Here is a 72,089-nt window from a genome sequence, read left to right as displayed (position 1 = left end):
TTTTTTTTCGGAAATGTTAAATGTTTTTATAAATTAATGCATATAATTTAAAATTTTATATTTTTAACAAAAATATTTTGGAAAATATATTATTACATATTTTTATTTTTTTTTACAAATTTACTTTTGTAGTATAAAAAAATTATTTTTAGAAAAAAAAATATTTACAAACATATATTATCTCAAAAAATTTTATATTTTGCAAATTAGTATATAAAACATTAAAAATTATATTTTTAGGAAAATATTTTATTGATATTTGAGTCTCCCTAAAAAATTCAACCAAGTCACTGGTTCACCAGCCCAACTGTTTAGGTCAACGATTCGCTCCAGGGTTATTCCAAATCAGGTTTTCTAGTCGAACAAGATCGTTCTTAAAATCAATTGCGAGTTAACAAGGTTAGACTAATAAGTTTGGTCCATGTTTGAAAATCTCAGGAAATAATACATAAAAAATAATACTTAAAATTTTTCTCATTATATTTATTTTTATTTTGTTTTATATTTGTATGTTTAGTGGAATATGATTAAATTATAATAATGTTATAAAATTTAATTTGAGATTTATATTAAAATTTATAGTTAATTTAAAACAATCAAATGTTATAAATAATCCAAATCATTTAATATGAAATTTATAAAAATATAATAATTTATCTTACAAATTATAAATATAATAGGATGCTAATGAAAAACAATTCGGATAAATTAATTAATTAATCAACTCACTAACTTATGTAAATCATTTAACCCATTATCTTGTATAAATTACTTAGTTAGATATAACTTATTTATTAGAATATATAAATTAAGATAAATAATGTTAAAATAATAACCAACATTGTAGATCGAAGAACAAGTAATATATAAACTATGAATTTAAAATTTTAGAAAAATATAAATTTGTTAACCCCAATGTTCAAAAGATTAATTAAAATGTATATTTTCTCCCTTCTTGCCAAAAATGGTAGCTAAAATTAAGTACAAATAAGATCCAAAAAAATTGTATCAATTAAAATTTACCTTTTTGGCTCCTACAACTTTCACCAAATCTCTTCAAATATTTACTTAATTTTACTATTTTCTTCACTCCCCGCCAAAAAATAGTCTTTAAAAATTTGTGCCAATTAGGAGCAATCACTCTCTCTTCCAAATTTCACCAAATCTTCTCACAACTCATAAAAGAAAACCTTTGTCTCCATTGTTCATCTTCTTGATTTCATATCTGAATGAGGAATAATATATAAATTTCTCCTAAGACAACCATTAGGCTTTTCACACAAAGAAGACAAGGTATGTATAAAATATATCATTTTGATTTAGAAAAAATATTTATTGCGTGTTTTAGGTGAATTCAATTTTCGTTTTTTAATCATGATTGCTTTATTTTATTATTGAATCAATTGACTAAAAGTTTCTCTGTTTGGATATATATGATTTTATTTAATTATTTTATTAAATTAGTTATTTGAATGTAAATAATGACCCAAGCTATGGTTGATTATGAAATACACATGCCTATGCCATAATTTTTGGGTAATAGTATGCTTTAGTTTTATTTTACCATGCAATGTCATTTTTTTTTAGATTTACTTATCACGACATTTCTTTTACTTTTTATCAATTATTTATTTGTTTTTATTGAACATTTATTACAGTTTCAAGTGAGCCGGGTTCTTCAACAACTGAATCTTTGTCATAAGAAGAATCAGATTGAAAGCTAGCGAATAAGCTGCAACACATGTCAACTAGCTTGTTTTTTTTTTTTTTTTGAAAAAAAATTTAAATTTATCAAGATGTAAGGATATTTTATACTTTTCAGGATCACTTTTCCATTTAGATAGTTTATGTTTGAAATCCTAAGTGTAGAAATTGTATTGAATTCATTTTATTATGTGTTCTTTTATATTATGATATAAAATATTATATATTTCAACAAATGACGTGATGAAAAAATGATATTAAAATATTCATGACGAACGGTAAATTGGTCACAAAATAATTATGTCATATTTTCATTTAGCAAACATCACGAAATGTTAAATATTAATAAATATTTGGCGAGTATAAATGCCACCTATTTGAGTGACGAATATACTAATGTTACGATCAATTTCACATTTAGAATATTTTATGACATTATTTTCTGAAAATCAGTGGCAAAAAATTACGCCACTTTTTCATGTGACGTTCATGTTTTCGTCATAAATAGAAGCACATTTACCTCGTATTTTTTAACGATATAAGTTATCTAGTGGCATTTTTAAATAAATCGGTAACAAAAAAAATCATGTCACCAATTTGGGTGATAGTCATCTTTCTGTCATGAATTCTTGAATATTTTCTCATATTGTGTGACAATTCATGACAACTTGTGACATTATTTATTCAATAATAGGTGACGAAATATACGTCATCTATTACTGTGACAAGATGAATTTTGTCATTAATAGTTGAATATTCAACTCATATTTTATGACGATAGATGATTTTTTGTGACACCTTATAATATGTTTTATGACAGACATAAATGTCACAAAAACATAGCTATAATGTGACATTTGTATATGTCGTCACGTAAATTTTAGCATTTGGTGACGACAATGTGCATATCGTCATAGTATATCTTTAGCTACGGTGCAACGGTGACGATTGTTCTGATGGGGTGTTTAATGTCATCAAATATTATACATGACGAGAATTTCACATTATGTGACACTAAATGGTGTGCTATTAATCATCAAATTTGTTGTAGTGGCGGTATGATTGACAAGATTGAGAAGTCGATCTCTTTTTGGAAGAAATCTCGGTTATCTACTACAGGGAAGACCATCCTTATTAATTCCTCAGTTATGACTGCTCCTTTGTATTACCTTTCGGTATATCCAGTTCCTAAACTTGTTCTTGATCGCATTTCCAAAGCTGCTAGAGCTCTGTTTTGGACTAAAGATAGCAATCGAAATGGCATCAGCTCGGTCAGTTGGAATTCGATAACTCTTAATCGATCTGAGGGGGGTTTGTCAACTTGAAACTTGGGCCTTTCTAAAATTTCCCTTATGGCTAAAAATGTTTTTAATATGCTTAACAAACAATCTGTTTGGTGGGTTGATTTAATGGATCATAAATATGGGTCTTTTGATATTTGGCAAGGCTTTATTCCAGCTAAATGTTCATGGTTTAATAGAGGTATGTTCCGTACTGCTTTGATTATTAGACCTTTCCTCTGGATGAATCGTATTAATCCCGTTTTGACCTCTTTTATGAATGACCCTTGGTATTTTGAAATCCCAATTGATCTTAAGCCTACTTTTTTAAACATGGACATTGATTATAGTGAGTTTCAGATTAATGAATTTTTAGTGGACATTCACTGGAATCTTGATAGATTACATACAATTTTTGGTAATAACCTTAATGACAACCTTCTTTGCCAAAGTACTGTTAATTATGAGATCAGTAACCACTGGGTCTGGTTCCCTAATTCTAAAGGGTTCAAAGTCTCTAATAAGATTTACTCTTTCTTCAATCAAAGCAAGGGTTCATATGATCATTGGGAGGGTTGGGGTAAAATTTGGAGACTCAAGGTTGCTCCCCGTGTCAAACACTTCACGTGGATAATGTTGCATAATGCTGTTAAAACTATGGAATATCTATTTCGGTTAAACCTTGGTCCCCATGCCATGTGCACATTCTGTAACTTGCTTCCTGAAACTGCTGAGCACTTATTTCTTAACTGCCACAAGTCTCAACAGATTTGGAATTTAACATGCTTGATTATTTGCAAGCCTATTAACCTGTCTCAGGGTATCTCTTCGGGGCTTTGGCTGGATCAGGAGCTTTCGGGTAATGAAACATATATACAATCTGTGATTGCTGCCACAATTTGGTTCATATGGAAGGCCAGGTGCAATTGAATCTTCAAATTGTAAGAACTTGATTGTCAATTGGTCTCAATTAGAGCTACTTGCCACGTCAGGGAGTACTCTTGTGCCTCTTCTTTACATTTGAGAAATAATTTCATCATGCATAATTTTAATCATGCTGATAGTTCAATTCTGATGATAGCCTATGATTTTAATGCTGAATTAACTAATGCGGGTCTTGGATTTATGGTTTTAGATTCTAATTCCAATATGATTTGTTCCGGCTGCTGTGGTTGCCCGGTAATCACTGATACAGAGGCGGCAGTCAATGCCTTATATTTTGCCTTGCAGGGCATTCTTAATTGGAGCATGGATAGCAATGTCAAGACAATACTATCATCAAGTGCAAAACTTGTCACAGAAATCCAACAGGATATATTGACATAGGACTGGAGGATAGAACAGCAGATTCAGATCATTAAAACTTTACTAGATGAGATGGGGTCTCCTTCTCTCCATTCCATCCCTCTGAGTTGGAACAGCGCTGCTCATGCTCTAGTATTACATGGCCTCCAACACCATGAAGTTTCTCTTTTCCACCGAGGTCAGGATCTTCCTAGATGGCTGATGAAGATTCTCAGATCCATTGGTTGCTGTTAGTTCTATAGGTCTGCTTCTTTGTTTTTTGTTTAGTTCTCGTTCTTATGTATTTTGTTTTGTTGTAATTTGTTAGTTAGTTTGGCTTGTAATCAAACTAATTGTATACAGCTTTTGTCTATTAATAAAATAGCTCTCCGAGCTCTTTCCCTAAAAAAAAAAAGCGATATTTGGTGTATTTTGTAGTTTAAATTTCTCAACATTATGTTTAAAGGTCATGTATATTGATCACTTCTATATTTGCCATAAATGTACATAGGCACAGAAGGAGCATCTAAAAGTAGAGAATGTTGTCAAATTGCAAGCTGTTGTACGTGGGCATATTGTCAAAAGACAAGTTGTTGGCACTTTGTGTTGTGTCCAGGCCATTGCTAAAATGCTAGCACTTGTGCAGGTTCGCTATGCACGCCAAACAATTGCGAAATCTACCCATTCGGTAAGATCTCTTTTTGCTATCTACAGATCCATGACTTCTAATATTATAGGGCCCAGTGCTTCACTCTTAGAAACTTGGTGAATGAAAATGCTCTTGCTAATGTTGACTAATAACAAGAATTGTTGGAACCTTTTTGGTCAGAAGAAACAAATCAGTAACTATTCTAGATTATTTTGGTCGAAAAAGAAGCTTGTGTCAACTAAACTAGATTGATATATGTAAATATTAACATTGCCTCCTTAACATGACTTCATAGAGCTGCCTTTGATTTGAATATTGGCATTCTTTTTTCCTTGTGTCATATTTCTTTCTTCAAAAGATCTTATATAGTGCGATCAATCTGAATCAATGAAAAGTGTTACTGAAATTTTTTGTTTAAATTTTGTTTTGCATTTACACTAAACAATTGAATGCTGAGCATCGGCATGTCCATTGTTCTTGGTGGATTTCTACTTACTCATTCTAAATAATAATAATTTTTTTCTAAAATTCTACTTTGATTGTGTTTTCCTTTAGGGTGAAGGGCAATTCAAACACAAAGGCAAATAAAGCGCAATCATCAATTCAGATAGTAATTTCTAATGGATTTGCACGACAGGTATGAGAATGTTACCTTTCTAATTGTTTTACTAATCTCCAGTTTCTTTTGGTCATATGTTGTCTTGGAATGAAATTACGTATTTGTATATGTAATACAAGTTTTTGGAGTCTGCACCATAGCAAAAACCAATTTACATAAAATGTGAGCCTTCAAGACCTGATTCTACAACATGTGAATGGTTAGAGAGATGGATGGCTATTACATCATCAGATATACAGGAACAAATTTTAAATAAGGTTGATGTTCCATACTTTTTGGAAAACAAACCTGGCGCTTCTGAAGCATCAAGCGAGGTTCCAATTATAGATTTCCCTATGCCATCAACTTCAACATTAGTTGTTTTTATATTTGCATCATCAGGAGATCTAATGCTAGCAGGTCTCCTTCATTTGTGCAGAGACTCAATATTTTCCCCTCGACCCATGCATGTAGCTATACAAAGGTACACACATCCATATATATATATATATGTACACATGTCTGTTCACACACGAACATATGTAAGTTTATATGAGCACATGCTTTAATTTCATAGCTTATTTAATGCTATAATTCATAGGTTAGCATGAGTTTAGTGTCCCATCATAAGATATCAAAAGATATCAGAGGAATTAGACTTTATATAAGACAATAGTTCCATAAGTTTTCTGAATTTGGTTGTGTGGTCGTGGCCATTATTTTCTGGTGGCATAATAACTTTAATAAGAGTATCATCAACACCAGAATGTTAGGTTTTGTGGTTTTGTCATTCCAACTATGAAAGTTAGAATTTTATAGTGAGATGGAAGCTTTGATATTGTTTGTTTGTGTGGTGGTGGTCATTGTTTTCTGCACTCCTACTTTTTTTTGAACCTCTTATAATTGGCATTCCATGACATTTGTCTTGTAGACACTACTGCATAACTGCACTTATGCAGCGATTACTTTGCAGCGGTTATAAAACTGTTACAATAGTTTATTTATTGCAGGGATTTTGTAGCGATTTTATATTGTTACAGACAATTTTCCAAGTAAGTATTACATTTGACTCAATCCGTTGCAAAAACCGCTGCATATTAAGATAGATATGCAGCGGTTATGTATGCATTACAAATGTTAAAAATAGCAGCGATTCATAACCACTGCATATTCATTGTATTGCAGCGGTTCTTAATAATTGCTGCGCATGGGATATGATATGCAGCGGTTATGTAATTGTTACAAATGTTAAAAATAGCAACGGTTTATAACCGCTGCATATGAATTATATTGCAGCAGTTCTTAATAACCGCTGCGCATGGATTATGATATGCAACGGTTTTTTTTTAAAAATTTATTTAATGTATTTTTCTCATTTTAAATACATAATTTTATTATATATATATATATATATATCAAATGAAGAAATAAATTAAATATTTATAAATAATTGTAATTTAATTTAATTAAATATTCTCGTAATTAAAGACAAATCCAAAGGCATTTTCCTCCTCTGAAAATCTCCACTAACAACGCAAGATGTTGATGAATTTTATATTAAAATAATTATTAATTAATTACATTTAATAAATAATTTATAATAAATATATTTGTAATACCCTGAACCTTTGGATAATTACTGAAAAAAATATATTTAGTTTAATGCTACAGTTGCAGTAAGATTTTTGTACAGAGTAATTTTGGTGAGAAACCCAAGTGGAAAGAACAAGGACTTAAATGTAAAAGTTTTTAAAAGATTTTGGGTTAAAGAATAAATGAAAAGGATGGACATGAAATGTTTATGGAATCCGAGGACTGAAAGGTAAGATGGAAGGGATCTTTTTAAAATGTTGTGTTATAACCTGGGGACCGTTGGGTAATTTGAAAGGACCTTTTGAGAATACTATTTCATAATTCAAGGACCATTTGGGAGTTTTTCAGGGACTGTTTTGTAAGAAATTATCTTTTCAGGGACTAAAAGTGAATTTCGGCTGAAGAGTTAATTGAGAGAAAAATCTAGAGCTTGTGTTGTTCATCTTCTTCTCCACCATTTTGCTACAGTAACCCGAGAGTTAAAAAAAAAAAAAAATGAAGAAATGGGAGAAATTAGAGGTTTTTAAAGAGAAAAACTTGGAGATCGTCGGAGGGAGCTCGCCGGAGGGATGACTTGGCTTGGTAAGAGGCTTCCTTGTATTATTTTTGGCATGGATGTATGTATGCATGTATATATGTATATATTGGTTATTTGATGAAGAAAATGATAGATTTGAGTAGAAATAATCATGGTTTGTTGTTGATGGATGATGAATGCTTGAAGTTATTTGGAAAAATACTTGTATTTGTGATGAATCTAGCTTGAATAGAGGATGAGATTTTTCGGTTTCTTGTAGCAATTCTTGTAGCACCGAGATTAGAGTTTAGTTTAGTTAATTAAGTTGATGATTATGATGATTAAGGTGTTAATGATGATGGTTGGATTGGAATTGGTTGGGTTTAGCCAAATTGATTTAGTTGAGTTGAATTGAATTGATTGAGTTGAGTTTGATTTGGTTTAACCAAGTTCATTTTAATTGAATTGGAATTGGGTTTGGATGAGAATTGATTTGGTTGTGTTTAATTGAATTGATCCAGTGCAGGGTTTGATCAAATCAAGTTGAGTGTGGTTGGACTTGAATGGTTTGGTTGAATTAAATTGGTTGAAGTTGATTTGGGTTTGGTTTGGATGTTGGCCTAAGGGTTTTGGGCGAACCAAGTTGGTTCAACAAATTTGTATAAGAATTAAGTTGGTTCAAGGCTAGTGGGTTTAATTAAACCTGGTTCGAGTGAATTTGAGTTTGGTTCGATGAATTTGATCTTGGTTCGTGAGAATTGAGGTTGGTTCGAGGTTGGTTCAGTAATGGTCTAGCCCAAATTGAGTTGGGCTTAAGTGCGATTGGAGACCCAGGTTTGATTATGCAAGGTCGAGGTTTGAACCGATTGGAGTGAGTGGGCCCAATTAGAGAGTCGGGTTATTGCTTTCATGTATTTTTTTACATTGGGTTCAATTATGTTTTTAGTTGTCATAGTCGTTAATTTATTTTATTATGTTATTACATTAGGGTGTTGTTCGAGGGCTTAGAGAGAGTTCGGGCCTAGGAAGGAACCAAGGACACCGGGTGAGTTGGTGAGTGGCTATTATTTTAAATAATTGATTAATTATTATTATTTTTGAAATAATTGTTTAATAGCTAGTATTTTTGGAAATAAATGTTTAAGTATTTCATTTTATCATGTTTAATTACGTATAAGGTCGAAATATACTTATATTTATTTTTCCTACGATGTGCCATGATAACAGTATTGATACATCGGTTTTGTATAATTATACGTGTTGTGAATAGTGAAAAATACATGTATATGTGATTTAATTATTCAATTCTTGTATTTATTTTTTTGATGGGTATATATGCTTTGATTTGGAGTGATTTGCGAAACCATGTGAGCATATTAAAAGATGTTTTATCGGCATTATTAGTAGAATTGGTTTTCATTCTCGGTATAGGAATGGTGTAGATGAATCCAGGGCTTTCTTGGTATTATGCATTATTATCGTTTGGCATTGAGCTTTGTGGAAAAATAATGTTTATTTCAGTGATGTGAATACTTGTCTCGGAAAAAGGATCATGTGTTATGATTTATCTGAGATGGTATTATTCTTTGTATTTACTTGATGGTTTTGATGGTGACGGGCTAAGGCCCGACTCTGCGATGAGTGGGTCCCCACGGGCCGACCTTTAGAGGTGGCGTGGTGGACCCAGGGTATTGATTACTACGAGGGGCCGGGTTCGGTGGGAGTGTAGAGCCCCTGTCGGATATTCATCGGGTGGCCAGGGGTCAGCGGCCGGTGAGCCAGATGGGTCGGCGATAAGGACATGAGTTCCTTGGCGGCTCCCGAACCTAGCCCTGGCCACGGCAAAGGTTTAGAGAGTTTTCTAGACCATGTTATCTTTGGGTGAGTGTTGGGTATTCTTTGTATTTTGAATTTGAGATTTATGTTATTTTTTTGAATTGTGATGAGGCGGGTCTCTCACGAAATTTGTGTTTTTACGAGAAAAATCAAATTGATGTTGATCTATGTTGAATTTATGTTTCAAGAGTTCTTTAAAGATTGTATTTTTGCTAGAATTCGGTATTTTTGGAAAAAGTTGGAAAAATTATTTGAGCGAGTTGGTATTTATATACTTTATATATCATTTGTATTTAAATATTTGAAATTATTAAAGCCACTACCGACCAAGTCGAATGTCTTTGTAGTGCAGGGAGGCGAGGACCCTATATTACCCGATTGAGTATAGCGCTAGTCGGGGGTTGAGTCGAGGATTGCGGTGGGTCCCTCTTTCTTTCTTTCTTGTTATTGGTGTGGTGATCTTGTAGCGGTTGTACCCATAAATTTGAGTATTTGTATTTATTGTATTTCTGTATTTGAACCTGTATTTGGTGTGAAGTTGTAAATTGTGATTTGTAGGTCTGATTTTGTTTAAAGCAGGGTGTCAGTTTCCAGTTAAAAGGGAATTTTAACTGATGGGTGCCACATTTACCTCAGTAGAAGGGGTGGGTGTGACAATATTAATAAACATAAACCATTAATTCGAAATATAATTTCAATGATAATATGTATTCATTATTTTATTAATTAAATTGATGGTTTATTAAATTTTATTTTTTTAGCAATTGTCTCCAGCAATTATTTAGAACTAATCAGTTTTAAAATACTATGCATAATATGAATTAGTTATTTTGTTCAAATTTTAGTTATTTTACAAAAAGAGACTTATTTTAAACTAATGAATTAGTTATTTTCTTTAAATTTTAAATAAATTTATTATTTGGTATTTGTTAATGATTTTATTTTATTTTCAAAAATAAAATATTTATCACTTGTAAAAATAAAGATAATCCGGGCCAATTTATATATAAAAAAAATCCTCAGAATCTAATTTAAAAAAAAATCAAATTATAAAATTAAAAAATATATTTCTACCTTTTTAAGCAATTATTTAGAACTAATTAGTTTTAAAATACTATGCATAATATGTATTAGTTATTTTTTTGAAATTTTAGTTATTTTGCAAAAAGAGACTTATTTTAAACTAATGAATTAGTTATTTTGTTAAAATTTTAAATAAATTTATTATTTGGTACTTGTTAAAGGTTTTATTTTTTTTCAAAAATAAAATATTTATCACTTGTAAAAATAAAGATAAACAGGGCCAATTTATATAAAAAAAAATCCTTTGAATATATTTTAAAAAAAAAATTCAAATTATAAAATTAACAAATATATTTCTACCTTTTTGAAAAAACATGGCATTGTTTTCCCCAAGCCCTCACTTTGAGAAAACCTAATCCCAAACCCTCACGCTGAGAAAACATTTCGAAAGCCTTCGACTCCTTCTTCTTCTTCTTCTTCTTCTTCTTCTTCTTCTTCTTCTCTGACTCCTTCACCACACCATCTATGCCGAGATCCCCGCCCAACTCCTCCTTCTCTGACTGTCAACCTTCAAAACCCTCCATTAGTGCCCATCGAAGGGTGACACTTTCCTAGTCCACATCTGTGAAGAAGGTGAGTTCCAATTGAATTCCTTGATTTATTGGAGAATTTCAGTGCAACCTTTGACTTTGAGGCATGCCTTGTCAAAGATAATAACTGCATTACCAATTATTATCTAGAGTATTGTATTGGCTGTGATTATAATAAGTTGGTGTTGAATTAATTTGGATACCTTCTTAGCTGAATTAATTTTTCTTGAGTGTTGAGATGTGAAAGTTATTTTATAGTTGGTGTTGATGGTTGTGTTGGTGTTGTAGTGGTGGTGGTGTCATTTTGGAGGGTATAGAATGGAGGAGGGAGTAGGGATGAGAATGGGGATGAAGGGCAATTCAAACACAAAGGCAAATAAAGTGCAATCATAAATTCAGATAGTAATTTCTAATGGATTTGCATGACAGGTATGAGAATGTTACCTTTCTAATTGTTTTACTAATCTCCAGTTTCTTTTGGTCATATGTTGTCTTGGAATGAAATTACGTATTTGTATATGTAATACAAGTTTTTGGAGTCTGCACCCTAGCAAAAACCAATTTACATAAAATGTGAGCCTTCAAGACTTGATTCTACAACATGTGAATGGTTGGAGAGATGGATGGCTATTACATCATCAGATATACAGGAACAAATTTTAAATAAGGTTGATGTTCCATACTTTTTGGAAGAAACAAACCTGGCGCTTCTGAAGCATCAAGCGAGGTTCCAATTATAGATTTCCCTATGCCATCAACTTCAACATTAGTTGTTTTTATATTTGCATCATCAGGAGATTTAATGCTAGCAGGTCTCCTTCATTTGTTCAGAGACTCAATATTTTCCCCTCGACCCATGCATGTAGCTATACAAAGGTACACACATCCATATATATATATATGTACACATGTATGTTCACACACGAACATATGTAAGTTTATATGAGCACATGCTTTAATTTCATAGCTTATTTGATGCTATAATTCATAGGTTAGAATGAGTTTAGTGTCTCATCATAAGATATCAAAAGATATCAGAGGAATTAGACTTTATATAAGACAATAGTTCCATAAGTTTTCTGAATTTGGTTGTGTGGTTGTGGCCATTATTTTCTGGTGGCATAATAACTTTAATAAGAGTATCATCAACACCAGAATGTTATGTTTTGTCATTCCAACTATGAAAGTTAGAATTTTATAGTGAGATGGAAGCTTTGATATTGTTTGTTTGTGTGGTGGTGGCAATTGTTTTCTGCACTCTTACTTTTTTTTGAACCTCTTATAATTGGCATTCCATGATATTTCGCTTGTAGAGTATGGTGTGATGCATGTGACATTGCACAAGATAGACAAGGGGAATACATGGACATCACCCATTAAAGGTCAAGTTCTTTTAGATTCTTGTAATTCAAATCTTGAGCAAAAATGCGTTATGCTTCAAAGGTTTCAAGAGGAGGTAGGACATATATTTGCCGTTTATCATATATTAAAATCTTGATTTGTTTGTCTATTGTCTTTTATCATATTTGGTCTTCTTTGAAATGTTCATCCAGTGTATTTCTTTTTCTATCTGGCTAGAATTTCTTGGTTTAAATTACATGGCCGCCTTCAACTTTTACTATTGCTTGGTACATCCATGAAAATACTAAAACATGTCTTATTGGATGCCATAATTCATAGGATTGGAATTGATCATCCACCATCTTTGTCATATAAACCACTGAAAGATATCAAATCAGAAGTGAAGATGATCTTTAATTGTCAAGGTGATCTTCAATTGTCAAGGTTTTCTTTTTCCTGGTTAGCTAAACAAACGATGAACTTGTTGATTTGTGTTTATATCACCAGAGAGAAAGGAATACAAGGAAAGGAACAACTTCAAGCACAACCAACTAAGCTTGAAATTTTACTTGTTGCAATTTCTAAGGGATTGTGGGGTTAAAATGTTGTTGGATCTCCTCAATACACTCGATGAAGAGGTGTGTTTCAAATGAAACTATTCAAATTATTTGCACTTGATCTTGCACTAAACCTTATTCAGTATCTTAAAAATTTATAGAAAAATTATACCTGTCATTGATGGAGATAATGATGTTGGGATGCTTGAATTAATATCACTAATTGTTGTGCTTTAATACAGGTCGGATTAGACAAAAGCTACAACTGACATGATTGGAGAATCAAATGATGAATATGGTGTCTCAAAGATTGTTTATAAGTATATTTTGTAAACAAGATGAAGTTCAACATATGGTTCAAGCTTCACTCGATGATTGTTAGTAAATTGATGAACTAATTTAGCATACAATCTATTGAAACTGCTTTTCATTTAATTAACTAGTTATTGGGAAAATAGTTGTTCAATAATGTCAAAAAAACTTCATTAGTTGTATTAATACATATTTGTGTGCATTAAAATATAGGCTTGTGTTTTTCATCAGTCAATGAATTTTGTCAAGTTTTTATTATGTATTACTCGGTGGATATTTAATTATTGTATTCTTTTTTGTCATTAATACAAAAATTTTATTATCCTAAAATAATAATAATATTTGAAAAAAAAAATGGTTCACAATTGTGGCTGTTCAAACTGCTCCCAAATGAAGATTCCAAATATCTGGTAAATAAAATTAGAAAATGCTTTCATAATCGAGGTGGTTGTAACTACTGGCAAACATAAATGATTGCTTGTAGTTTGCATTTGGCGGCCCAATCCATGGCGGTTTACACTAGTTGCCAAATGCGTGCAGGGAGAGCGATAGTGACTTATAGCGGCGAGTGTAACGATGGTTTTGAACCACCATTAACTCCATCATGCACATAGCGGCGGTTATTCTGGCCATTGATCAAAACCTCAACGAAATGCATTGGCGACGCTTGAATTCACCGCTATTTATTAACTACCACCAAGGACAATTAGCATCGGGTAGAACCAACGGGACATGATCTAAAAACCACCTGTAAATCCTTGATTTCTTGTAGTAATCCCCTAATTACACAAAAGAACACAAAATACATGCTCTTATCGAAAATATCTAAATAGAATCATGCTCAAAGTGCATAACAGATGTGATCAAATATGCATTAAACAAGCACTTATCACTTATGCTTTGAACATTTATTTGTTTATGCCTTTTTTTTCTCTGAAGAAGTTGTATTGTTTGATTATTTTTTTCTTAAGAATATTAGTATGTTTGTGATGCATGTGTATGTTTCTTGCCAAGTTTGTGATCTTTTTGCTTGTATATAATTGAACTTATTAGGTATTGCATGGCTACACTGGACTGCTACATTATCTCCATGGGGGAAATTGTTAAGAGAAGGAGAGGTCACCTATGTAAATGGGGCAGTCAATGAATCTCTTGTGGATCCTGATAAACCATGTTATTGGGATTTGCTAGGGGATGTCAAGGAGATAGGGTAGGATATTGAGAAGGATGTAATTTTGTTATATATAGATGTTGAAGGGATAATAAAATATGCTTGTAATGATCAAAGAATGGTTGGTCTAGCTAACCATCTAAGCACACATGGAGTTATAGATATTTATGTTGAGACATTAGAAGTTATACATGGTAAAAACCTACCAAGAATTGTATTGTCTGCTATAGATGGTGATGCGGAGAAGGATATGCACAATGTAAATCACATTGAGAGTGATAGTGATTCTAGTAAAGATCATGAGGAAAGGCTAGCAAAAGTCCATTTTATAGAATATAATTTAGATAAAGATAAAGAGACAAAAGTATTAAGGGATAAGGAAAGAAAATATGCTTAGATGAAAAATAGAATGATGGAAGAGAATGATGCTCAAGATGATATAGAGGAAGAAGAAGGGGCATCCTACTAGTTTTGAAGAATGCCCAATTACAAATATTTTAGGAGACCAAGTTGTTGGGGTTGAGAAATTTATGGACTATGAGAGTGAGTACTTTGATTCATTAGACCCAGGTAGCTATGATGATACCTGTGCAGAGTCAGATGCAGATGATGCCAAGAGACACAAGTCAAGAGATAATTCTATGATCCCAATGTTCCATTGGAAGACTTCTACCTAGATCTTAGGTTTGACGATCTAAAATTATTTAAACATGGGCTTGTTGACTTTTTAATGAGGAAAGGATTCGAGTTTCAATATATAAAAAATGATGGGAACAGGGTTAGGACAAAGTTTGTTGCAAAGTGGTGCAAATGGCTCATTTTCTATTCATGGTGTAGTGGGAGGAAAATGTAGTCAAAACTTATGCATGAGAACACTCTTGCCTTTTTGGGACATCTAAAGAATAAGAGGGTGACAAGAAGTGTGATTGTAAGAAGGTTTTTTGATGTCATAAATGGGATGCCTTTTATAAGACCTATGCATTTGAGGGCCATGGTAAGAAAAGAATTAGGTGTCTTCATATATAGTAAGATTTGTAGGAATGCAAAAGCAATGGCTCTGAGGAAAATAGAAAAGCAATATAAGGAAGTTTTCTTTGTGCTAAATAACTATATTCTAGAGTTGAAAGAAGCTAATACTGGGAGCACTGTTTCTATTATGGCTGAAAGAAAGGATGGTTTGGAATTCCTTGTCTTCAAAAGGATATACATTTGCTTGCCAACAATTAAAGAAGGTTTTTGTGCTGGATGTAGGAGAATTATAGGCCTTGATATATGGTTGTTTCTTGAAAGGCTTAATGAAGGGGCAACTTCTAGTGGCAGTTGGGAGGGATGGGAACAACAAGATGTTCACCAGTACCTGGGTTGTTGTTGAAAAAGATACAACTGGAAGCTGGGATTGGTTTATTCAACATTTGCAATGTGGCCTTCAATTAGGGGATGGTCTTAGGTTGGCACTCATCAGTGGTATGCATAATGTATGTGAGATAGTTACTTATGTATTTATTTAGTAGAATTTTGTGTTTTCTTCTAATTTTGTCTAACTATTTTCTCTATTCTGGATTTCTTGATAGGGTCTCATTTATGCAAAAAGGGACCTTTTGCCATTGATTGAGAACATAATTTATGCTAGGCATATCTATGCAAGGTAGGGAAAAAGGCACCTAGGAAAAGAAATTCAACTATAATTTTGGAATGCAGCTAGGTCAACAAATAAAGTTGAGATGCTAATGCATTTGGATAGGATGAGAGTTTTGCAAAAAAGAGCTAATGCTGCAGAAGATTTGCTAGAAAATTGGCCTATTGCACCATTGAAGGATGGTGTAAAGCATTCTTCAATGATGTGGTAAAGTGTGAAGTAATCAAACAACCATATGTACATGACCTTCAATGGTGTAATCCTAGAAGTCAGACATAAGCCAATAGTAAGCATGCTTAAATACATCAGACAGTATGCATGAAAAATATCTGTGGGCCTAATACGCACGCAATGATCAAAAAAGAGAGGATAAAAAGTGGGTTGTGGGTGGGGGGGGGAGGCAAACATAAGCCAAAACAATATGCCATGAAAAATACATAAGCCAAAACAATATGCCATGAAAAATATCTGTAGGCCTAACATGCATGCAAGGATTAAAAAAGAGAGGATAAAAAGTGGTGGTGGGTAGAGCAAAGCATGAGGTATTCTGGGACAATTTGGTGTTGCATGCTCAAGAAGGTCATGTTGTGAAGTTGGGAAGCTACAATTGCTCTTGTGGTAAGTGAGACAAGACAAGAATTCGATGGCAACATGCCTTGCAAAACTTGCATTTAAAGGATCAGATCTACTAGATTATGTTGCTGACTGGTTTAAGAAGGAGGTATATCTCAAAGCTTAACAATTCCTTGTCAATCTATTGAGGGGTAGAGAATTTTGGCCAACAAATCCAAAAGGTCCAATGCTATCACCCATGCTAAAGAAAATGCTTGGAAGACCCGCCAAGAAAAGAAGAAGTGAACCAATGGAAACCAAAAACAGAAGCCAGGCAAGGCTTTCAAGGGAAGGCAGATTGATGATATGTAGCACTTGGCATTCTCAAGGTCACAACATGGCTCGATGTCCACAAAGGGCTAATGTGGTAAGTTAATGGTTGTTAATTACATCATTGCATCTTCCTTGTCATATTGGCTTACTACTTATAAATAGTTCTTTATAAGAAGGTTGATAAACCCCAGTTTGACCCTCAAGTTGAGACAATTCCCTAATTAAATAAACCTAATCCAGATGGGAGAAAAAGGAATGAAGCTAATCCAAGTGGTAGGAGAAGCAACAAGGCAAACATCATTACTGCTTATAGCCCAATGGGTAGCTTCAGAGTACGAGACACTTCTTAATTTTTTAACTAATCATCTACTCACTTTAAATTTGATTAAATGTGTTGGTTGCAAATTATTAAATCATTTATCTCATATGATGCAGACTTACAGTCACTACAACAAAATAGGATTTTTGTGACATTTTACATCTGTCGTAAAATATCAAAAAATATTGGAATAACTCTATACCGACTTTTGTAACAAATATCGATTATATGTCGTAATTTTCACAGTCAGTATACTTTGTTTTGACATTTCGAAGAAACTTCGGTACCTATATATTCCAACATTTATTGAGATATTTTCCCAACATTTGTAAATAGTCTCAATATGGATTTTATTCCAACATTTGTATGTGACTTGAGTAATAGTTTTTTTATTTTGTACAACATTTGTAGATGTCGCCACAAGTTTTTATCACATTAATATTGTAATATTGTTTATAATTTTACAAATCGACAAAATCAAGCTAGCAAAAAAGATTGAGTTAGGCCAGCAAACAACTCGAACCATGGACATCCTAGCCTTTTCAACACTTGGTAACACAATCGATGCTACAAATAGAAAAAATCTTGGCCTATGAAGCTTAAAAAATTGTTCTATAGGAAAGTGGTTTTTGTTGGTAGATGGTGTTCCCTTTTTTTCCTTTTGGTGATTTGTTTTTAACCTTCAGAGGTGAAATCTGGAAAGTTATGCCTATAATGTTTAGAATTTTTTGTTAATTGCGTGGTATGGTGTTATTGTGATAGGGACGCAAGTGTATGTATCGATCGCGTAATAAAGTGTGCGTAAGTGCAGAGTGTCGTTCCACAAAGAAGAAAGTGAATGTTAGTAATGACTCTAAACCCGGAAAATAGCCTGAAAGATCGAGTGTTGTGTGTATGAACAAAAGAAAATTGAAACAAGAAAATACGAAAATAATAGGAGAGAAATCAAGGAAGAAAGAGATGTCCGGGCATAGCATCCCTCTAAGGTTATGACCACACAATCAGATTATCACATTTAAACCTTATTTTGGACTAATAATAATCTCTTAAGTAGATACTCCCCCACCACCACCACCACCAAAAAAAGAGATTATCCCTAATCCGAATATAGAGTAGAAATGCGATTTCTCCTAAAAACCACTCCACATGATTGCAAAGAGCACGAAGATTATCACTAATCCACTAAGAAGGGTAGTGTGAGACAAAGTCTACTAGATACCTTAACCAAAGGTGTACCCACTATCCTCTTAAATTAATGCAAGCCTATGCTAGCTAAGAATTTCTTCTCATCACATAACAATACCAAGTATGATAGGTACCACTTTCGCCAAGTTAGCAATCAAGCATTCAATCACGCAATTAGACTCAAATATATATTATTGCAAATGAGAAATCAATTAAAGCATCACAGATCCAACAACTAAAGTGAAGAATATAAACCCTAGAGTTTAACTATTCCCAAACATCTACAAATTAGCCCTTCATTAATGGAGGGCAAGCATTCAAGATACAAATAATGGTGAAAATCATGAAAGTCATGGAACCCTCTCTTTCAATCCCTAGGAAGAAGGATCGCAGAAGAAGTTGCTTGAAAAGCTTCCACGCACACCGGCAAGATGAACTTGACGGTTACAATCTTCAACCCCCTTGAATGTAGATCTGAATCCCTCTCCAAATCACTCCTTAGGTGTTGTAGATTCATCTCTTATCTTCCCTAACTTCGCCTCCAAGAATCTCCCCAAAAAGAATAAAAGGATATAATGAAGAATGCCCTAAAAATCCTCGTAAGCTCTATTTATACCCGACTGCTTACTGGCTGCTTACGGGAATAAGGGTTAGGCTGTAAGGGAGCTGGAGAAGATGGTCATGAGCCTTACGGGAGCACTTATAGCCGTAAGACAAGTCCGTAAGGTCTTCTATATATATTATGGTCCAGCTAATGGCCGTAAGTGCTGGACCATAAGTTTCACTGTTTTGCTTCTTGCAACCCTTCTTACGGGCATATGCTGTGATCGTAAGATCCTCTAGATGGTCCTTATGAGCATCCTTACTAGAATAATTCTTACCCGTAAGGTCCTCTAAATTGGTTTTGAATCCTTCTTTATGGGAATAAGCATGCTCTCAAGGTCTTCTAAAATTGATATACGGCCGTAAGGTTGACCGTAAGCTGCTCGTAAGCCACCTAGTTTGCCTTGCCCTTGTTCTAATGATGCCGAGAGATCTCCAATTTCATCGTTTAAGGTCTGAAATGCTTCTTTTGGCTCTCTCTCTCTCTCATCTTGAAGTGTTGCCCTAAGCCTATAAATGTGAAACACACTAGATTTAGCATCGAATTTCATAATGTGATCTTAATATATGCCGAATGAGTGTACAAATTGGTATAAAATACATGCATGTTGTACACTCATCACATTGTAAAACTTACGTTCGCCAGATATGATAAACAAAAATGTTGAACATGTTATGTACACAATTGCCAAGATTAAGTGATCAATGAAGTTCAAATTTCTTTAATCGTTAGCATTTTATTGAATTTGGACATATTTGATTGCTGAATGCTAAAATAATATTGTATTTTTTGCATCTATTGTCAACCATTTGAATTTGGACAAATTGTATTGTTTGCTAGGTAGGAACATGTTATTATTTGTCAATACAATTCACAACTTTCTGAATTTGTACATATAATATAGAATGGTATGATAGCTATGAACCTTCTGCATACATCATTGAATCTGTAAATTCTCTATAAAATTGTTCATGGAAAAGGTTTCATGAACCACCCAGCAACATTATTTGTCACTACAATTTACAGTTTTCTTGAATTCTCACTTAAGAAAAGGTTTCAATTTTAATACATAAAAAATGATGTCATAGGGATTAGGCCATGCCATTTTCTATTAATCAAAACAACTAATACTTACAAAAAAAATGATTCTTCAATAAATAAGTAGGTCATTAAACACATATATTCGAGAAATTTCCATATGATTTATTATTTATTATTGTTGCTTCGATAGTTAAATTACACAGAAGTATTATTATCAAAAGTTACAAAACCTCAAACATTTATGTGAAAACTTCTAGGATATACAAAATATTCCAAAAATTGAGAACAAGATTAGGTTCTTTCTTCTGATAGATGAAATCAACATGATTTGGTAATTTCCTACAAAACCATAAGTGGAACTTCTTGGTAGTCATTTGCAGGCATTGTATTCTTACATATGAACATCGGCACAAAACAGTGGTGAAGGAGGAGGTGATGATCTCGGCAACAAAGAATAGTGATGGTCGCAACGCCGATGGAGAGTGTGTCGGCAGATGAAGGCAAGGAAGAGAAAAAAAAATAGAGTAATAGAGGAGAATTTACCTTTTGGATTCTGATCTAGTCCGAATTCTGAACTTAAAGAATAATTTTTTTTATTATTATTTTATTAGTTTTTCTAATTGGTTATTAATTTGTTATTCATAAAAACTTAGATCAACTAACTTAAATGATCCATAACAAGATGGACTTATGTGGTTCATTTTCAAAGTACAGAGGGAAATAAAAAGAAGAAGGATAGAGTCTCCGATGTAAGAACCAAAAATAGGGGGAAAAAGAGTACATGGATCATTTTAATGATATAATTGTCAGCAATCATTGGCATATCAATACTTTTACGGATGACTGTTAACACTTGTTTGGATTGAAGTAAAGGAGTCTATAGTCTTTTTATGAAGGAATAGAATTCCTTGTAAGGCCTGCATCTCATCCTTCCCAAAATTGGGGGAATCTTATTCTTTAATGGAACAATTACAATTTTACCCTCATTTTCTCACAAGTCTGCAGTATACTTCGACCTATCACTCTCCTAAAGCTAAGCACCATCGAAGCTCTTTCCAACTCCACTCTATCAATCTCTCAATTATTGGTAAATCAACACTTTTAACGATTTTTCTTTAGCACTTCATAGATCTGATCCCAAAAAGCACCAAGGAGCTTGTTAAAAGGTATTTAAATTTGACATTGTTGACATTTTTTATTTTCTTGATATGTTGTTTTTCTCTCTTGATAATCAGTTTTAAATTATGCAGAGAAAGAAATGTTTAGCTATTTCTTAAATTTTCTTAAATCTCCTCTCCATATGCTTTAATATATCCCTACACATCATGTTCAAAGTTGTAATTATATTTCCTGCTTAAAACAAACTCAACAAGAGAATCTTTCATATATATATATATATATATATATTTATAGATTCATTCTCACAGACTTCGTCAGTTAAAAATGTAAATGAATCTTTATAATAATGATGATTATAATGATTGTGATGATGATTTGGGTTAGATTTACTAGTCAACCCCAGCTTCTTACTATTAATAATCTTTAGCATCAAAGGGTGACTAAAGACTAGGTTTAAGGTCATGAATGGTGAGCTATCTCCTTTAGATCTTTCGACTATAAAAGGTTGGTTATTATTTTTATTGGATTAGTTAAACATTACCAGGCAATGTATTTATCAATAACAGTATCTTTCATGATGGCATATATAATATGATAAAAATTAGATTAACATTGTACCAGAACAATGTGAATAGAGTAGGTTCTATTGTGAAATATACAGTTGTCATCGTTGTGATATATAATGAAATTTTAATAGTTTAGATTAATATTGTACCCAAAGAATGTGATTTGAGTTAGATCTAATAAGAAACATGCAGATGTCATTCTATAAGCATTGTTGTTTATGAAATGGCATCCTGAAATTTGATTACTAATCAAATACGTGGCATATGATGTAATGAAATTATAATTTAGGTGAACAACCTAATAGAGAAACATTTAGTTGTAATTCTATGTTGTTGTTTCTAGGGTTAGTCTTCTGTATCCTGAGCTTTGATAATTGAGTAAATAATTATAAGAAACAAGAGAGGGGAGAGGTGTTTAGATTAGTAGAGTACTAAGGTTCTTTGGCTTTCTAAATGGTTGCTTTATCCCCATCAAATCCACAGTTCAAAATATTAATGTCGAGAAGGTGGCACATTGACTTGCATTAATGAATGATGGACCAAATTCTATGGATGCCAATGGTGTTACCAATTTTTAGTCCTAGTTTGATGTCAAAGAATCCATAAAGGTATGGACACAAATCAAAGGGAATTAGCAAAGCATTAGATAATTTTGTGATAGCTACCAAAATAATTAAAGAACTTTTTTATGACAGTTGTGTTACTGTTTTACTACAAAGCAAAAAAGCAAAGTGCTTTTCATGATTTGTAAATGTTTGGTTTTAGAATTTTTTATATTTTTATTTGGTTATTGATGCACCGGTATACTTGAGACCGTTGATTTGCGCACGAATACCCAGTAACAAGCTTCCAACACCTATTGATCAAAGATAACCAGGAATTGGGAAGAGTAAAATCTTTATTACTCAATGAAATATTGATCACAAAACTGATCTTTCTCTTGCCCATAGGCTTACATTAAATAGGCAAAAATAGCACTAAGAAAGGAGATAATTTGAAAATTTACCAAAAATATTAAATTCTCAAATATCAACAAGAAATAAAAGATCTAACAAAATAAAGACTATTACCACAAACGGCTCAAAAATCAGAGATTTCTATTCTAAGATATAACGAAATCAATTATTACTAAAAACGGCAAAATTAGGGTTTTTGATGCCTAAATGATGGAATTTGGCCAAATTTTGGTATGACTCACGAGTTTGTGGGACACAAACTCGTGACTTTGTTCCTTGACCCATTTCCCATCAAATAGACCTGGTACAACCATAAAATCCCGACGCCCGCCAAATTACCGAAATGCCCTTGCTTTGTACTTCTCCATGTACGCACATGCCACGTCATCTATACGCCCATTATCAGTTATTAATTAAAATCCAAAAGTTATTATGATGACAACATCTTCTCAATGCCTTAATGAAGGGTTATTAATTAGTTCATGCTCCATGGAAGTTAAATTTCTATGAAATTTCTATACTTTTAACATTAATCTATTATATGATGTTCTGTTCATGATTGCTTTGTCATAAACTTAATCTAATTGATGTTATGTTTCATTGTTATTCTAGATATGGCTAATGAAAATATGGATAACATTACTTTTGCTATATGTGCTATTAGAGAATAAAATGATATAAATAGCTCAATAGAGTATGAGATTGAGTCGATGTCTGTAAGGTGCCGCAAGCAGCATGAGTACTTGTATCGGGTAGTTTACAAAAGCAATGTTAAGTGCATCGATAAGCTATGCATGAATTGACGTTGCTTTCATAGTTTATGCCAATTGTTGACCACTATTGGTGGGTTACGTGGCACATGGAATGTCATGGTGGAGGAGATGGTAGCAATATTTTTGGATATTGTAGCACACCATGTCAAAAACAGAATAATAAAGTTTGATTTTTTCGATCTGCCAAAACAGTTAGTCGACGTTTCCTTGTTGTTTTGAAATCAATCATTCTTTGTCAATGAGTGTTACTAAAGAAGCTTAAACATGTTCATGAAAATTCAAATGATAATAAGTCAAAGTGGTTTAAGGTAATTTCTCATTGACATTGACTTTCTTTTAAAAAAAAAAGTTTTTAAGTGATGGCAAATTTACAAGTAATAATTGCTTTTTTTGCAAACATACAACTGTCTTGGAACATTAGATTGAATACATATCCAACTAAATGTGCCAAAAACTGATCATACAAGATATAGAACAAGAAAAATCTAAAATAACAACCAATATACTCAGCGTTTGCAGCCAAGATATGCAATTTAAATTTGTCTTATCTGATTGGGAAGGTTCAGCACATGATGGCCGAATTCTAAGAGATGCTATTACGAAGCCCAATGGAATAAAAATTCCAAACGGTAAACAAAATGTTCTTTAATTATTTTTTAAAAATTTTTCATAATAATAAATGGATACAACACTATTAGCTAATAAAAAGAATACTTGTCCTTTTTTAGGTTTCTATTACTTAGCGGATTCAACATATACAAATTGCCCAGGATTTCTTGCACTTTTTCGAGGGCAGCGATATCACTTGAGTTCTTGGGCTAATGGCCGTCAACCAGTTACAGCATAAGAATTTTTTAATATGAACATCCTGGAGCTAGAAATGTAATTGAAAGGACATTTGGTCTTCTAAAAATTCGTTGGAACATTTTGTCCAAACCATGCTTCAATAACTTCCACTCAAAGGCATATTATTAATGCATATTGCTTGCTACATAATTTTATTAGAAGAGAGATGTCAAAAGACCCTGCAAAAAATGATGTGGACAATTTAACACTAGAGCCAAACATAGAGGAAGACATTCAGAATATTGTAGCTGTTGAGCTGACAGACAAGTGGACCCAAATTAAGGCGTACTATGGCCATGGACATGTTTAATGCATGGCAATTGATAAGTGCTTGTGTGATATGAATGCGAAGCATTCTTTCCTTATGTTGAGCATTACTTTTCTCGGGTTTTTACACTAATATGTGTGTTTTTATGTTACTTTCGTGCAGGTAGGGTTGTGAGGCCGAGTATGAAGGAAAGAAGACAATGTGGATCACAATGCACCGATTTTGGAGGAAATCTTGCTAAAATTCAAACGCGAAGATATAAGTGTGGTGCGAGATGCTAGAGTGTGTGCCAACGTCCCCGTATTTGAGTTTGCACAACCATTTGGAGGGGCACAAGGGTAGTAACACTCAAGCACTCCGACTTATGCACATAGAACAAGATTTCCATTAACTTATCCGTCATTGAAGAAGCAAAGCGATCCAAGGCATAAACGTGTGCCCGTTTATGTTACCTCGATGAACAAGATTCGGGAGTATATTTGGCAGAGTGCTGTAGCAGGTTACTATAGCAAATCATTGTAGCAGTTACTGTTCACAACCGGCCGAAAATGACAGTTTCAGAGAATCCGCACGGGCGTGTGGAAATTACCCACGCCCGTGCGGAAATTCCACAGGGGCGCCCACAGGGGCGTGTGGATTCCCGATTTCAGCCCTATTTAAAGCCGATTCAGCCCCGATTTCAACATTCTTTTCTCCATCTTTTCCCCAACTTGAGAGAGGGCTTCGGCTAGGGTTTTGAGAGGTATTGGCTAGGGTTTTGGGTAGGTTGTACGGCTCCGACATCGTCATTCCTTTGGAAGAAGGTTAGTAGGGGAGCTTCCGTCGAGGCGTATCCTATACCGGACAAGGGAATCCTTGGATGACAAGTAGAGGACTTTTCATAAGACCATTGACACGACTATGGAGGGGGTTTCTCTATGGATTCATTGCTTTTACATTCTATTTCTTTGATTGTACTTAGCTCCATGGAGAGCTAAACCCTAGTGGGTACTTGGGTATTTGTGAACCCTAGGATGTATTTGTTTCATTGAATCCTTTATTATGCTTTCAATTAATTGATGTTTGTTGTGAGTTCCAACCTTGAATACTTGATTGTATGAACATTTTTCCTAGAGTGACACTAGGGTTGAGAGTTCTTGTTGGTAACCTTGTGAGTGAGTGACACACCAAGAGCGTTAGACAAAGTTAGGTTGGAGAGGGTTGAGAGGGTGGGTCGAGAGGTACAGGAGCGTCCCCTTTCCCCTCCGACGTGATAGATTCTACCTCCATTCCTCGAGTTCTTTTCGTCCATAGTAGAGTGAATGGTCTAAGGGATGACCCTCCGCTGGGGCTTAGTTGCACGTGCAACGGAGTGAAGCGTTGAGGTGATCTTAGTATCTAGGGCTTAATCGTGGTTAGGGACCTTCCACCTGGACCAAAGGGTTAGGTCTATAATTAGGAAAAGATTTATCACTTGGAATCCCTAGAGCTTATTGCAACTCTATTCGAGTGCGAGGTTGAGAGGTTATCTAATCTCTCCTCCGGGACATGTATAGAGTTAGGCATAGTTGACCTTAGATTTGGGACTATGTATTTAAAAATTTCCACGACTCACCATTACATTGATTAGGAAGCATAATAGAGGGTTCTTGTACTTGAACGATTGTCCTAGGCGGAGCATTATCCGTGTACCCCATCTTTATCGATTGCCTTACCTCCTCCTTTACTCGTGCTCTCTTACTTGTTGTTTTTACTTTTGAGAATTAAATCATTGTCACACTTATCACTACTGATCTTTCACATAGCTAAGAAGCGGATTAAGTGTTTTTATTCCCTACTCCCTGTGGATTCGATACCCGCTCATCCGAGATTATTACTTCGACAAACCCGTGCACTTGCGGGATATACGCAAGGGGATCTTGTCAGCAATCAAATTAATTTTTGCAATTGATATCCACATACTTAATATGAATGCTTTTATGCATTAAATTTTTGCAAGTTTATGTTTTGGGATTATAATCATGTAATTGAATGTTGACATTACACATGTGTGTTTGAGAACTATATATATTTGAAGTACTTAACATGAATAACTCATCTGTGTTTATTGTCAATTTTTCTTTTATATATAGAATGTATCAAGAATCACAACTCAAGGGTAGACGAAGAATGGATTTTTTTTTTTTACAAAACAAGCACTTTTGGATAGTTGAAGAAGACAAAGCCCAAATTGAAGTCTTAGTTGAGTTATCTACAAGTTCCATGTGGAGGGCTAAGAATGGATTTTGAAATGGATATCTACATCAGCTAGAAAGAATGATAAAGAAAAGTTTCCCCAGACCATGCTTAAGGCAGTGCCAAACATCGAGTCAAGGGTGAAACTCTTTAGAAGTAAAACCACTGCAATCTCTGATTTATTGTATATTAGTGGTTTTGCTTTGGAACCATGAAAATAACACTATCGAGTGTGAAAAAGCGCATATGATGAATATATTAAGGTAATATAATTATCTTTGCCAAATGTGTGAAGAATTTGATATGTTATTTTTTTTATTAACTTTTCTTTTGTAATACAATAAAAACTCACAAGAAGGAAGCTAGTCTTTATGGAAAAAATTTTCCTTTCTTTATTGATCTCGCCCTAGTTTTTACAAAGGATAGAGTGCATGGAAATGCAAAGGGTGATCTTGGAGACAATGCAGATCAATATTTGCATGAAAATGTTAGCTTAGATAAGGATGTGGGCTTCTCTCAAATGGCAGGTGAAGATTTTTGTATGCCTATGCAGGAACCCATTGACACCTCGTCACCTATGACAGCAAATACTAGTACCTCGAAAGCATCGGGAGGTTATAAAATGAAAAGTCTTGCTAGTGAAAAGAACATGGAAGCAATTTCTGCAAATCTTCGCCAATTTGTAGAAATAGTTGGCCCCAGATTCAAGATGATGGCTGAATGTGCAGTTCATAATGCTAAAACCAATGCTCGCAATGCTGAAGTTAACGCTTGTAAAGAAGCGGCACATAGAGAAGTCAAAGAAAAAAAAATTTCTAAATGAAGTAATTTTCAACATATATGGGCTTTCGAAAGATAAGCCATTAGCCATAATGCAAGTTTTACGAAAAGATGAAAGCAATTAAACATGTTTTGGGACTTGCGGGATTATAGAAAGTTGTGTTTTTGTCGTCTAATTTTATCAAGGATGCCATATTATCCCTCTATGTAGATCATCTCAGAATGCCTTTTCAAGGTATGTGTTCTAGAAACTTTGGAAACTTCAATATTTTATGGTGTTTGATGTTTTAGCTATTTGTTGAATTGAATCTTTTGTTAAATCTTATTGTATTGTAAGCTATATCATGATGTTATGAATTAGAATTTGGTATATCTTTGCATGCTCTATTATAATGTTTTGTTATGGTTTGATGAATGACACTTGAGAATTAAGACAATGTTTGCCAAACTAATCCATGCAAGATGTTTTATATAATAATATTATCATCAATGTTACACTTCTAAGTTTAAAAAAAAAATTCAGGTACTTGGTTGATTATTGAGTATGAAAGCTTTGTACTAGAGCATGGCTAGCTCTTTGTTGTTTAGATAGATCTTGGATATATTCCTCTATGAACTATAATTTTAGTTGTGTGTTTGTGCATTATGGTGTAAGCTATGATGCTTACCATCTTTCGGGCATCAACTTTAACATTAATATTCTTTGTTATCTTTATTATTACCTCTTTAAAATCTCTTAGTCTTCATGAGATATTATTGTGTCTTCGTGAGATAATTTTATTATGTAAGAAATATATCGTTTGTTGTTTTTTTAATTAGATAATACTCACTTACTTTATTGTTAATTATCTAAATAAAATGAATTATTTAATTAAACTATTTTATCATAACAATTAAAATGAATAATAGTTACATCAATTAGTTTATTTAAATATTTTTATATGATAATTAAAAAGGATAACTTAATTTAATTAAGATATATAATTATAATTATTATTTAAAATATTTTATAATCTAATAAATTTAATTATAATTAAATATCACCCATTATTTTATATAATACTACTTATTAATTATAAAAGATATATAAGTATTTTTATCACAATTCTTTTTCATATTTTTTCTTATTTCACTCACATACCCTCCATCCAAATAATATTTTATTACTATTTTCATTTCCCTCATTTCATTCCCGTCATTTCAATTCCCCTTAATCCCATTCCCCATAGGTCTTTGAATGTTGGCCTGTCAAAACTATAGATGATGTTGATGTTGATGTTGATGTTGATGTTGGCCTATAAACAAACTTTGAGTTTGAGACCATCTTCAAGGAGAAGCTATTGACGATGTTGCCTGGCTGTGATGCTGCAGCTGGACCATCCATGTGAGAAACTATTCATATGGTGCCTCAAATGTAAGGCTCACAGTCATACACATATCTATAAACGATCTCTCTCCGCCTTGCTGTGGAACTATATCCAGTTCATCCTCTAACATTCTAATTTTTAAATTCTAATTTTAATTAAAATCAGGAATGAGATATAACAAGGTACTTTGGATATTATAATCTTTTTTATTATTAAATAAGCTTGGCCTTTGAGGTCTACATCAAATAAGTGATATAGCTGAGTTTAGAATACTGGTGTGAAAAGACCTAATAAGTCAAGTAAATAACCTCAAATTCTCAAGTCCATACCCTTGTTTAAAATAATAGACTAAAATTCTTATCCTCTAACCAGGGAATGGGGGTTTCCAAAGGTAGAGCATATATCCAATGTATTTGAGACAAATATGTAAAAATTAAAGTATTTTTTTATTTTACAAAAGCATATTATCTCCAATAAAAATTGGAAATTATGTTTGACTAAATGATTATAGATATTTGCTTTTCTCATGTAAAGCTTGCAAAATTGTCCATAGTTAAATTATTAAGCTCCTATTATTAATGGATAATTTGTTCATTTAATTAACTATTAATATAGTATGTTTGATATGTTTTTTTATCACTATAGATAACTCATTTTATTTTATTTTATTTTCTAAAAATGCGAAAGAGGCATACCAAAATCAGAAATGAAAATCTATTTTTAATAAACTAATAGATGATAAATAACGCTACTACAGCAATAGCCTGGTTAAAACACTTATCATATACATGGGACATCGAAGATTTGTCTCAAATTCATAGTCATCTTTCTACTCAATTTTACCCAATCTCTAGGGAAAATTAAACTTTGTTTCTACTGAATGTAATTTGTAAAAATATAAAAATGGTAATATCATAGTCCTTCTTGATAGATATATTGGTGATATAAGAAATGGGTTCGGTAATGGACAAAGAAAAGAGAACAGGTTGTTAGGCAGGATCGACGTCACTAATGATACAACCATCCATAGACAAATATAACACCTTGTTTCTTGAGTAGAATTTTCTATAGTAAATTTTCTAATCAAAGATATGATTAGATATGATTATGAAGGCTGGGAATAAAGACAGAAGAAAATTGTGGTGGGTGTACACTAATCAAAGGATAATGGTGTGAACGCCAACCAGTCAAAATGAAAATTAGAAATTATGTTTTTTTTACAAATTAAGCATAAGCGCAAACTTCTCATTATTTATTTATTGAAATGAAAGCTCTAGTAATTTCCTCCAAAAACAATATTATTTAGGTATATTTTCATTTTAATTATATACTCTTTTTGACTTTTCTATCTATTTGTTAATTTTTATTTCTCAAAAAAATTTTATCTAATTTTAAGATGTTAATATTTAATAAAATATCAAAAATATTCCTCGGACTTGACAGTGGAGGACAAACTGAAACCGGGAGTGAGTGCGTAATCTCAAACGCTAGCGCAAAGGGGTGAGCTTCACTCCTCTCACCAAGGCATAATTATAATGATGCAAATGCAAACTCAGCGGAAAATGATTTTTTTTCTTAACAATGTAGACATGCTATCACACACACATTTTAAATCCCAACTATATTTTAAAAATGAATCAAATTCTTGATTATCCTTATTTAAATTAATGGCATCGGCACTGGTCCGGTACTATCATGGTTTGAGCTAGCACTACTGGCCCAAAACTATTTTTTGAAAAATTAAGTACGAGCATGATGTTGATGAAAATGAAAAATTATTTATAAGGAATTGTGGACTAGCCCACTGATAACTCTTTGTAATTGTAATTGAGAGGTTTCGAGTTCGAGTATCTCATATTACAATTTACTATCATGGCAGGGGTTTATTCATAAGTCAATCAAACCACCGCAACTAGTGCACCTCTGTACTCGTTTGTTTTTTGTTTTGTTGCTGGTGGTTTTGTTAATATATATATATATATATTATAAATTATTAAAAAAATTTATTTTGAAATTTAGAGCTGTTGTTTTTTTTTTTACTAATTTTTTTTATATAGCTAATTGGTGCTAGGGGTTTTTTTGAGGTCTGACGATCTCACATCGTCTAAGGGACTATTTGCTTACCCGTAAGTAGATGTGATGTAATTTGTTTTACAGGTAAAATGCTATGTTGGGTTGTTTGGTTTATTGTGAAAACATGTATGCAGTGAGTCTAAGTGCAGCAAAAGGGTTGTTTTGCTGCATTTGGACTTACGGCCAAATTGGCCGTAAGTGCAAATGCAGCAAAATGTTTTCAATTACTTTTTATTAAAGTCACCACTCTCCACTCGGGCGTTCAGAGCTATCTTCCTCCTTCACAAACGGCAGTCCAGATCAAGGTGATCTTCATCCTCTCAATCGCTCATCCGAGGAGGATATCCTCTCCCCTGCCTACTCAGCCTCCCAAGGCTTCCTTGCCGCCTCCCAGGGATTCATCGTGCACCTCTTCTTCAGATCAAGGTCGACGCCTTTCATCAGTTTTGTGGCCCTTCTAATTGGTAGTATAGCTATTAGATTTTTCTCTATATTTTTCTGATCTCCTAAGGTTGTTGCTTGGATCAATCACCTCATTCATTTTTTTTTCCATCATTTTGTTTTAGGGATCCATACCCGAAAGAGATTTCTTCAAGTTATATAAGAAGTGCTCAGGCTTTACCTGGTAATGCTTTTCTCACTGCTTAGTTTGTCCAATGACCAAAAGAATGACATGATGTTTTTTTATTTTTGTATTATACATTGTCTCTGCTTTGAGATTTATATCATATTAATTTAGAACATTAGGAATACTCATACTGTGCTTGTTATGTTTGTTATGTAAATTTGAGTTGGTTGCAAAATTACCACTATAATTAGATTACTTGAAACAGATAGAACAAACAAAATAGAGCTGCTTTTGGCTTAAATGCTTAATTTCTTCATCCATGTCTGCAGTTCACTTGAATTATAACCTGATCATAATTTCTATAATGACCAAGGAAAACACAAATTGTTAGCATACACAACTAATCATCAGCCTTTAGGACTGATGCTAATCAAGCTTGGTACTAAAACATGGCACATGGTAGCTACATATGGACAAGAGGCACCAAATTTAAAATGTTATGGAATCAACAACAATAACCAACTATGATAGCTTAGAATACAACAAATAATCCTACAAAATATTCATTTCTCAATTCCTGACCTCTTGACAACCTATTTAGGTTATCAGTAGTTAAGCATCCTCTACATAAGTAACAGCTAACACATTTAGGCAAGCACAATTTCTTTTTGAAAAGAGAAGTATTAATGATGAGAGGAATACAAACTTCCTTTACAAGCAGAGATGGAATTCTTTGAGTAGAATCAAATAACATAGACTTACAGCAATGGTAGCGGTTGGGGTTTTAATTCTTTAAGTAGCATCCAATCCTTCTCTAGCAATTAGAAGTTTTGTATGACCAGGATCAGGTACCACAATAGGAAACCTATACATCAAATATAAATTTAGAGTTATAACACAAATTCTATCATGAAATCAATGACAACATAAGGTACTAATAGAAAGTCAAAACTCAAACCTATGATCGCAATAATAGATCAAATTCTATAGATATTAAAAGGATAATAAAAAAATTCTGTGGACTATAGATAGTTACAGATACTAATGGAGAATAATGCAACATTGATCACATTGCTCATAATCGATGTGACAACTTGATATTATTTAAAAAACAATAGTATCAATGCTCTACTGGTCCCATAATTATAATAATAATCAATATAGCTGAAGTTACTTTATTAAAGATAATATATACTTTTTCATTACAAAAACAAATAAATGCTTTGAATAACTGACCATTATCTGTCATTGATTATCATTAATAAAAAAATTAACGAGTGCTCTGATCGGAAATGAAGGACTCTAATTGATGGATGCCAATTATCTAGTCTTCATCTCCCTTTCAACTTCCAATTCCCTACACTCATCTCCTTTCAAAAGTCCACTACATCCACAGTTTTCAGTCAATTAAAATTTCATAAATACATAAATGTATAGTAATTATTTATAGTAATTACTCAATAATTAATTGCTCAATTCTTTCTCAATCTCGATGTTGTTTTAATGATAACAGTTGGGATCAACTTAAAAGCATATATGTAACGCATGCATTTTTTTTTTTTTGCACAATGTAAATTAGTCATTGGTTTATAGTGATTTTTTTTGTATCTAAACTTAGATTGTATATGGACAATCAATTTGATGACGAAAGTGTTGTACTTGCCACTGCTACCATTGTTGCAATTATAGCATTACAGTGGTACAGTAGGAGAAGAGGATCGAATTTGCCATGAGAGCCATATTACAATAGAGATCAATAACATACAAACTATATTTCAAGAATAATACATGGATCCGAGGAGGCTAGTATAGCAATGCAAAGGATGAGAAAGGTTGTATCTTTTGGGTTATGTGATTTATTGAAGTCAAAAAGATTGTTGTGCAATACCGTACATATAAGCGTTGAAGAGCAAGTAGCAATGTTTCTTCATATTCTTGGTCATAATGTGAGGAATAGGGTGATTGGGAGTAAATTTTTTACGTTCCGGTGAAACTATTAACCGATATTTTAAACATGTATTGTATGCCATAGGAGAGCTTCGGGGTGAATTTATCCAACTGCCTCGCACAACTACTAGTTCAGTCATTACACATGATTCAAGGTTTATGCCATATTTTAAGGTAAGAAAATATTGAATTACTCTACTTTGTGGGAACAGACTTATATGCAATATGTAATATTTTTGTCCATTAATAAATAGGATTGCATAGGTGAGCTTGATGGTACACATATCCACGCATCCGTTCGAAAAGAAATTGTAGATCGTTTTCGTTGGAGAAAACCATATCTCACTTAAAATTTGTTGGTCGCAGTTGACTTTGAATTAAGGTTACATATGTTCTAGCTGGGTAGGAGGGCTCAGCACATGATGCACTTGTCCTACGTGATGCTTTAGAAAGAAAGGATGGACTTATAGTGCCCGAAGGTATATTATTGTTTGACAAAAATTAAAATTATTATATTGACGGAATAACTAATACAATTATCCATGTAGGCAAGTATTACCTTGTAGATGAGAATATTCCACAAGAGCGGGTTTCATATCACCATTTCGTGGTGTTTGCTATCATCTTAAGGAATTTAGTGCCTGCATACCATCAAATAACAAGGAACTATTTAATTATAGACATTCTTCATTGCGCACTACCGTGGAACTAGCGTTTGGAGCTTTGAAGAATCGCTTCAAAATTCTCACATCTAGACCATTTTTTCCATATCGAACACAAGTGGATATTGTGGTTGCGTGTTGTATTTTACACAATTATATTTTACAAGGACGTAATGATATTTATATACTCGATGTTGAAGAATGGGAACCTAATGTGCAAGAAGTTAGAACTCAATCCCAAGCACGTGAGGAAGCAAGAGAATGGTTAGCAATACGTGATGCACTCATGGAGACCATGTGGAATAATAGATAGTGTTTTCCTTCGTATGTTGTAGAATTGCTTTTGTATTTAATCATGTAGACCATGTGCAACAAGAGAATTGTTTTTGTATTTAAAATGTTAACTTGGAGATTTGATTTGTTTTTGTTATATAGAAACTTTGTATTTTTTTTATTTTGTTGAATGGTATTATCCTCAACATTATCATTTTAGTTATTTATTAGTATTCATAATTTATGTGCATTACTTACATGGATCATTTTTTTTTAATTTGTTGCAAGACTGTCTTATTATTTTTTTTTATATGTAATAGATGGACTCAGTAGAGATGGACCCAAGAAAGCGAAGGTGTTGGAAGGAGATGCCCAACTAATTTTAGGTGGACAGTGATCATGACCTCATTTTTGCTCAGATGCTTAGTTGACCAGGCAAACCTTGGTCTTAAAACTGACAAAGGTTTCAAGAGTACTGCTATCAATGCAGTTGCGAGGGCTGTTAGTATGAGATTTAAAATGTACGTGAGTGATACACATGTTATCAATCGTCTCCGACATGTAACAAAAATATGGTTAATAATAAAAAAAACTTAAGAGTTTAAGTGGAGTTTCATGGGATGGTTCGAAGAAGAAAATCATTATGGGCATTGAAGAATTCCAAACGTACATACAGTTAAACTGAAGTTTGTTTTTTATTTTTGCAATCGATATTTGTGTGCATTATCTCCATTTACTTGTCTTTGTTTGTTTTCATTTAGTCTCATCCTACTGAAGCTATTTACATCAATAAGCATATTGAAGATTATGAAGAGATGGCAATCGTTTGTGCGAACGATCAAGCAACAGGGTCATTTGCAAGAACAGGCTCTCAAAGCTCTAGGAGTCTGGGTGTCCGTATGGAAATGCCATCAACAACGCCGACATTGGATTCCGACGATATTCCACAAGGGTTGAATGATTGGGACTTTGCACAATCACAACCTCCTCTGACTGAAACACCAACAACATCCACTTCGAAGGCCAAAGAAGTTAACAAGGGAACAAAGCATCTAATACAGTAAGAATTGGAAGTCATGCAAAAAATCTCCACTGGATTGGATAGGCTTGCAAGTGCTGTAGAGACAAACAAAGGTGCACAATTGAGTAAGAGATTGTACGATAAGGTCATGACTTTGATTGGCTACTACAATAAGTCTGGCCTTGGTTTAGCATATGACCATTTGAATGCCCAAAATAATCTGGCAACTGCTTTTATAAATAAAGATCATGACCTTCGATGCTTTTGGATGGATGGTTTCCTTAGGCAGTTGGGGCGTGATGGTTTGAGATTGTCTACTCTTATAATTTTCTTATTTTGCGTGTTTTTGAGTTTGTGGACATGTCTTATTTTGTATTTTGCTATTGTTTGGTGTTGTTAAACTATGTCATGTTTTATGAACATGTTGAGAATTTAATGGTGTTGGTTGTTGAAATTAGTTTGTTATTTGATGAACATGTTGACTTCTAGAATATGATTTATTGAGTTTATATCTTGTTTTATGAACATGTTGAGAATTTGATGGTGTTGTTGAACTATGTCATGTTTTATGAACATATTGAGAATTTAATGGTGTTGGTTGTTGAAATTAGTTTGTTGAGTTTCCAATTTGTTTGATGAATATGTTGAGTTCTTGAATATGATTTATTGAGTTTATATCTTGTTTTATGAACATAATTTGAAGTGAGTACGCTAAATTGATAAGCACTAAATGATGGTTGTATTAGTAAGTTAAATTCAAGTATATTGAATAACTAATTTAAATAAATAAAATGATAAAATCCATTATCATAAATCTATTTAAATAAATAAAATAGATTTTAAATGAAATATTAAAAAAATATAAAAATATAAAAATTTTGTCAAAAAGGGTAATCTCACCACTTACTTTATATGGTGATTTTAACCTACAACTTACATCAAACCAAAATCTTAAAAAGAAAATGCAGCATTTTCATTTACAGATAACCAAACAACCATGATGTAAGTTAAAATTCAGTAAAATGACTTATACTGTAATTTAATTTATACTGTAATTTAAAATACGGGGTACCAAATAGACTCTAAAAGGAAGATAATTTTGGCATGTTGTGAAACTTGTGGACCTCGTCCTTTCAATAAAATTTGCTTGTCGTCAGTGTTTCTTGGTTTAATTTGTTCTACCATGCCATAAAAGGTTTGTTTTAAAAGTAATTATTATGTGTGATTTATCAAAAATTCTTTATTTCTTTTGAAGAAAGGCTAGAACTAATCGTAGAGATGGTGTTTTTGTGAAGAAAGGCAGAGCCCTGCTTCTTTTCCTTGACCAGAGCTCTTCTTGCTTGTTTCCTTTCCCTGCTATGGCAACATCCAATGAATTAAGGGTACTGAATCAAATCAGTGTATACCCATCTCCAGGCTGTGCAACTGAAACTACACTCCCACTCACCTTCTTTGATGTTATGTGGATCCATGGCCACCCAGTAGAGCGCATCTTCTTCTATTCTCTACCTCAACACTACTCCACCACTGATCATTTCATCAACTCCATAGTCCCATCTCTCACCTCTTCTCTCTCTCTAACCCTCCATCACTTCTACCCCTTGGCAGGCAAGCTCATCAGACACTCTCCCAACTCCAATGACTTTGCCATACACTGCAAACATGGTGACTCAGTCTCCTTCACCGTTGCTGAATCTCTTGCTGACTTCCAAGCTCTCTCATCCAACCATCCTCTTCCTTTCAATGAAGTTTACACTCTAGTTCCTATCCTAGACAAGTTCTCAGATGATTCAAAGCCTCTACTATCTTTGCAAGTCACCTTCTTCCCCAACGCTGGCATTAGCATCGGCATCGCCTTCCACCACATCGCTGGTGATGGCTCTGTCTTTGGCCATTTCTTGAAGTCATGGGCTCTGTCATGCAGCTCTTTAGGCTCTGTCCCTCTTCTTCAACCTCCTCCAGTGTTTGATAAATCTCTTGTTAAAGATCCTCATGGATGTTATTCTCTTTTCCTCCAACAACTGTTCTCTTGTCCTTCAGATCAAGGTCCAGGTTCTTCAAAACTCGCAGTTTTAGATGATGCTGTTTGTTCTACGTTCTGTCTTGGTTTAGATCAGATCCAAGCCTTGAAGAAAAACTTCTCTACAAAGTCTAAGGACAACAAGACACCATCAACCTTCACTGTTGCTTGTGCTTACATTTGGGTTTGCTATGTTAAAGCACAAAGATACCCAACCAAAGAAAGAGCTCATTTTATTTTCCCAGTTGATTGCAGGGGAAGGTTAAAGCCTCCGTTGCCGGCCACCTTCTTTGGTAATTGCATCCGGCCTGGTCTCGCTGAGGAAGACACAGAGAAGCTCATCGGAGAAGATGGAGTGCTTGTTGCATCTGAGGCTATTATGAGAACCATTGATGCATTTAAGGATGACGCTATAAATGATGTTAAAGAATGGATGGAAAAAAGCATTGCTTGGGTTGGAACTGGCCGGATGTTGAGTCTTGCTGGGTCTCCAAAACTTGGAATTTATGAGAGTGATTTTGGATGGGGGAGGCCTACAAGGGTTGTGATCACTTCTATTCAAAAGACAGGAGCAATGTCTCTGTCTGAGAGGAGGGATGAAGATGGAGTTGAGATTGGTTTTGTTCTACCAAAAGACATAATGGATGAGTTCAGCTCCATCTTCTCCAGTGACCTCCAACTTCTTTCAGCCTCTGATTAATTAATGTTTGCATGATTAATTGGTATAATTATGAGTGTATGTTAAGATAATTAGATTTTGCTTTCTCTATATATAATAAAATATATATGTGTGTTAAGAAAGTTGATTGCTGAGTTGAATAATGAATGTGTTGTTTGGAGTGTATAAAACTGTCCATTGTTTAGTGCTTTCCTTCTAATTATGTTAAATTACTTCTTTGGCTTCTTTATTATCATTTTATTAAATAAATTTTATTATTTAAATTTTGTTAATGAAATCCAGAGGTTAACGAATATTAAGTTTTCTGTCCTATTTTCCTGATATGGCTTTTTTTTTATAATAAATATATTAATAAAATAGTTGTAAGACATTAATTCTTCCACTCAACGCACACCTCTACCTCCCTCCCTACCTTGACGGCCCGATCCACACTTTCTCCACCACCTTCTCGTTCCGTCTTTCCTCTAGCTCTACTTTTCACTAAAGAGATGTTTTTTTCAGGAAAAATCGTTTGAAATAAAAAATGGACACACGTGATACTTCAATAAAGTCATTGGAAGTTAATTACTTTCAATAGTTGTGATGTTTATTTTACAAAAAATTAAAAAAAAAAATCATAAAGTGGGAAAAAGTGAGAGAAAGTGGGTTTATATTAAATTTTACTTCTCCAATTTCGGTAAAAATATGCTAAAGTAGGTTTAGTTCAAAATCAAAGCAACATTGAAGAGAGAGAAATGGTGGGGCAAATGAACATATGAAGTGGGGAGAAATTAATCCACTTTAATGACTTCCCCACTATTTCTCACCAAATAAACACATTGATCTAGTCCCATCAGCTACATTTACCATTTGCAACAATGCCGATGAGCTCAATTGAATGGATCGTTGTGACATCGTTGTCTTCCTTCACTGTACCTCCTCTTCTCTTCTCGAATGGGGTTGAGCCCTTCGATACCACCCTTACCCTTCTCGACTCTCACCAACCATTCTTTAATCAACCCAAAGTATAATGTGGTTTTTGCAACCTTTAAAAAACCCTCAAGTGCCAGCGCTCCTTCTTAAACTTTACATTGGTGAAAACCATAGCATTACTGTCATCGGTTATAGTCTCGGTGCTGCTCTTTCAGCTCTCGTAGCTAATGAATTAGGCATGAGTTGTCTAGCTTGGTGGTGATGTTCCATGCCAGCAAAATGGAATGGAAAACCTAACATCTGTTACTCTACTAGCCTTTGGTCTTAGTTGATCAAATCAAAAACAATCTATATACTACTTTAAGGAAATTGTGACTATTTGTAGTTATTAGTGACTTCTTAAGATCATTTTGTTAGAGAAAAATAATAGAGAACCATAGCGGAAATAAATAAAGAGAGCAACAAAAGAAGACAACACAAGGTTTAACAAGGTTCGGCAACTTACCTACATCCTCGGATAGCCTATATTAATTGCAAAAAAAGGAGAGAATACAAGAGCGATTGAGTTATCATTCTACAAGCGGGAGACCTCTATTTGTAGGCTAATTGGTACATTAAACACCAAAGATTTTCCTTGATTTCCTCCAAAATATTTTGGTAAATATCCAAATTTAGCCAAAATATTCTGCCAAGTAATTTCCAAAAAAATAACTTGCCTTCTAGACCAAGAAAAAAAACCTGCATATCTTTGGATACTGCCGTCTTTGAAATATTTTGAAACTCTCGAATATTTCTAGCCAAGTTTTACTTTCACACCTAACACATTATTATGCTTAGAAGAAATAGAAGAATTTACTAAAACTACAACAAAATTAGCTTTTTATGATGAATGATTACCCTTATAAAAACTTATTTTCCATTACAAAGAAGTTTTCCAAGAACAAATTGTTCCTGCATGTTGTGGTAGAAATATCTGTCAACAAAATTTTTTTTTGCAATTAACTCTAACAAATAGGGTAGAATTTTTAGTAAATCAGTCCATTAAACTTGAACTGATGCTAACTGAAATCATTATTAGATGAACTTTAGAAAGTATCCTTCTACAAGTTCATTACATAACCCACCAACTTGAGCATTGAGAAATTTATCTTTTTCAAATTTCTATAGTTGTAGATGTTGAAGTACATCTCCAACTTGTCATGCCATGGTGGTGTTTGGCTTTTACGAGATCGAAAATATGCGTCTGGCATCATGTCTGTGAAGAAGACACCAAACGGCATATCGAAGCACAAATATCATATTTGTTTCGTGGATTCTTCATCTCTAATAGAGGCAAGCCTCTATTATTAATTACCCCAGATTAGAATCTTAGGAACCCCCGATTAAGGGCAAAAGTACAAGTAAAAGAAAGAAGATTTGCGAATTATAAATCCTATTATTTTATTATATAAACATATTTATTACAACACTTATATATATATATGCACATATATTTTATATCATTGCCGCTACCTGTACCTTGCCACTGCATTGCTTGCCTTGTTGCCGCCTTAAGATATATATCTCATTACACTATTCTTACACTGTTCATAGTACATATTGAAATTAACATTTTCATATTTCTTAAAATACATTTTTGCTTAGCTTTTGGCATAAGATTATCAAAATTGGTCCATGAGAATACATAGAATAAATGCATCGCCATGGAAACAACAAGCAACTAGTGTGGTTGTTGTTGATTAAGAATATTATCCACCATCAAGAATTATCATGTTCACCATTAAAAAAAAAAGCATCCCGCACAATAGAAATTAGGAAAAATTACTGTTTACCCCTCGTGAATTTCAAATATTCCCAAACAGCCCCTCCAAGTTTGGCAAACCCCGGACATCCCTTCCGTTATTATTTAACTTCCCTTTTACCCCCTACCATTCACTTCAAATGGGTCCATGTTGTGAAATCTCATTTTTGCCCTTTAAAATGGTGGAAAAAAGCGCCCAATCACATCATGTCCAACCTTTATGTGGGGCTTTCTGCTTGCTTCCTGTTAGACAATGTTTAGAAATTGCATTACATCTTCTTGTTCTTCTTCTTATTTGGTTTGTTCGATTTTAGTTCTGCTGGTTTCGTAATACGGTGAGAATTTCTTCGTTGCTATCACTTTGACCATTCTGTAGGAGAGAGGGAGTAACAGAATTTATAAACAATGCAGGTTTATTATGGAGAGTTTTTGTGGTTTTGATAGATGTAAATCTGTTTCAGAAAATGAGTCAAGGTGAAGTTTATCATACCCGATAGATATAAATCGGTTTGTCCAACAGAAAATGAAGTTGACTTCCAGTGGATTGGTCAAGTGCACTCCATCTTCAAATGCGCTGTAGTCGATCTTGTTGTCGAGATAAACGATGTGCCATTGTCGAATCCTACTGAAAACTAGTTCATTTCATTGTAAAGTTCTTCTTGTTTATGTTTATCTAGTTGTATATGTTAAATACTGTTTAACTGTGCTATTCTATGTTTAAATATATTACATCTTTGTTTAAGAATTGTCATCTCCATTTAAATTTGTCTTTATATGTTTAACTATTAATATTAACGTTTAAATATTGACCTAACGTGTAAACTCTTTAAGTCTCTGCATAAAATATTGATCTTTTTCGTTTGAACTGAAGTGTTGGACATGTGGCAGATGGCAAGTTTATGGTATCCAGTGTAGAAGAATTAATGGCGGCATTAAATTTTCTAAATTTTAACATAAATATCGGAAGACCCGTTCGTCATGATCAGTCAAGCTCGGGCCACTGTGCGTTTCCCTTTTTTTCTCGGATTTGAAGCGTCAACTGGCTTGTAGACTTCACACCATAAATGAGAAAGAAGAACCCTTCCCGTGGACAACCCCTCCTCCTCGTCGTCGTCGTCGTCGTCCTCCTCCTCCTCCTCCTCCTCTGCTTCTTGTCCAGGATATTCGCTAGAGTCAGACCAAAATTTTAAGATCAAATCTATCTTTAAGGATGTCTCATGATCCTCCTCATCTTGAGAATCAATCAGCCGTAATCACGCAACAAGTTAAACTATCTTTTCTTGGCCAAGTAGAAATTCCCGCATAATTGCCTGAATGCGGAGGATTCTCCAGCGGTGGATGGCTGGCAAGCGATTAAGCGGACATTTCGACTTGGGCAAGAAAAGAAAGTTTTCACTTATTGCTTGATTGCGGAGGATTCTCCAGAGGAAGAAGATCATGAAACATCCTTTAAGACAGAGTTGATATTTATCACTTGAGAATTGTTCTCACCCTTTAAAAACTTTTCCTCAGTGTGCAAATATTATTTTCAGTGGTTAACTCTCAGGATCTTCGATTAAGTCAGACCATGACACATCGATTAATAAACATTTTTATCAATGTGTTTGCTTAACCTTTTTTAACTGTTTGTGTTCTACGTTGTGCAGGTTCAAGTTGATGCGCATGTTATGCAACCGTCGTGAGCATTCAAAGGTACAGATACTTGATGAGGAAAACCGAAATCTTAATAGAGGAACGAGGGTCGACTCGCAAGTGTCCGAGGTCCTAGAAGACGTTGTAAATGTTGTAAATGTTTTATTTTAAATGAAACAAATTTATCTAAGTGTGAACTTCTGATATTTAATCAGAGGCCATTGTAAATGTTTAAATATTTTAAATGAAATAAACTTATTTGAGTGACCACTTGTGATATTTAAATAGAGACATAGTAAAAACAATTTGAGAAACAAAAAACAACATTGTAAACAAAAAAAAATGTTAAACAAAATCGATTTACTCTTTAAACAATGACAACGGTGTTTAAGCAAATATATGAAGATGTTTAAATAGTGACATGATAATTTAAACACTATATACCGCCCATGCATATCGTCCCAGGGCAGGTAACTCATTGACATAGTCAACTCTGCAGTTCGGATCCGAGCAGGACGTGTTTGGGAAGAGGATTGTACCCAGGAGGTTTTGGAAAAATATCGTAGCTTTTGGAAAAATATCCATCTTTAACGCGATGTCAGTGAAAACATTCAATTTAAACAATAACATATATTTTAAAACAGTTAAATCACTATATTTAAACGGTTTACATATTAGTTTAAACAATATAGAAATTACTTAAACAGTTAACCGTTAGTTTAAACACTACATGTAATGGTTTAAACTTAAAAAGCTTGACGTTTAAACAGAGACTCATGATAAGGTGAGAACTTTTCTTCGAGCGATGACAATATGGCTTCCTTGAGACAATGGTGGAAAGCGGAAGCCAACTTCCAGACAAGGATGCCCGGCCGAAAATAAAAGCTAAAGATACGGAAACACATACATTCGAAGGGAGACCTACTTATGCTAAGACATACATTCGAAGGTAGAGACAATTATCGAGGATAGCCGAAATCTTCGTGTTGGTTGTTGTGTCAATGATCATTACGAAGTGATCGACCAGTGCAGCAACTCTGTAGATCTTGCCATCAGAACTTGTTCATGTCGAATGTGGCAAGTTTATGGTATCCCTTGCAAACACGCTTGCGCTGCATTAATGCAGACAAACACCAACGTTCATTGATTTATTAGCGGCTACTTCACCGTCGACAATTACAAACTGCCGTATAAGGAATGGCTACCCCGATGATGTCATCGTCGTTAAATTCCATCGCCTCGTCCATCCCGGGTGCTTCATTTCTTTGGAGGGGCGGCGCAGTCGATTGTGACCGTCCTTCCAGTGCCTCAACCTGAGTGACAAGCTGATGAAACTCGGTCATCAATATTTGGCACGCCTGCATAAGAGTTGCAGTGACATCTTCGCCTAGTGCCGTCGGTGGGCCTGCCACGGTCGGAGGGGCTGCCACAATCGCGAGGGGGTTGTTGCGATCGTGTGGGGTAGGGGAGGGCTTCTCCGAGCATCGAGGAATGCGTGCGTGTGGTGGGGTCGGAAGTAGAAGAACGGCGTCGGCCAGCACGTAAGAGGCGCCTCTCATCCCGCCTTGAGCAAGTGGTTCCGGAGCAATAGCATCCATCCGTTGGTTGGCCCGAACAAATATATCTTCTTCGAAAGATTCACGGAACCATTTCAGAAACTAACATATGTAAACCAAACAATTTCAGTGAAATCATTCAGTTTAAACAATAAAAACTATATTTAAACAAAGTATTTATATATTTAAACATTATAGAATATATTTAAACGGAGAACAAAAATTTTTTTAAACTTTTTATGAATAAGTGTTAAACTCAGAATAATACGAGTTAAACGCTAAATAATATGTTTAAACATTAAATACTACATTAAACATTGTTCATGATTTATTACCTCTTTTTCCTTCGAGCGATGAGAAGCTGGTTTCTATCATCGCTTGCTTCCGGTAAGTACTTTCATCGTAGCACAGCATCCTTGGGATCTTGCCGAAACAGGCTTTCTTTCCGGTTCTGGTCAGCTCGTAAAACCAGATGTTAAGCGCGACCGAGCAACCCTTAATATACCATGTATTGGTCTTCTTCCCCAGCGATCTATCTTGCACTCGAGCGGCTGCTTGTGGAATGTCCTCCATAAGCCACTTGTGTGTGGCCTGCGCCCATGTGTATCGCCCCATGGCGGGTAGATCATCGACATAATCAACGATCCAGTTCGGAACCGAGCATGATGTATTTGGGGGGGGGGTGGTTGTTGCGATCGTGTGGGGTAGGGGAGGGCTTCTCCGGCATCGAGGAATGCGTGCGTGTGGTGGGCTGGAAGTAGAAGAACGGCGTCGAGCGCGCACAGAAGAGGCTGCCCTCTCATCCTGCCTTCGAGCAAGTGGTTCCGGAGCAATAGCATCCATCCGTTGGTTGGCCCGAACAAATATATCTTCTTCAGCATTCACCGGAACCAGCTCAGGAAACTAACATATGTAAACCAAACAATTTCAGCGAAATCATTCAGTTTAAACAATAAAAACTATATTTAAACAAAGTATTTATATATTTAAACATTATAGAATATATTTAAACGGAGAACAAAATTTTTAAACTTTTATGAATAAGTGTTAAACTGTAAATAATACAGTTAAACGCTAAATAATATGTTTAAACATTAAATACTTCTGTTAAACATTGTTCATGATTTATTACCTCTTTTCCTTCGAGCGATGAGAAGCTGGTTTCTATCATCGCTTGCTTCCGGTAAGTACTTTCATCGTAGCACAGCATCCTTGGGATCTTGCCGAAACAGGCTTTCTTTCCGGTTCTGGTCAGCTCGTAAAACCAGATGTTAAGCGCGACCGAGCAACCCTTAATATACCATGTATTGGTCTTCTTCCCCGCGCATCTATCTTGCACTCGAGCGGCTGCTTGTGGAATGTCCTCCATAAGCCACTTGTGTGTGGCCTGCGCCCATGTGTATCGCCCCATGGCGGGTAGATCATCGACATAATCAACGATCCGATTCGAACCGAGCATGATGTATTTGGGGGTGGTTGTTGCGATCGTGTGGGGTAGGGGGAGGGCTTCTCCGGCATCGAGGAATGCGTGCGTGTGGTGGGGTCGGAAGTAGAAGAACGCGGCCGAGCGCCGATGAAGAGGCCGCCTCTCATCCCCGCCTCGAGCAAGTGGTTCCGGAGCAATAGCATCCATCCGTTGGTTGGCCCGAACAAATATATCTTCTTCAGCATTCACCGGAACCAGCTCAGGAAACTAACATATGTAAACCAAACAATTTCAGCGAAATCATTCAGTTTAAACAATAAAAACTATATTTAAACAAAGTATTTATATATTTAAACATTATAGAATATATTTAAACGGAGAACAAAATTTTTAAACTTTTATGAATAAGTGTTAAACTGTAAATAATACAGTTAAACGCTAAATAATATGTTTAAACATTAAATACTTCTGTTAAACATTGTTCATGATTTATTACCTCTTTTCCTTCGAGCGATGAGAAGCTGGTTTCTATCATCGCTTGCTTCCGGTAAGTACTTTCATCGTAGCACAGCATCCTTGGGATCTTGCCGAAACAGGCTTTCTTTCCGGTTCTGGTCAGCTCGTAAAACCAGATGTTAAGCGCGACCGAGCAACCCTTAATATACCATGTATTGGTCTTCTTCCCCGCGCATCTATCTTGCACTCGAGCGGCTGCTTGTGGAATGTCCTCCATAAGCCACTTGTGTGTGGCCTGCGCCCATGTGTATCGCCCCATGGCGGGTAGATCATCGACATAATCAACGATCCAGTTTGGAACCGAGCATGATGTATTTGGGAAGAGGACTGTAACTATGAGGTACACCATCAGGAGTTTGACAAAATTTTCTTCTTCTCCCCTCTGTGGAATAAGTTGCACAAGAGTGCTCTTGATGGAGTCTCTGTGTCTCTCATAGGTTTTTGATAAATACCTCCCTTCGAAAGCTGAGCGGGTTTTCTTCTTCTGAAACACGACTGCGTCGCCATCGCAACGCAGACCAAGAACGAGGGCCACATCCTGAGGCCTGAAACTCAGCAGGTTTTCTCCGATCTTGATTTTATTGTTGCGGACATCATACCTTTGTAACAGAGAATCAAGAAGGGTCCGCTCTTGGAATACAGCTTCCAACTCAGTAAATACTGTAAACGGTGTCCTTCGGATGATCTCCCAGTATCGAGGGATCATGTGAACTTTTAATTCAGCCAATGTCTCCACTACCGGTGTCAAGTAGCATCGCCCATTAACTAGGCTTACTGCCATAATCACTAGCCTGTGACAATGACAACACATTCAACAGTATTCACAAATTTTTAAGCGGGAAATGAAAAGTTTTAAACGGTAACATGTCAATTTTTAAACAGAGATATCATTTGTTAAATGGAGACGTAGTTTGTTAAACAGAGAGAACAATAGTTAAGTGGTGTCATATTTTTTAAAACCACAACTCATATCTTAAACGGAGACCTCGTTTGTAAAACTACAACCATATCAAATGAAAAGAGAAACGTACATTATAAACATTACACAAATCATAACAATTGAAAAACTAATTCGATCGGGTAGGCAGACAAAAATGTAAAACAAAACAAAACCCTAGCTGAGAAATCTCCGTGCAGACAAACAAAACCCCAGCCGATAAATCCCCCCGCAGCCTTCAATGTCTTCCAATAAAAACAGAACCACAAAACGAAATCAAAAAAATCTTTCTTTGTAATAGAATAGTTAACATAAAACCATAATCACAAATTCTTCAATACCTTAGATTGCGAACTGATGAAATGCCGAATACTTGCGCGGGACTTCTCCTTCGAGACACCGGTGAAAAGGGAAAAGCTGAAATTACAGAGGATGTTCCGGTAGAGACGAAAGGGAAAAAGCTGAAGAGGCGAGTTGATAAAAATCAAGTATACGGCTCCAGTAAAGTTATCTCTTGGGATTACCCTAACCCCCACTTCCTCTCTAACCGCCGAAATGATGGCAATGCCACGACTTCCCATGCGTGGGCAATTTCGTCCATAAAATTTAAAAATCACTACCTTAACCACTGTTACATGCTTTGAGGGTTTGGAAGAGAATGAAATTAAAAGGAAGGGGTTTTTAGGGATTCCCAAATTAAGGGGGTGTTTTTTGGAAATATTGCAAACTTTGGGGGGTTTTTTTTGTGGCAATTACCACTAGAAATTATTTTTAGCCAAGTGGTGGAAGATATTTACTTATCAAGTTTCATTTTTTTTTTAATTTATTAATTATTCATTCATCTATATAAACATTTGAAAATAATCACTTCCATAGTAAAAGAAGGGTAATTAATTTTTAATTTTTTATATTTAACTTTTATATTTCGTGATATGTTTGAGATTGTTGTTATAGAAATCTTTTTTTTTTTTAAAACTAGTCCATGTTTTTAATAAATTTAATTAGACGAATTAAATTTATCATGCAAGTTGTTAAAAATAAAATGATAAATTTTATTAATATATATGGTTTATTTATGAAAAAAAATCGATAAGATCACCTTTTGGCCTAATTATTCTAGTAATACTTTCCCATCTGCTACTCTTTCCCCTTTTATTTTGAGAATAAACGTCAATTATGAAATTTGTGATTTAAATTTTTGTGTGGATTATATGTGGATATGCAGTGTGAGTTAAAGAAAAAAATAAATATTTAAAAAAAATTGGCAAATGAATTATATTTATTTTGAAATTTTTCTAAATCAAAATGATAAGATGGCTACCCAATCAAATCATCATCATCATCATCATCATTATTATTATTATTATTATTACTGAAAAGTGCCAAAAACATCCCCAAAGTTTGCAATATATACAAATTCTTCCCCTAAATTTGAATATCCATAAAACCCTTTTTTTAATACAATGATTTTTAAACCCCCTCCCCCAAGCATCTAACAGTGATTGACAGAGTTAATTTTGAATTTTTTGGACGAAATTGTCCCTTGTGTGAGAAGTTGTGGCAAGTGTGACATGGTTTGACCGGAATGCCCTTGGGTGCAATGATTTTTCTGCTTTTAGAAGAAGTGGTTTTTTCTTTTGTGTAATCCCGAGAGAACACCATTACTGACACCGGTTATTTGCTCTCATCGTCTCTTCAGCTTTTCCCTTTCCAAAGTTGTCATTGCCTGGGCATCTTGTGAAGGACTAAAATTTCATTCCACCATTGTCAAGAAAGAGAACTCCCGCTCAACTCTTCTGTATTTCATCAGTTTGCGCTCTAAGGTAATGAGGCGAGGTGGGCGCCGTTGAAGAAGTTGTGCAATTTTCTTTTGTTTTTACATTATGTGTGTTGTTTTTGCCCGTTTGGTTTATAAAGTATTCTGTTAAAAAGTGAAATTTTTCGGTTGTTGTGCAATCTAATTGTGCTGTGTAATGTTTATAATGTATATTTCCCCTTTAATTTGATATGGTTGCATTATGTAGTGTTTAATAATATCGTTTAAGAAATGAGGTTTCTCTTTAAAACATGAGGTTTCTGTTTAAGAAATGAGGTTTTTGTTTAAGAAATCAGTACATGCATTACTCTTCATAATAACCTAAATTCTTTTGTTTGTAGTTTTAAGTTTGTATGTAGTTATAATGTAATCATGCTAACCCAAATTCTTTTTCACAAACTTATTAAATTTTTCATGTAAATATCGTTGTCTCCATATAATAAAGAATAGGCGCCTTTATGCTTGGTTGTCTTTGTTTAACTATTAATGTTTCTTTTTAACATATTGCATTTACGTTTAAAAAAGTGCTTAAATATCATTGTTTCTATTTAAATATGTACGAGTGGCCAAGATTAATTGGTTTTTATACCCAGGATTAATTTGTCACGTAAATATCGGTTTTTCTATTTAAATATCAATCTTTATGTTTAAGAAATGAGTTTTCTGTTTAAAACATGAGTACATGCACTACTCTTCATGCTAACCTAAATTATTTTATTTGTCGTTATAAATTTGTCTGTAGTTATAATGTAATCATGCTAACCTAAATTCTTTTCCACAAGCTTATTAAATTTTTCATGTAAATATCATTGTCTCCATATAATAAAGAACGGTCGTCTTTATGCTTGGTTTTCTTTGTTTAACTATCGATGTTTTCGTTTAACATATTGCGTCAATGTTTAAAAAAGTGCTTAAATATCGTTGTTTCTATTTAAATATGTACAAGTGGCCAAGATTAATTGGTTTTTATACCCAGGATTAGTTTGTCACGTGAATATCGGTTTTTCAGTTTAAATATCAATGTTTCTGTTTAAAAAATCAGTTTTCTATTTAAAAAATGAGGTTTCTGTTTAAGAAATGAGTTTTCAGTTTAAGAAATGAGTACATGCATTACTCTTCGTGCTAACCTAAATTCTTTTATTTGTAGTTATAAGTTTGTTTGTAGTTATAATGTAATCATGCTAACCTAACTTCTTTTTCACCAACTTAATAAATTTTTCATGTAAATATCGTTGTCTCTATATAATAAAGAACGATCGTCTTTATGCTTGGTTGTCTTTGTTTAACTATTGATGTTTCTGTTTAACATATTTCGTTTGCGTTTAAAAAGTACTTAGATATCGTTGTTTCTATTTAAAGATGTATAAGTGGTCAGGATTAATTGGTTTTTATACCCAGGATTAATTTGTCACGTAAATATATGTTTTTCTGTTTAAATATCAATGTTTATGTTTAACTCACAATATTTCTGTTTAAGAAATGAGTATAGCCATTACTCTTCATGCTAACCTAAATTCTTTTGTTTGTGGTTATAAGTTTGTTTGTAGTTATAATTTACTTATGCTAACCATAATTCTTTTCCACAAACTTATTAATTTTTTCATGTAAATATCGTTGTCTCCATATAATAAAGAATGGTTATCTTTATGCTTAGGTGTCTTTTGACACATACGGTTAGTGTTGCGGTGGCCAGGTTTAGAGGCAACCCAGGGTTATGTGGAAATCCACTGACACCATGTCGCTGTGAAGTTCCGTGAAAGTCGGAGAATATTATTTTTTCATTTTCTTTGTTTTTTTTTTAGAAAAAATTGATCTTTATTTTTGTGTGCCTTGTTGTTGTTGTGTTTGTCATTTGGGGTTTTGGATAAGAAAGAGTTAAGAAGAGGAATTTTTAACTTTTATCAAGTGAGAGGTTGGTGGAAACAAAATAGAAGCTTCTTTGGTTCTTCCAAGATATTTTCTTTTAAATATTATTTTAAGCATTTATTAAAATGAACAATTTGAATTTGAGTTTGATTTTTATTTTTATTTTTAATCCAATAGTTTCTAAAGAGTTTTGGGATCTAAATTAGACAAAATATAATGTATTATTGTACTAGTAGCTTAACTTAGTCTGTTTCCGCTTAATAGTGTATGTTTGTGTTTAACTAGCCAAGTATCCGCTTAAGTAATCCAGTTTCCACTTAAGAAGCACTAGTGAAGATGGCTCCATCAAAGGAAGAATAAGAAGAAAAACTCTTAAGTTATAAAGGAGATCTCAATGACTTAGATCCAACTGAGAAGTTTATCAAGGCATTAGTAAATATACCATTTGCTTTTCCAAGGATAGAGGCCATGTTATACATCGAAACATTTGAAGATGAAGTTTTACATCTCCAAAAATACTTCGAAATGCTAGAGGTAAGTAAAGAAAACAATAGATTTGATATCATGTTAAGATATAACTAAATATATCTTAACTCTTTAAAGATAAACATAGACATTTAAAGATACATGTTAACATATTGTGATTAACGTAAAAATGTTAACTTAAACAGGAAATAATAATGTTAAATGGGAACCAGTAAACTTAAACAAGAACCAATATTGTTAAAACACGAATTAGTTTTCCAAAACATAAAAGACCAAAGTTACACGAAAACGCGAAAAATTAAACAGAAACAAATTGTGTATCTCTTTTTGGTGTTGGTGTTACATGCAAACTTAAACGAGAATAATTAAATATTTAAGGATATCTCATAATGATAGCCCCATCTTTCAGCCGGAAAGATTGCACAACAAAAGACATTGCACTGCCAAAAAAGGAACTCCTTAAACACAAAATTCTTTTGGTTTGTATGGTTTGAGATGAGTCTTCGAAGTTGTAGCGGTTTGAGATGAGTCTTCGAAGTACATACAGCAAACAAAAACCCAAACCCTAGGAATACCTCCCTATTTTGGAGCATGACCATTGGCTTGTGTGGTTTGAGATGAGTCTTTGAAGTTGTAGTGGTATCAGGCAGGATTTCTCCTGTAGAGATGCGGTTGAATGGAAAACAGGTCAAATAGATGGTGTTCAAGAATTAGACGCTTGGCGAAGAAGAGGAAATATTTCAGGAGCTTTCTTGCAAGTAGATGAAGGCCCAAAGAAAGAAAAAAGACTACACTAGTAGATGAAGGTCATTATTGTCAAAAAAATCCCAATCGATACTGTTTATACCCTTTAATTGCTTGAGGGGTTTAAAAATAAGTGGAGGGAAAAGGAGGGTTTTTTTGGAGATACCAAAATTAAAGAGGGTTAAATGTACATTAGCGAAACTCTTATTAGTGAAAATTGCCAAAAACACCCTCTAAGTTTGCAATATGTACAAATTGTCCCTCTAAATTTGATTATCTATAAAAAAAACCCTCTTTTTGAATACAATGAATGTGAAACCCCCAAGCATGTAATGGAGTTAGTTTTGAATTTTTTGGACAAAATTATCCCTTGCATGGGAAGTTGTGGCAAATGTGACATGGTTTGACCATAACACCCTTTGTTGCAATAATTTTTTCTCTTCAAGAGGAAGCAGTTTTTTTTTTCTTGGTTAATCCCCAGGGAACACCATTATTGGCACTAGTTTCTTTTTCTCTCTTCATCTCTTCAGCTTTTCGTTTTTCAAAGTTGTCGTTGTCTGGACATCTTTTGTAGGATTGGACCACTGCCTCGAAGGAGAACTCCCGCTCAACTCATCGACATTTCATTAGTTTGCGTTCCAAGGTATTGAGGTGAGGTAGACGTTGTTGAAGATGTTGTGTAGTTTCCTTTTATTTTGATATTCTGTGGGTTTCAATTTGGTTTGATTTATAAAGTATTCTTTGCAAGATCTACGATTGTGTCCGCACTCGTGGTAGTGAAGTGAATTTTTTAAATGGTTAGCGCCTACAAAACGTTGTCCGACATGTAATGACAAAAATTTAAATTGATCTAACAAGTAAGGAAGGCCTACTAAACCGTCAGGATGGCCCTGAGGTGGAACCGATACACTCGTAGAATCCGAATACCTACTAAAATCATTTATGTTTAAACAAAAACTGGATAAATTTAAATAGAGACATAGCATTTTAAATAGAAACTTAATAGATTTAAATGGAAACATTTCTTTTTAAACAAAAAACTATATAATTTTAAACGGAAACAGGGATATGACAAGGATAGCTGAAAAAAAACATAAGTTTTAAGCGGAAACTAGGATAATTAATCAATAATTAACTTGTACAACTATGTTTCTGTTTAAATATCATCATTTTGTTTTAAATTTGCGTTTATTTATGGAAACGATTTTCATAAATAACGAGCAAAATATACAATAATATGCGATAGTTTGTGGCAAACATATGTAACGAATATAAGTTGTTCTCTATGCTTAGTTGGGGACAGTTTTTTTGCAAGATCTACGATTGTGTCCGTACTCGTGGTAGTGAAGTGAGTTTTTAAATGGTTAGCGCCTACAAAACGTTGTCCGACATGTAATGACAAAAATTTAAATTGATCTAACAAGTAAGAAAGGCCTACTAAACCGTCAAGATGGCCCTGAGGTGGAACCGATACAGTCGTAGAATTCGAATACCTACTAAAATCATTTCTATTTAAACAGAAACTGGATAAATTTAAACAGAGACATAACATTTTAAACAGAAACTTGATAAATTTCAATAGAAACATTTCTGTTTAAACAAAAAACCAAAAAGAATGTAAATTGTATGCAAAAAGGTTTAACATGATGTGATTGAGCGGTTGTTTTCCCACCATTTTTAAGGGCAAGGATGGAATTTCATAACATGGAACCAGTCCTAGTGACCTGCAAGGGGCAAAAAGGAAGTGAAACAATAAAGGAAGGGTTATGCGAGGGTATTCAAAACTCACGAGTTTTGTTTGGAAAGTTTTGAAATTGTTGATGAGTAAACAGTAATTTTCCCTTATTATTATTATTTCTACTTTTTTTTTTTTTGGATGAGCAAGACTCCATGTCACCGAATTCGCAGTTCTTTTTGGGTTTTATGGATTTGATTGTTTTTCTTCTACAAAGGGAGTGAAACACTAAAACTTTGTTATGAAAATTAAAGAGACAACAACTTTCTATTGTAGAAATAGTGTTTTAATAATTCTTCTTGCTTTATTATTATTATTATTATTATTATTATTTCTACTATTTTCTTGGATGAGCAAGACTCCATGTCACTGAATTCACAATTCTTTTTGAGTTTCATGGATTTTTTTTTTAATTAATTTACAAATGGCCACAAGAGTGGCACCACAATGAGTTTGAAAGGGACATGCATGTACAATAATACATTAGTTACGGTGACTTACCCTCTATTTGGTTCATGGAATAGGCATGGGAATGGTTATAGGAGTGGTGGATGAGGATTGGTAATAAGAATGAAAGTATATGGACAGGAATAAAGATAGTGTTTGGTTGGAAGGAATAAGAAGTGATAATAAAAAAAAAGTAAGAAAGAGAAATCATGTAAAATTACTTTTATATCTTTTATTATAAATGAATGATATTACATACCATAGTTAATTATATTTAAGGATAATTAATTTTTTTTATTTATAAAATAATTTAGACAAAATTATTCATTTTAATTAATATAAGTAAATATTTTAAATAAAATCTAATTTAATTATTATATGTTTTATTATAATTATTAAACTAATTAATCCATTTAACTATTATCCAATTTAATTTTTATAATTAAATATTTAATTAAATAATACATTTTAACTACAGTTATATGAAAATTAAAATGGATAAAATTTCTACTTTACTAAAAAAATTTTAAAGTCTATTTTAATTATGATTTAATTATGATTAATAAATGTTTAAATATTTTTATTTAATTATGATAATTAAATATTTTAATGACATAAATTAATTTAATTAAAGAATGATTTAATAATAGGATGTATTTAATTAAAGAATGATTTAATTACAATATGTATGGGGTGTATTATAAACATGGGTTTGTACCAAAAGTGGGTGCCTTGGGGATCACTCCCTCAATCCAAATGGAGGGTTAATGATCCTTAGGGATTTTTCATGTTTGGCATGTTAATGTGCTGGGCAATTAGAGTCTATTATGTGCCCCCCAAAATGATACATCAATGACTACAACCCCACACATAATTCCCTCCTTTGCAATCTTGGAGAGATAGAAAATACAACTCCTCCCAAATAGAACTGATGAACAGTAAGTGAACAATACCAATATAATATTTCTACCATGTATGCATAGAGTGTATGCACATTATTGCACAGTACTATGCACAAGGGATTCGACTTTACACCACTCACCCACCACTAATAGTGACTTCCACTAAACTATTTTGTTTATTTTGCGGTTATGGATTTTTATATAGCCTAAATTTAAATAAAATAAAATAAAATATTTAAATTAATTTATTAAATATTATACTTATTATAAAAATTCCTAAAAATACAACACTTGCAAGTGCTATCAAATTATTGCAGATATAAATTAAAGAGGTGCCACTTTCACATCAAGAGAATTGCAATTAGTAATCAATTGATTACATACTAATTTTCCTTCCAAATGAGATATCATGGATTTAACTCAGTCTTGCAACAATTATTGAAGGTTTTGTATATTACCCACATTTATATAAAAAAATTAAAGAGGCGCAGAAGATGGAATAATGAAACTTATCAAATGTAAAGATAAATGCAAATATGCGAACCATTCATAGGCCCACATTTATATAAAAAAAGTTAAAGAGGCGTAGAGGATGGAATAATGAAACTGATCAAACGTAAAGATAAATGCAAAAATGCCAACCATTCATAGCTGCCCAAATTGAACAAACATACAAAACATCATCTATTGAATCACACTTTTATTACCTTGATATCATTATTATTTTCTCACGTTAACTACTGCATCCGTTAGTTGACAAATTAATAATAAAATCACTTACCATACATAGGGGTGTAAATGATACGCTACTACTCTCGAGCTACTCAAGTTTGATTTGGGGAAAGCTCAAACTCGACTCGCTTATGGTTGAGTCGAGCTCGAGTTCAAGTAGCTCGAGTAGTCGAACAAGCCGAGGTCGAGCATTGTAATACTTGACTTGAGTGCTTGCGAGCTTAATCGAGTAGTTATATTTGTGTGTATACATACTATATATTAGTTTGTTTTATATATATAATTGCATTCGAGCTCGAGCTCGAGTTTGAGTATAACAATATCTATGATTAAAACGAGTTTATTAGCCTTTATCGAACTTAATTGGCCCCACTCGAGTAGTTCGATTTTTGTATCTAATCAAGCTCGAGTTACAAAAACAAAACTTGATCGAGTTCGAGCAGCGAGTTTAAAACCGAGCTTGAGCTCGAGTAGCTTGCTCCTCGGCTCAAACTCGATTGATTACACCCCTAAGGTCCATACAATCTAAGAAAAAAAGCCTCTTAAAATTTATTAATTAAATAATTGATTTTAATTCATCTTAATTAGATTTAAATATAATGAGATTGATAATATTATGTAAATCTCACAATTTTTAACCTTTTCTTCGGTGTTTTAGTTGCTAATTTCTTCAATCTATTCTATTGCTTTGTACTTATTTATTTATTTTTTAAAATGTGAACAAGCCATTTTACACATGATATTTATTATTATTATTATTATTATTATTATTATTATTATTATTATGATTAGTTCTCAACTATATAGTGAGAGAAAATCAAATTTATGATTTCTCCATAGGAGTTAAATGTCTTTTCCTTTGTTATTGTACCGGTTATTTAACTTTTTTTTTATAAAACAATAAAATATAATTTTTTTTATAAAAAATATTTTAAAAACTTGAACTTGGGAGAGTATTTTCAATGTTCTAAACCTTGATCTGTGGGTGATTTGGAAAGGCTTTCTGGGTACGGCTCAATGGTCCAACCAGAGTTGAATCAGTCATTAATAATATATGTATTCATATAATTTTGATCAAATATAAGTATATAATATTTACTATAAATTGTAAAGAATTTGAAAATAATAATATAAAGAATAACACACAATAATGTTTTATAATTTATAAGTACCAGCAAATATTAATAACCCTAACGAATTCGACATTGTTCAATAACACATAGCAAATTATTATGATTTAAAAGTATAATGATTAGCATGAAATGGGGCAATAGATAATATATATTTGATGACTTTATTAAAAAAATGATGAAAGCTAGATTTAAGACTAGTTTTCAATTAACCCGATTAGGTTATTAAAAGTTTAGTATTAACTGATATTTATTTGGATTATGTATAGGAATATCTATGTTTTATGTGTTTGAGAATAAAGATGAACATGAATATTTATTTTAAAAAATAAAAATACAAATTTTATTATAAAATATATTTATATTGAAAAAAAGAAGCTTTGAGTTTTGAACACAAAAACCTCAATTATGTTAAAACTGGTACTCTACCCAATTGAGCTATTAAATATTACCAGTTTGGGTGAAAAAAAAAGGGACTAAACTAAGATTGTCTCTAAACCCAAAATCCAACCAGGTGATCTAGCTGGGTTTCGTCTAACCGAGTTCGGTGATCCGACCGGGTTATCTGGCCTGGTCCGGTCAAGCCGAGTCTAACCGGCCGGTTTTGTTTTAAAACACTTCAATAATATTTTTGTGAAGAAATCATTTATCAGATAAAACAAAAGGATTAACGTAGCCAGCGTAGCCCACCCAATTTCATCAATACAATTGTACAATTGCACGAAACATCAACATCATCTACACAATTGTCAGTACTTATTTGACATTTTTCTGAAAGTATCAATGTGATTTATGCAAATTCTTTAAAACTCTAGAACACAAGAGACCGCCTCTCCCAACAAGAAAGGCACGGCTCTTCTTCTTCATCGTTTTTGTTAAATAAAAAACAAAAGGCTTGGGCTCATAACCAATGTTTTGAAAATCGGACCGGACTGGCCGGTCGGACCGGAAAAACCGGGAACCGGCCCATAGCCCGGTCCGGTTTTAGAATTAATGTTGATCAAATTTTGAACCGGTCAAAGCCGGCCAAAGCCGGTGAACCGTCGGTCGGGATCAAAACCGGATGGAACCCGGTTTTCAAATTTTTGTTTTATTTTTGTTTTTTTATTTTGTTTTTTTTTGTGTTTTGTCTTTTTGTAAAAAGAACTTAGGGCATGAATTGGTTTTTTCTTGATTTCATGATGCTTTCTTTTGAGTCTTGATTTGTCAAAAATATTGTTTGGATTTTTTTGGAGCTTTTGGAGTTTAGAGGTATGAGAAAAATAAAAATAAAATAACTTTAGTAAATTGTTTAAGAGGTATAGATCATTTAGGACTTATTTTATTTTGTACTTTTATTTTAATGGTAATGATGATCAAATATGAGAATTAAATTAATCATACTTAGTTTTAGTTTTATTTTGAATTTTTTTTGTTCATGCCTTGTCCCATCCTCACATAATTAGTAATTTAATTAGTGATTTAATTTATGTAGTTATCATCATTCATTATTAATATATTAAGAAATAAAAGGTTTAGGGAGTTGTATTTGTTGCTTTATCTAGATTAATTATTTGAATCTTCAACCATTATGATAAAATCATAATGATATTAAAATAAATATTTAAGATAATTATGATTAAAAATATAATAAAGTTTGTTATTATATAATATATATATATAATATTTAAAATAATTATTTATTTATGATGTCATCCGGTCCGACCAGAACGGGTCATCCGGTCGAATCGACTGACCCGTGACCCAAATATGAGACCGGTTCGCTATCCGGTCCGATTTTAAAAACATTGCTCATAACCGGCCACGAAGCTCTTCATCATCATCATCATCATCATATAGAGATCTTCTTTTTCTTCTTTTTCTTCTTCTTCATCATCATCATCATCATCGTATAGAGAGAAAGATCAAGAGAGGTTGGTTGCCATGGAAAAAGCCAATATTATAAGGATACTGAATGAAACAAGGGTGTACCCATCTTCAGGCTGTGTAGATGAAGCCACAGTCCCCCTCACCTTCTTTGATGCAATATGGATCCATGGCCAACTAGTAGAGCGCATCTTCTTCTATCCTCTACCTCAACAATACACCACTGATCACTTCATCAACTCCATAATCCCATCCCTCACCTCTTCCCTTTCTCTAACCCTCCATCACTTCTACCCCTTGGCAGGCAAGCTCATCAGACTCTCTCCCAACTCCAATGACTTTGCCATACACTACAAACATGGTGACTCAGTCCCCTTCACCATTGCTGAGTCTCTTGCTGACTTCCAAGCTCTCTCATCCAACCATCCTCATCCTTTCAATGATGTTTACCCTGATCTAGTTCCAATCCTAGACAAGTTCTCAGATGATTCAAAACCTCTACTATCTTTGCAAGTCACCTTCTTTCCCAAGTACTCCGGCATCACAATCGGTATCGCCTTAAACCACATCGCCGGCGACGGCCCCAGCTTTATGCATTTCTTCAAGTCATGGGCTCTGTCATGCAGCTCTTCAGGCGCTGTGCCTCTACTTCAACCTCCTCCCTTGTTTGATAATTCTCTAGTTAATGATCCTCATGGATGTTGTTCTATTTTCCTCCAAGATTCACTGTCTCCCTCTGCAGATAAACAACGTCCTGTCTCTTCAGCACCTGCAATTTCAGATAGTCCTGTTTGTGCTACATTCTCTCTTGACTCAGACCATATCCAAAGGTTGAAGAACAACTTCTATAAAAAGTCTAAGTTGAACAAGACACCATCAAGTTTTGCTGTTACATGTGCATATGCATGGGTTTGCTTTGTGAAAGCACAAGGATACTCAACTCAACAGAGAGCAAATTTTTGTTTCACAGTTGATTGCAGGGAAAGGTTGAAGCCACCGCTGCCAGCCAACTTCTTCGGCAACTGCATCGGTCCTGGTTTCGTCGAAGAAGACGTCGAAAAGCTCATCGGACAAGATGGAGTTCTTGTTGCATGTGAGGCAATTATTACAACCATTGAAGAATGCAGACATGATGTTCTAAGAGATGTGGAGGGATGGATGAGGAAGTTTGGTGCTTGGGTTGCAAATGGGAGGCTGTTAACTGTTGCTGGGTCTCCAAAATTTGGGGTTTATGGTATTGATTTTGGATGGGGGAAGCCTTGCAAGGTTGAGGTAGTTTCCATTGCAAAGACTGGAGCCATGTCTCTTGCAGAGAGGAAAGATGAACAAGGTGGGATTGAGCTTGGTTTTGTGATGCCAAAAGCCATAATGGATCAGTTTGCTTCTTTGTTTTCTAAGGGACTTCAAGTTCTTATTTCAAGTTGATTATTAGGGCACATTAGACAGAAAATAGTTTAAGGGAAACTAGTGTTTGTATTGTTTGGTGTCCAAGTATTTGTACTGTTTGGTGTTTGATATTTATAATCATAAAATAAAATTATTATTAGATTTTATCGGAATCAAATATATTAAAAAAATTGGTTATTTTTATTTTAGCCAAAAACAGTTTTAGTTTTTCGTTGCAGTGTAATTTGATAAAAATTTATATCTTAATTTTTTTAAAAATTAATATAATTGTGGTGTGCATATTTTGTTTCCAGTGTACTTTTATTGTACTTAATCTTTCTTCGGCATGTGATGTCATTGAAAGATGTGTTGTCCTTGTTCTTTAATTGTTTCCTCTTTTTTTATTCAAGTAGTCGGTGGCTTTTTATTTTTTCAATGTTGTAAAAAAAACTATTATCGAAATGTGCATGTTTGGTATTATTTAGTATTTTTGGGAAAATAATTTTTTTTTTATTTTTTAATTATTAAATAAAAAAATAAGAAAAAAAAATAAAAAGTAGAAAACAGGTGAAAGAATCCTGTTTTCCATTTTTTTTTTAATAAAAAAAGTGGAAACGGGATTCTCTCCCGTTTTCCACTAGAATATATATATATATATATATATATATATATATATATATATATAATTGTTTTATCACTTTACTAACGGCCTTATCACCTCTAATGGCTTTATTAAAAAAGAAAAAAAAAACCCTCTGCCATATTAACATTTTACTAACTGATATATATATTTTCGTTGAATTATTTTATTATTATTATTTTCTTATATAATACTCATTTCTTATTGTCTCCCCCTCTATTCTCATTATCTCCCATTTTAATCTTATTTTTCAAGTTCTAATTGTTCAAGTGTTTTATACTTAAAATGTACGAGATTTCTATTGATAATTTTCGATGGCGTTCTTAAGATTACCGAGTGATTACATTTCATCCATTTTGTTGGAAAAGGCAATATTTTTATATACTTGGATAACCTTGAAATTAATTATTTATTATTAATTATATTAAGACATTAGTTTCACATAATAATTTTATTATGTCATAATTATTATTAGCTCATCAAGTATGTTTAATTAGATAACCCACTATATTTTTAGGATAATTTTTTTATTAATAATTGTATTATGTCATAATTAATTATTGTATTAATAATTGTTATATTAACCTCGAAGCATATTTATTTAGAAAACCTAGTATATTATTAGGTTATTTTTTTTATTAATAAAAGTATAAGTCATTATTTTATATTAATGATTATATTATGTCATAATTATTAATCATATTAATAATTATCTTATTAGGGCCCAATCATGTTTAATTAGATAACCCACTATATTTTTAGGGTAATTTTTTTAATTATTAATAATTGGATTATGTCATTAGGTTTTATGAATAATTTTATTATGTCATAATTAATTATTATATTAATAATTGTTATATTAACCTCGAAGCATGTTCATTTAGATAACCTAGTATATTATTCGGTTATTTTTATCAATAATTGTATTAAGTCATTATTTTATATTAATAATTGTATTATGTCATAATTATTAATACTATTAATAATTATCTTATTAGCACCCCAATCATGTTTAATTAGATAACCAACTATACTTTTAGTCAATTTTTTTATTATTAATAATTGTATTATGTCATTAGGTTTTATGAATAATTTTATTATGTCATAATTAATTATTGTATTAATAATTGTTATATTAACCTTGAAGCATGTTTATTTAGATAACCTAATATATTATTAGGTTATTTTTTTATTAATAATTGTATTAAGCCATTATTTTATATTAATAATTGTATTATCCCATAATTATTAATCATATTAATAATTGTCTGAGTAGCTCCCCAAACATGTTTCCATAGATAACCCTATATTTTTAGGTTAATTTTATTAATAATTGTATTATGACATTAGTATTATGTCATAATTAGTTGTTGTATTAATAATTATTATATTATGGCCAAATCATGTTTACTTAGATAACCTAGTATATTATTAGGTTAATTTTTTTTATTAAAAATTATATTAAGTCATTAGTTTATATTAATAATTGTATTATTTCATAATTATTAATATTATTAGGTTAGATAGATGATGTATTACATAAATAACACACCAATGTTTATGGTTTACTCTTCAATCATATTTAATTTTTCGATGGCATATGTTCAGATTTATGATTTTTTCGTGTCTTATATTTTTTTTTTCAAGTCAACCTATTTTATTTTTCATTTAATATGAAATTGATTAATTTATAACTTTTTACAGCCTGATCAGGTTCTTAGGTGTAGACATATGTCTATCGTAGAGCCTTCTCCAGAAATCATAGACATTTTAAGAGAAGCTGGGTTCTATCATGCGGCTCAAATTCTTAATTTTCGAATTGATGCCGCTCTTGTGAGTGCATTAGTTGAGAGATAGCGGACTGAAACACACATGTTCCACCTTACATGCGGTGAGACAACAATCACGTTGGAAGATGTGGCGCTATTACTAGGCTTACCCATTAACGGTCACGAAGTCATCATGGTAGACTTCCGGCTTTGGAAGTGCTGTCTGTACAGAGTTGCTCGGAGTGGTCCCACTGGCGGAGCATGTTGCCATATGATGTAGGTCAACGAAAAATAGAATATTATGCACATGCCTATATCCTAAGGATTATCGGTTGTGTCCTCATACCAGATATGTCTCAGAACAAGGTTCATCTGAAGTAGTTACCACTTCTGAGGGATTTTACAGAAGTAGAAAGATACAGTTGGGGTTCAGCATGTCTAGCAACCCTGTACATGTCTTTATACCGTGCATCCAACAAGGATATGAAAAATACCAATGGATCTATGATATTACTTCAATTATGGGCATGGTACAAGATTTCAAGTATATCCCCTCGAACTCGTGCTATTGTATCCTTTCCTCTGGCTCGTAGGTGAGAGCAAATTAAATTGATGATTCATTTTACACTCAATTGTAATAAATTAAAATTATAATTCATTCTCATTTTTTAGGTGGGCGCACATTGAAGTGGATGATGATAGCCGCAGCAACAAGCACAATGTGAAGGTATATAGGCAGTAATTAGATCGGTTAGAAATGCGACAGGTAATGTTGTTAAAAAAACTGATAATTCATGCACATATTTTAGGTATTAATAATCGTTGATTATTTGGTAAACAATTTTGAATAGTTTATATGGCTGCCTTACAATGCGAACGAGATAATCGCACAAAAGCCGCATGATATTTTCTTGGGCAGACCTTTATCGACTGCATTTACATTATTGATTTGCTTCGACGTTGTTGAGTAGCACCAAACAGATCGAGTAACAAGACAATTTGGCTTAGCCCAAGGTGTTCTTATCGATCCAGTTTGCATTGGACCGACCCATGATCATGATCTTCGTGACAGGATTGACACAGATTGGGCATTGATGCACAGAAGATGGATTGGAAACCGGAGAGATAGAGCGTCACGTTGCCTCAGCCTCCATTTTCCTGCCAGGAATAACGCAATGTCAATAGAATATTATGATTGGTATACTGCTAACACCATACTATTTTTATCGACAGATCAGGACCTGTTGGATCCTCGTACGAGAGGGAACAATCTTCCAGCGCCTCTCAAAGCATTTTCAACAGTAGTTGTAGGTGTGCCACCATCGAGTCCTCTTGTACGAATAAGTCATCGGCATAGTTCTCGGGCCAAACACGATGAGGCACATATTCCTCGATAACCACATCATGAAGGGTACCAGTCATTTCACTCATCAAATGATATCAACGTTACTCGATCATCTTATCTCCATGGATTTCCTCCAGTTGAGCCCAACAGATACTCGGTTGATTTCGGGATGGACTTTGTGCGGAATTTATTTGATTATCAACCTCATCCACCTTTGGAATGGGGACAATCTAGTCGTTCAAGTTTATTTCGGCAACAAGACTGGGAACCTCCAAACCCATTGTACTTTGCTGCGAACTTGAACACTCCAGCCTCAGCAATACACGATTTGGATGAATCATCTGATGACGACCCACTAGCCGAGCAAGCACGAAGACCTAGCTAGGCCACAAAGACTGCCTGAGAGAGATATCCATCCAACTAAATGTTTTACTGAGAGGTGGCAGCGTAGACGGAAGAGTAGACTCTTGTATTAGTTGTCGTTTTTCTTTATTGTGTGTGCAAAACCATCTGTAGTTTTTTTTTTCTTGGTGCTCTATGTTGTGTATTTTTTAAATTTACTTTTTCCTTGCATTTGTTTTTTCTTCATATGCTTTAACAAAAGGCTTTAATGATAAGTCATTGCATGTTATAAATATATGGAAAGCTTACATCATAAAAACATTACAACAAAGAAGACATTTAGAGTACATTATGACCAACTACTTGAACTGGCAATGTTGGGACAATTTCGGCGACTATGTCCTTCGTTGCGACATAAATCCCAACGTTTTTGTTGGACACCTTCCCTAATATCCATCTTGTTATGAATCCTTGTAGATTTTGGTCTTTCTTTCATTGGTCTTCTCATCGTAATATCAGGACGTAGACGTGGACCATTATAAGGGTTCCAATATCCCTTATTTGATACTGGCTCAAACTCTTTATGATATACATTAAAAACTGTCTGAAGCCCATACACATTGTCAACATATTCCTCCCAATGTAGACGAATATGCGAGCATGCTGTAAGGACATGGCGACATGGAGAATGTAGCGTCTGAAAGCACCACAGTCGCACCAATGCAATCTTAGGTTGATGCGAAAACTGCTAGCTTGTCCCCCACATTGTGGGGGTGACATCTCATCTACCATGAATGAATTCTCTTCACGGTCGAATTAACGAACGTAAATGCTGGATGCTGCTTGTTGATTTTCTTGGATTACCTTCATTAGTGATTCTGAGAAGATAAGGCCTGATGTTATCTGAGCTTGCGCTTGTACATCTTTCCTTACAAACAACTCGACAAGTCGATATGTTATCCAACCATCTCATCGTCTCTGCATCGTTGTCCCGCAGTAAACCATACCAGTAGTTAAAATCTTGAATGGTTTTCGAATAACCTACAACAATGAACTTAAAAAGTTAAGATAACTTCAATAATTAACAACAATGTAAGAGTTAGATTAAAAAAAATTAATCTTGTAACTTGCCAATATTAACAACTATCCGTTGCATTTCTTTGCTTCTAAAACGACTCATGAAATTGGCCGAGATATATCTGATGCAGTAAACATGGTACACACGAGGAGCACTGATCTGACGGCCAAGTGATCTAAAAGCTGATTTGATATATTCATGGCGATTTGATATAAATCATATTCCCTGTTGTGGTGTTACACTAGAACGTAAGTTGCGCAAGAAGAAAGTCCATGCACCCAACGTCTCTCCTTCCACGATGGTAAAACCAATCAGCAGGATATTTTTATTACCATCTTGTGCGATTGCCAACAACAAAGTGCCTTTGTATTGGCCATAAATATGGGTGCCATCTATCTGGACGACCGGTTTGCAATATTTGAAAGCCTCCACGCACGTGAAGAAGCTCCAGAAAACTCTATGAAAGATTCGAGTATCATGTACCAGGTAAGGTCCATCGTATGCCGGTTTGGTCTCAAGATCAACTATTATCCCAGGATCAAACTGTTGCAACGCTGATAGCCATCTTGGTAATTCGTTGTAGGACTCCTCCCAATTGCCAAATGCTTCTTCAACCACTTTTTGCTTAGCTGTCCATAATTTCCAATATGTCGGTGTGTATCCGTATCGATTCTTGATCTCTGTTATTAAAACCGATACATTGATGCTTGGCTGCTGTTGGACTAGTGCTTGTATTTGGCGACAAATCATGTTTGATCTAGCTTCGAATGATTCTGCGAGATCATTGATGATGCACGTGTGAGGCACAGTGTACTTTATAATTTCCCAAAGCTGTCTCCACTTGCTGTAGGATCAGCGAACCCTCCAATTGCACCCATCACCATATGACTTGCATTTACCGGAGTATCGAGTCGGATCGGACTCGATAACTTTGTATTTGATAGATTTTGAGTAAGCAGTAATGCTTAATTGTGGTCACAACATCATCTTTGCTTCGAAACCTCATGCCTACATGTAGATCTCCATTTGTTGTTGGTCCGCTTAATGTGTCGGCATACAATAAAGGGTACTCCGGGAATTCTTATGCGGACATTACTTCCAAATCAAGGATCCGCATATGTGCTGGAGGCTCCATTGGTGCCATCGTGAAATTATGGCCGGGCATTGGAACAACTTCGAGATTGCATTCTTTTAACTAAATGTCATCAACACACTACAACAAAATAGGATTTTTGTGACATTTGACATATGTCGTAAAATAGCAAAAAATCATCGGAATAAATCTATACCGACTTTTGTAACAAATGTAGATTATATGTCATAATTGCCATAGTCGGTATACTTTGTTGTGACATTTCCAAGAAACTTCAGTACCTATATATTCCAACATTTATTGTGATATTTTCCCAACATTTGCAAATAGTCTTAATATGGATTTTATTCCAACATTTGTATATGGCTTAAGAAACACTTTTTTTTTATATTTTTTACAACATTTGTAGATGTCACCACAAGTTTTTATCAAATTAATTTTGAAATATTGCAATATTTATCATTGTTGTTATAGAGGTTATATAATAACATTTGTTAAAGGTCTCTTAAATTACTTATATCGACTTTTTGTAAACATTGGTTTAATAAAATAGCAATTATATATGAATACCAATTTAAGTCGATATTTCTAAATGTTAGTAAAAGTTATTCATCTTTACTAATTTTAAAATTATATGTCGTTTATAAATGTTGGTAGAAGAATATTGTATAATTTTTCACAATATTAATTTAAAAAATATTTATATATGATATAATTAAATAAAATATGAGATATAGTTTAAATTCTTTAAAATTAATTTGCATAAATAACTTAATAAAATATTAATAAAATTATTCATAAAAATTTAAAAAATCCAGCTAATTAAAATAATGTCAACATTATCTACAAATGTTTTAAAAATAACTTTCAAACATTATAATAAAGCTAAGGTTTCAATCCGTATAATTGTCTTTAAATTTGTCATGATGATCTCTTATCTGTAAAATAAAATATACAAATACATTAATGTCTATCTAAATCAATTAATAAAGAAAAAGAGATAAATAAATAATACAATTTATAATTTTAAAAATTTAAAATTAATTTAAACAATGTCTAAATGATCTACAAATCTTTAAAAATTAACTTTCAAATATTATAATAAATCTAAAGTTTCAATCCACAGAATTGGCTTTAAATTTATCTGCAAAATAAAATATACAAATACGTCAGTGTCTATCTAAATCAATTAATAAAGAAAAATAGATAAATAAATAATACAATTTATAATTTTAATAATTTAAAAATATAACAAGATGATATTATAAAAATTGTACCGAATCATTATCGCTAAAATGAAATTGAGTGGGTAATTGAGACGAGGACTACTTGTAGCATCTCCTGCCTACAAATTTTTTTATATTTAATAAATAAAATTAATATAACAATAAAAGTTAAATTAAATGTAAACATATAAGATATATTAGAATCACTAATACAAATTTGAAACACAAATAAAAAAATAAAATATTAAACCATGTGGAGCATATATAATTTGCATAAAAAAGTACAAATAAGTTATTTTTATATTGAAGGAGAATATATAATTTGTCTCAAGTTATGTATGTGTGTGTCATAACCATAATAAGAACCTTTAAATAATTTAACTTGGAATAAAATGATGGAATATAAAACTTCAACAAAGCTATGTGTGAGCCATAATTGTAACAAGAACACTATAAGAAATAAAAAAATTATATAAGGGGAAAAATTGTAAAAACTTCACCAAAATTATATGTGTCCCATTAAGTATAGTAAGAACCCTAGGGGGGACAAATTGTAAAAACTTCAACAAAAACTAGGATTAAATAAAAAAAAAACTAAATGACAATTTTAAGGATGGAAGACTTGCATCCATGTCATGACCACCCCGTCATCACTGTCGGCAAGGAGAAAAATCAAAAACTAATAAAAAATATTAATCAACTATCAATCATTTATCAAAATGAATAACAAGTTAAATATTTAAACAATATTACACGAAAAACAATGCTAAAAAATATTATGAAACGAAGAAAAAATCGAGATACTTACTTTATCTCCTGACAAGAACTTTATTTTTGGCATTTTGCACTATTGGGGGTTTTCTTGTCTTATATATAGATCATGAATCTATAAGCCACGCAGGTTTTGGCGCTCATAAAAAAAAAACTGCCGCCTAATTTTTGACACTCTTGAAAATTAAAATATTGATGCTTTTATTTTTCCCTTAAATAGCACTTTTTTTTTTCAATTTTAAATTATCGTTTTTATTTTTTTAATATAGATATATACATATCCTAACTTAAAATGGTGCTTTCAAATATATCCTAATAAATTAATGCAATTTAAGTCATATTGGATTATGATATTTGTTACATGGGTCATAACAAACGTTTTAAAAAATAATATTGTACTGTCATTTCTTTCAATGTAGCTAAAATCTTAAAAAATATCGCAAAATAAAAACCTTTTGTGACTATAAGTAGAAATGTCATTATAAATGTAAGAATAAATAAAAGCATACCAACATTTATTACAATTATCGTTTAAAAGTCATTTTAATGGTTTGTAGTGACATTTGACAAAAATGTTACTTTAAAAATGTCACAATAAGTGTTTTTTGTTGTAGTGACACTTGCTTCAGTGTCTTCCCCAAAGTTGACACTATCGTCACCCTCACCGTCTCCACTGGATCGCCCGTACTGGCTGAATTCGGTTTCATGAGTATCATGAAAAGAACTTGTTCCGCCTTGTAGATGTTGTGAATTAGTAAAATAAATATTGGGCGGTGAATCATCTTGTGCCCTCTACTCAGTAGAGAGCTTTTCCGGTTCATTAACTCGGCATGGTGATGAAATCCTCTCCCGTTTCATATTGTGTTGAACTTGGTCATCTGGGGCGATTTGTTGTTGGGAAGGAGCACCTTTGAAAGTTGCAGCGCTAAACTCCACGTACAATTCAATAATACCAATATTTGGATTTCTTTTGTGGCAATCGAACATCATCCGAACATCTCGGTCATTACGTAATTTTAATGACTGATAGCAAATCTTACCGGATCCTGAGGAAATTAGAAGCCGGTATTTGATACATGAAACTCCTTGGTTATCAGCAGTCTCAATGTTTTCTTTAATGTATCTCTTTAAACTTTCATAAGAGATGTCATCTTCGACATAAAAATATGATTGATCCTCCGACGAAAATATAATTGTGTCTTCATTGGCAGTGATTGAACCATTGTAGTAAACCAATACAAGTTAAGTCTCTGCCATTGTTGAAGACAAGAAGAAGAAGTATGGGTGAGTGAGTTTAAAGAGAGTAAATAGTGTGCAAGAGTGAAAATGGGCTACTAATGTTGGTTTATATAAAGAGCTCGAATTTTGAAAATTTCATTTATGAACATTACAGATTTGACCGTCATAATTACTGACTGGTGCAGGTTTGACCGACCTACTTTGTGCTAAGTACTGACTTGTGCAGGTTTGACCGTCGTACTTCGTGCTAAACACTAAGTGGTGCAGGTTTGACAGGCGCACTTTGTGCTAATCACTAATCGGTGCAGCTTTGACCGACCTACTTTGTGCTAATTATTAACCGGTGCAGATTTGACCATCCTACTTTGTCCTAATTAATTATCGATGCAAGTTTTACTTGTCTTAATTATTGACAGGTAGATGTTTGACTGACCTACTTTGTACTAATTACTGACTGGTACAGGTTTGACTGACCTACTTTGTGCTAAGTACTGACCGGTGCAGGTTTGACTGTCTTACTTTGTGTTAATTACTGACCGGTGCAGGTTTGACCGACATACTTTGTACTAATTACTAACAGGTGCAGATTTAGCTGTCATACTTTGTGCTAATTACTGATCGCTGCAGGTTTGACCAACCTACTTTGAACTAATTACTTACCAGTGCAGGTCTGCCGGATGCACTTTGTGCTAATTACTGACGTGTGCAGGTTTGATCGTCCTACTTTGTCCTAATTAATTACCGATACAAGTTGGATCAAACTACTTTTTACTAATTATTGACCGGTGCAGGTTTGACCGACCTACTTTGTACTAATTACTGACCGGTACTGGTTTGACAGAACTATTTTGTAATAATTACTGACTGATGCAGGTTTGATCGACCTACTTTGTGCTAAGTACTGACCGGTACACTTTTTATTGTCCTACTTTATGGTAATTACTAATCGGTGCAGATTTGACCATCCTACTTTGTGCTAATTACTGGCCGGTGTAGGTTTGACAATCCTACTTTATACTAAGTACTTACCATTGCAGATTTGACCATCCTATTTTGTACTAATTAATTACCGGTGCAACTTTGACCATTTTATTTCTAATATTTTTCGAGATTCATAGTTTTTTTAAATAATAAAACGTTAATATATATATATATATATATATATATATATGTATATATCAACAATTATTTTTTTAGTTAAACAATTAGTTATATAAAAAATAATATCTTTAAAACTTAACGGTGCAGTTGCATGCAACCGTTAAGTTTTTTTTAAAATTAAAAAAAAAGTGGGAAAATGGGAGTTAATCTCCCGTTTTCATTTTTTTATTAAAAAAATTACATTAAATTTTTTAAATAAAAAAAATAAATCTGGAGAAACTCTCCCGTTTTCTATATTTAAAAAAAATTAAAAAAGTTGAAAACAAGGAAAGTTTTTCCGTTTTCCCCAAATGTGCGTATTTTTATAAATAATCCCAAACATGCATAATTTAGTAAATATTTGTTTTTGTAATATTTAAGAAAAAAGCCGCACTTGGTTCTGTTGAACATCCATCCAAGCATGTGACACGGGCCACGCAACGACTTCAATTTTTGTGACCACGGAACTATTTATTTATTTATGAGTATAATGCCCGAATTTGTCCCACAATTTTTTTCCTTTTTTCTCAAAAATATTTCAAATTAGTCTCTCTATTCTTTGAAAATTGGCCCATTTAGTCCATTTACTTTTAATCTTTTCTCAACTAGTCCCTCTACTTTAAAAATACAGAGACTAGTTGGAAATTTTCAAGAGCAGAGGGACTAAGTGGGCCTATTTTCCAAGAGTAGAGAGACTAGTTGGAAGCATTTCTAAGTAGAGGGATCAAAAAAAAGAGAAAGAAAAGTGGAGGAACCAATTAGGGTATACATTTATTCATGTATGTAATTCACCCCATCCTTTTCCTAATCAAACAACTTCCATCACTTATAAACTTCTTTTTCCTTACTTTACCATGCTCTACATTCCTTTATGAACCCCTCCTTCACCTCATTCAAGTAAAGCAATGACAATAGGTGATTGGTTCTATATATATGTGAAAAATTATAGAGTTTGGCTTTTGTAGTTCAATAAAGTGGTACCATGATGGAAAGAATATGAGGTAAAACAAATTAGAAAGCTTAACATTAACTTAACTAACAAAACAACTTGTGCTAAACATAACTAATATTTACTGAGCATTTCCAGAATAGTTATACACCTTTCTTTTCCCCTTGGCTATAGTTCCAAGTTTTGCTAAATTAATATAGCTTGATGCACTAGCCTTGTTTGTTGTCTTTGTGGTTGGCTTAGTGTATTTGTAAGAATGGGTTTAGTGGCACATCTTTAGGGCTTGAAAGAGATGAAGCTTTTGGGAGAGTGGAGGGGTGAGGCTCTCGGGCTTCAGTGAAACAATGAGA

General features: G+C 33.4%; 2 protein-coding genes across 2 annotated transcripts; both read left to right on the top strand.

The window, feature by feature from the left end:
• The first annotated feature begins 36,798 nt into the window (after window positions 1-36,798).
• Window positions 36,799-38,453, top strand: LOC120275067 (phenolic glucoside malonyltransferase 2-like). The gene has a single exon (XM_039281556.1). The coding sequence runs from the start codon at window positions 36,917-36,919 to the stop codon at window positions 38,276-38,278; it is 1,362 nt and encodes a 453-aa protein (XP_039137490.1). The 5' UTR covers window positions 36,799-36,916; the 3' UTR covers window positions 38,279-38,453.
• Window positions 38,454-58,714: 20,261 nt separating this feature from the next.
• LOC120275203 (phenolic glucoside malonyltransferase 1-like) lies at window positions 58,715-60,312 on the top strand. The gene has a single exon (XM_039281726.1). The coding sequence runs from the start codon at window positions 58,819-58,821 to the stop codon at window positions 60,184-60,186; it is 1,368 nt and encodes a 455-aa protein (XP_039137660.1). The 5' UTR covers window positions 58,715-58,818; the 3' UTR covers window positions 60,187-60,312.
• Window positions 60,313-72,089: the final 11,777 nt, after the last annotated feature.

The sequence above is a fragment of the Dioscorea cayenensis genome, chromosome 14, assembly GCF_009730915.1.
Source record: "Dioscorea cayenensis subsp. rotundata cultivar TDr96_F1 chromosome 14, TDr96_F1_v2_PseudoChromosome.rev07_lg8_w22 25.fasta, whole genome shotgun sequence".
Taxonomy (NCBI): Eukaryota; Viridiplantae; Streptophyta; class Magnoliopsida; order Dioscoreales; family Dioscoreaceae; genus Dioscorea; species Dioscorea cayenensis.
Note: the sequence above shows the minus strand (reverse complement) of the source record. Positions and strands in the feature narration are given on the sequence as shown.

Excerpts from the sequence above, each read along its gene's own strand:
- LOC120275067 (XM_039281556.1), top strand. The coding sequence starts at position 36,917 with ATGGCAACATCCAATGAATTAAGGGTACTGAATCAAATCAGTGTATAC.
- LOC120275203 (XM_039281726.1), top strand. The coding sequence starts at position 58,819 with ATGGAAAAAGCCAATATTATAAGGATACTGAATGAAACAAGGGTGTAC.